Below are 70,724 nucleotides of genomic sequence, written 5' to 3' on the forward strand. Positions count from 1 at the left end.
TACTGTACTTTATGGTAATTTTCACTATACGCAATTTTTCTCTTACGCGGTGACTTTAGAACCTAACCCCCGTGTAAGATGTGACTCCACTGTAGTGTAAAAAAAAAGTTTTGGGCATCGCTTTTTGGCACCCCCAAATCTTGGCACCCTAAGCGGTCGCCTAATTCGCCTAGTGGTTACACTGGCCCTGACAGTATCCCCAGCCCAGGTGACGTGACAGCCAGTGGTGGATTTAGAGTTAGAGGGGCCCCCCAGCCCTGTGCTCAGCTTCATTTTTGGGGCTCCTCCTTGGGACCCAGTCAAGAAAAAGAACATTCTCTCTTATCCCCCCTTGCCCCCATTTTTCATTCTTTTTTCTTCATCTTCCTCCCATAAGTAATAGCAAGTAAATGAAAATAAAGTGAGGTACCTTGATTGTTCTTGTAGTCTAACTTATTTTTCCACAGACCACTTGAAAATCATAGAGAATCTCAACGGACCACTTAATGATCTTTCCAAATATTGTAAAAATATGTTCAGGTGCGGGGTCTGGCCAGGAGCTAGGGTGAGGGAGGGAGCTCAGGGTTGGGGCAGGAGGTTGGGGTGTGGAGCGCTTACCTGGGGCAGCTCAGTTTGGTTCTCAGGATGGGGGTCGGGATGTGGTGGGGTGCAGGAGTCAGGGCAGGGGCCTGGGTGTGTGTGTGTGGGGGTGCAGGTTTCAGGGCAGGGGCTGGGGAGTGTGAGGGAGGTGTAGGGGCGCAGGGGTCAGCGCTGGCGGCTGGGGGTGTGTGAGGGGGTGAGAGCGGGGTGCAGGGGACTTGGGAGGTGTGAGGGAGATGCAGGGGGCTGGGGAGGTGTGCGGGGTGCAAGGATCAGGGAAGGGGGCTGGGTGTGTGTGAGGGGGTGCTGAGGAGGTGTGAGGGGAGTGTAGGGTCAGGACAGGGCCAGGGGCTCAGGGGAGTGGGGGGGTGCAGGGGTTAGGGTGGGCAGGGGGCTGGGGGGGTGGGCTGGGGTCATGGTGGTGCTCACGCAGGGGGCTGGAGGGGGTATGCCCCAGTTCCAGCCCCTTCCCCAAGGCCTCACCCCGCCTCGTCTTCTCCTCCTCCATGGAATGGCGTGCTGCAGCTCGCTCCTCCTTGCCCCCCTCCTGCCTGCAAGGCTGATCCAACTGACCAGCCCGGGGGCAGGGGGAACAGGACATAGCACGCTGGGGAAAGAGGCGGGGGAAGGCCTCATCCCCGCCTCTTCTTCTCCTCCTCCCCCGCAGAGCAGCATGCTGCGGCTCCCCCTCCCCCCTCCTAGCAGCTGATTCAGCTGATCGGCAGCGGCGGCAGTGGTGGGGAGGGAACGTAGCACGCTGGGGAAAGGGGCGGGGCAGGAGCCAGGCTGCAGGCAGAGGCTGCCATTGAGCCGGTTGTTCTTGTAGGCTGTCATTGTCCACCTTTTCTTTCTTCCCCCCAATTTCTGGAAGGCTCTTGTGCTGTGACCTGGGTCAAACAGCACCGACTGTGTAGAGGTATCTGATCTTGGTCAAGTAGTCCCCATTGTAGAGCACTATCGTTCAGAGGCACAGTTCCTGGGGTAATCTTTATGTCTTTGTGCATTCCTTCAGTAAGCCATTAACATTGTCTGGCCTCATCCAGCAGAGCACGTTTGAAATACAGAGACATGGTCAATATTTCTAGCCTCAGATACAAACGTTACATGCATACAGGTTGGATATACACAGTCAATAGGTCTTAAGTTTTGCAATGATACCCCACATCAGCCATCTTGCATAAAGTATATATTAACTATGTTATATTCATATCATAAGCATATTTTCATAAAGAATGTAGAGGATAATGTCACACCCCACATGTAGGTTTGCTGATCTGCAAATAGTAAAGGAGCATGCACCTTTGGGTGCAAACGCTCATGACAATAATGCAGAGCCATGCAAGCTGTGTGAGATGGCAGGCAGTGAGGCGGGCCAGGCAGGTTTGTGGGTTTAGAAAAAAAGGTGTAAACATTATGTATACATATATGTATGGGATACATATAAAATTAGTGGATAGTTAACAATGCATTATAAGAAGTTGGATTCCATGGCCACATCCATAGCTTGGGGGAAACACCTGCAGCAGGGCTGGGCTTTGCACTGGGCCATTCGGAGCGCTGAGGGTAGAAGCGCAAGGTTGAAAGAAGTGAGCAGGATGGGGAATGTTGCAGAGGTGTTTCCCCCTCCCCCACAGCCTCAGCTCGCCGCGCTACCAGAAAATGCCCTGGGCTGCGAGCTCCTGCCAGGCAGCATGGTGCAGAGCTGCCAGCCTGCCCCGGTGGTCTGGGCTGCGTGGCATGGCTGGCTCTGGCTGGACAGCACACTAATGGGAAGGGGAGCAGGGGGGTCGGATGGGGGCAGGGAGCTCTGGGGGGGTGGTCAGTGGGTGGGGGTGTGGATATGGGTCGGGGCAGTCAGTGGGCTGGGAACAGGGGGTTGCATAGGGGGCATTGGTCGGGGGCGGCAGTTAGGGGACTGGGAGCAGGGGTGGTTGGATGGGGTGGGTGTCCTGGGGGGGTGGTCAGGGGACAGGGAGCAGAGGGGTTGGATGGGGCAGGGGTACAGGGGGGCAGGAAGCAGGGGGGATCGGATAGTGGGCGAGGGCCTGGCCCCAACCGGCCCTCCATACCATTTCTGAACCCCGATGTGGCCCTCAGGCCAAAAGCTTTGCCCACCCCTGACCTCGGAGGAAGGAGGCCTAAGAGAAAGACAGCAGAGCATCCCGCGGGCCACCTCTTACTCAGAAGTGTCTGTTTGAAGAATTGAGTGTACTCAGAGTAGAATAAATTTATTAATTTTACATAAATAATATGTAAATATGTATGTAGAGAAATGTTTGATGACATGATTTGTTTGCAATATGTAATTCCTACTTAGGCCCTTCCCTCACATTAGCCTTAGGTCCCTCATAACCTTAATCCAGCTCTGTCTCTAGTAGCTGCCCCCGCTCTGCTGCTGGGAACGTGGCAGCCCCGGCAGGGGGAGCAGGGAGATGCAGCAGGGGAGGAGGCAGAAAAGCAGCGAGATAGACCGGAGAACCCAAGGGGACTGTCTGTGACTCCATGTTCAGGCTGTTCTAGTGCTTGAGTGTTCGCACTTGATACCTAGGAGGTGAAATCTAAATACAGGACACACAACCGGTGGGAGGTCTGTGCCCTGGTTTATAACTGTTTGCCTGAGGTTGGTACTCACGTTTGTGAGCTGCTGTACACAGCTTGAAGAGAGCTGAACATGGGTCTCTCATGTGCCAGCTGAGTGCTCTCACCGAGGGGCTAAATGTTATAAGGCAGGTGATAGCACCAAACCCACCCCCTCCTTCTCTCCCACCCTCCTGTGGAGCGAGGCAGGTGCCTACCTCATTCCACCAAGAAATGCCTTAGGCACCTGAGCCACCTGACATCAGGCGCTGGGTTCCCGTCTGTGGGTTGCTAAGCAGACATAGATGCCCCTCTGCAGCCCTCATTTAGGCACCTGTCTGTGAGAGGGGGCAGGGATTAGGACACCCCTCCCCCCTCGTCGCCTCTTGGCTAGCTTAGATGGTTTCCCGCCTAGTGAGCTGGCTTTTGTGAATTGCTCTGTAAGGTGCCTGTGATGCCCATGCATTGTCTAGGGAGTTTAGGCCCCTCATTCAGCTTTGGCAGAGTTGCAGACGATGATTTTTTAGTTGCCTACTGTTAGAACAAAGGCCAAATACTCGCTATTCCCCAAGGCCACAGCTCCATTTCCCGTATATAAATGTATAGCAAGACAACCAATCAAAGAGGCCCAACAGCAAGGAGGCCCAGCAGATGTATCCCATTACCCTTACCCCTGGAAAAGCAATCAATCAAGGGGGCCCCACCAGATGTATCCTATATACCCCTAGAAGGGAATTTAAAAATTCCTTAGGTCAGCAGAATGTATGCACGTTAAGTCATTTGTTACTGGATATAAAAAGGCTTGCTCTACGCTTGTAGGGTGTGTTCCTCCCTCTGGCATGAGTCGAGGGGGACACCCGCTCAGCTGACTGATCAATAAAGAACTTGAAGCCGTCTTCTAGACTCCCGTGCCTCCTTGGGGTAATTGGGCAGCTCCAGGGGGAAACGAGCCCATTTGGCTAACACCTACAAATTAAGCCCTGTGATGCTCAGCATTGCAACACCAAGTCATGGATTGCCCCCTGTGCAGCCAGTCTCCTCTCCGCAGAGCACAGCTGAGCAATTCCTGATTGACATGGGTGTGCACAGGACAGAGACAGAGACAGAGCACAGCCTGGTGAGTGACACATCACAGTAAAACCCAAACTCTCCTCCTAGGGGCGCAATATTTTCTGTGGAGGCTGGGGGGACACAACCAAGTCACAAAGGAAATCCCAGGACTCTGCTCCCAACACCTGCAGCTGGGACAGTAAAGTGGAACAAACACGAACAATTGGTTGTAATGTTTTATTTACAGTAAGTAACTAGAGGTGCTAAGTAAACAGAGCTGAGAAGGAGCCTTAATAACCACAGCATGGCAAGGAGATTCCCCAGCTACTGAGAACAGTTTTCTTAATGGCACTAAAATAGCAGCAATGGCCAGGAAATAATATAGAGAATTAATGAGATACAGTCTCACTTTCAGTAACATGGTGTTTCCATCAATCTGCACCTCTTACCCATCCCCCATCCTGTGTGTGTGTTTGACCATTACAGTGTTACCAGTTGTCCTGAAGTGACTTTGGCCCCTGTAGCAGGAGCTCTGGCTGAGAGACCCCATGAGATCTAATCCCACAGATCTGTACAAAACGCTCCCAGCTGCTGCTTCTCCCCAACCCCCCAAACCCTGATTGATTCATTCTGTGTCCCTGCCACCCCCACGTCTGCCTGTCCCCTGCCTGGCTGTTAGTTCTGCCCCCTGCCCAGCCCCCATCTATGCCCCTCTGGGCCCTTCTGCTCCTCCTGTAGCCCCAGGGGTTCTTCCCCCTCCTCCTCCCATGCCTGGGGCTGAAGGGAAGGGGAGGGGCTTCCACAGGTGATAGAGATGAGGAGCCAGGGGCTGGGTAGACGGGAGTCCTCCAAGGTCATAGAGACTGGGGTGTGAGAGGCTAGAGAGGCTGATTTCTGGTTCCTCCCTCTGCTGTGTCTCTCAGGGACACAGTCTGAGCGGAGATCTCCACACCCAGAGCCAGGGTCGGATTCTCTCCCCAGGGACGGAGCCCGGTGGGAAAGTGAAGATCGGGGCCTCGTCACCAGCATCGATAAATGTCACCTGCCCCCGGTCACAGTCCAGACAAACCCGGATCCTGCTGGGGGCCCGGTTCAGGGGCAGGGGGGTCTCAGGGGAGGTGAGAGCCCGGAACTGACCCCGGCACCACTCCACAGCCCAGATCCCCCCCTCTGGGCTATGGCTGATCTGTCCCTTCCTCCCCACAGACTCTCTGGCCACCCCCACAGCCCAGTATCGCCCATCCCCCACCTCCACCTCCCAGCAATGTCGCCCCGAGGTGAATCCCTCACAGCCCAGCACACATTCCCAACAGTTAAATCTCTCAGGGTTGTTGGGCAGATCCTGCCATTTGTTTTCCCATCTCACAGTTTTCCGATCCTCAGACAGGACGAGTTCGGGATGAGCCGTGTCTGGATCCAGAGTCACATTTGCTGCGGGGAGAGAGAGTCAGAGCATGAGGGGCAGAGCTCAGCCCTGGGGGAGGGTTTGATGGTGTTAGTGACAGAATCTGCCCCAGCTGGAGAGTGAACCAGAGAATCTCCTTCCTCCAGGATTTACCCGTCAGCTCTGAGATCTCAGCACAGAGCTGGGGAGAGTCACTCACTGGCAGAGATGGGTCAGTGACAGGGTGAAAGTAGCAGGTGGGCCAGGCTTGGGACTCAGAATCTTTCCCCTCCTGCCCCCACCTCTCCCCGGGAAGGGGACTAGAGACTCTGGGAGCCCCAGCAGATGGTAAAATTCAGTGAACATTGACAGAGCTCCCCTCCCCCTCCCACCTTAAATCTCACTGTGGCCCAGCTGCCCCTGTGCTGGACTTTGCTATGGAGCCTCCCCACCACACCCGGCCTGCTCTGAAATGTCACAGCTGGGACAGCAACAGGCCAAATGGTACCACGATTGAACCTGCCCAGAATGTCACTGCTGAGCAGCAGTCGCAGCACAAAGTACATTATCCTGGGGCAGGGACTGAGGGGCTAATCAAAGGAAGCGGGTTCATGGTGGAAGCTACGAGTGTGAGGGGAGCCAGGACAGATTAAGGTTTTGTGGGGCCATGGGCCACAGCAAGTGAGGGCCCCTCCCCACCCCTTCTGCCTGCAGACCTCCCCCCTCCCCACACTCCTGCTGGGGAATTACCCCGCACCCTGATGCCATTCCATGGCTGGAGTTCTGGGCGGATGGGGGAGTGGGGCAAGCCCCCGAGCCCTGACCCCACTCTCTGGCAGGAGCACTGGGCAGGCAGAGCGGGTTGGGGCACAGAGACGCCCATTTTTCCAGAGCCCCTGGGCACAGGCCCCATTGTCCCAGTGGCAGATCCGCCACTAGGGAGGAGGTACAGAATAGGTGGCTGGTGGAAAGAGAGAGGGTCATGCTAGTGATGGGGAGACTAAAGTGACGTGCTGTTTACCAGAGACAAGACTATGCTGGGGTCATGGTGGATGGAGAGAGGAGAAAACAGACAAGCTCACAGTGCTGATCACAGGAGCTTCCCAGATATGTATAATGGAGCCAGGGGAGCCCCTGTCTGTGATCAAGGCTCTGTTCCTCTGCTTGAGACAGGAGCAAGAGTCTCACACAGACACAGTCCCTGCTCACCCCGTCAGTGTGGGGTGACTGCAGAGCTCCTGGCTTTCTTCACAGGGGAAAAGATGAAGGAAGAAACAAAGGGACACTGGAGATTGGACATCAGCACAGGGAGATAGAACAAACTCCCCCTGGAGAAGTGGCTGTGGAGGTGCATGTCCCACTGGTTCTGTGCATTGGGTGGCAGCTGCTATCACACATCTCTTCAGGGTGCAGTGCACATGCGGGCAGTGAAGAGGCTGGAAGAGTAGATGCAATATGCTATAGATTCATTATGGTGTGGTAGGACATAGGCACAAACCCCACTTCATCTTGTGATGTGCCGTGAAATGAAGGGTGCTGGGAAGGTCTGCCCTGAACTATCTCCTCTACTCCCAAATACAAAGAAAAAGAGGCACATTGCCTCATCGGAACAAATATTTGGACATTGATAAAATATAATCTTTAATTACCTTCTTCTATAGGTGCCACGGATCTTCTCCACCCTAAAACCAGCCATATAATTAGAGAGGAGAGCAGATCTGAACATGTATTGCATGATTCAATATTGTACAAACTAATACACTGAGGGAAAAAGAAAGTTATAAGTTCATCATCATCTCCACTGGACTGCATGAGTGTTTCTCTCCCAGGGTGGATCTTCACTGCAGAGTTAGCTCAGGATCTTATCTGGCTGTTGCCCCAACCTGTTTAATGCGCAAGCACAAAAAATCTGACTCAAGTTTGGTGGTGCTTTGCACCCAGGTTAGCTGGCAAGACTTTGGGTATAGGCTATAGCCCAGGTAGCACTTTAATTCAGGTTGGTTACATGCCCACTTTGCAGTGTGGAGGGAAGATAATCATGTCAGGTGCTGATAGTCCACCAGTGCCTTCGCACAATTCCTCCTGGGCCATATTTTTTTGCCCATTACCTACTCTACTACTGTATTGCTTATCAATTTTTCAAATTAGCTTTCAGTGTGAAATTCATCCAGTTTAGTCTTTCCCCACATTTTATAAAGTTACATTAACAAACAAACCCTCAAAGAATGATGATGATGATGATGATAATAATAGTAATAAAAAAGCAAACAAACAAACTACAAATGTTACCTATTGCAACAATTTTAAAAATTAAATGTAAAAGCAAACAACCCCATTACCATTAAACAAACAGCCACATGAGACTCCAAACTGGTACAAAAAGTTTCTTTTCAGAGGAAGAATAATGATACTTACTTATCTCGTTATCTTGTTTCTCTGAAAATGAAAGAGAAATAAATGGTATTTTTTAGGCATTTCCCTTTTCTTATGTTTTATTTCTCTTTATCATCAATATGACAGAAAAGGCTGAGAGAAATCAACATCTTCTTCAGGACATCAGACAAAGGGATCCAGTGGTCCCTTCTGATCTTAAACTCTGTGACTCTATTGCATATCAGTTTTTCAAATTAGCTTTTGGTATGAAATCTCTCCACTTTAGTGGTTCCCCACATTTTATACAATTACACTAACCCTTCCACAAAAGAATAATAAAAAGCAAGCAAACAAAAAAAAAAGGTTTCATATTACAACAAAATCGTAGAAGTTAAATTTTACAGCGAACTCCACAATATTTAAACAAACTGCCACATGAAGATCCAATTACAAAACAAAAAAAAATCCTTTTCAGAGGATGGAGAATGACACTTACCAATTTCTATATCTCGTTTGCCTAAAAATTAAACAGAAATACCCAGATTGTTTGTTAGAAATAAAACAAGAAAAGGGAAACTCCTCTTTATCATCAATATGACAGTTAAGACTGAGAGATTATTTCTATTCAAACTCCTCTTACGGAGATCAGACTAGACCAGTGGTGCCCAAACTTTTCCTGTCACACCCCCACTTACCAGTAATGGAGTCTGTCTCAGGCCCCCCTCCCTGCTCCATTACACAACAGTTGGCTGAGTCCAGGATCTTGGGCTGAAAGCAGAGCTGGAGATAAGGGAGGAACTGGGCTGGGGGTGGCGAGGGATTGAGGGCAGAGTTGGGGTGGAGGCAGGGCAGGCGGGGGAGTGGAGCTGCAATTGGGGTGGGAGCTGGGGGAAAAGTGGAGCAGAGGCTGGGGAAGAGCAGGGGGTGGAGTGGAGCTGCAGCTGGGAGCCAGACCTGGGCTGGGGGTGGAGCAGGGGACCGAGCGAAGCTGGGATGGGATTGGAGCTGGAGTTGGGGCAGAGAGGAGCTGGGTGGCAGTACCTCCCCATGCCCCATGGCAGCTCGCAAGGGCCCTGCCATGTACCCCCTCCCCCTAACATTCCTTCGTGCACTCCTAGCAGGGCACACCCCACAGCTTTTGGAACACTGGACAAGAGGAGCCAGTCATTCTTTCTGATCTTAAACTCTGTGATTCTATTATTATATTGCTTATCAATTTTTCAAATTAGCTTTTAGTGTGAAATTCATCCAGTTTAGTCTTTCTCCACAATTCATGAAGTTTCATTAAAAAACCCTCCACACACCATGAAAAGAATGATAATAACTATAATCAAAAGCATGAAGCAAACAAATGAAAAAGGTTCTCTATTGCAACAATTTTAAAACTTAAATTTAAAAGCAAAACACATCCACCACAATTAAACAAGCTCCCACATGAGGATTCAATCTGGTATTAAAATTTTCTTGTCAGAGGAAGGATAATGACACTTACCAATTTCTGTATCTCTTTTGCCTAAAAATTAAACAGAAATACACATATTGTTTGTTAGGAGTTTCTCTTGTCGTATGTTTAATTTCCCTTTATCATCAATACAATTACAGCTGGGAGAGTATTATTTCTATTCAACCTCCTCTTAAGGATGTCACACTAGATGATCCAGTCATTCCTTCTGGTCTTAAACTCCGTGATTCTATTAGATTCATAGAATCATTAGCCTTAAAGTCTAATCCTCCGCACTTGTGGCAGGACTAAGTATTATCTATTCTAGATTACCGTGACAGGTGTTTGTCTAACCTGCTCTTAAAAAAATCCAATGAAGGAGATTCTACATCCTCCTTTATTCCATTTCATTTATTACCTACTCTGCTGTGATTAATGTGTATAAGTCTTGTCAAGTACTGTTAGGCCTCAACCTTCTGGAAGTTGTAAGAAGCGAGTACGGTAGAATCCTGCAAGCATAAGCATAATCTATCTAGGAAGCTTTATAGACTGAAGAGGAAACTCTGTAAAGGTAGATACAGACTTGTGGTTACTATGCTCTGCAACCAAATATCTCTTTAAGCTGATTCGAGCATTTTTGAGTCTAGAAAATTGCCCCCAATTAGCTGCATAAAAAAAGATGAGATGAGCACAGATGCACAGTTCATGAGTTCAAAACAACCGCAAATGCCACCCTAGAACATTTGGCCAACTTGATTGGTTGACCTGTTTTGAAACACGGCCAGCAAATACCGTATAAATAAGATGCAGAGACGCAAGTGTGTGTGTGTGTGTGTGTGTGTGTGTGTGTGTGTGTGTGTGTGTGTGTGTGTGTGTGTGTGTGTGTGTGTGTGTGTGTGTGTGTGTGTGTGTGTGTGTGTGTGTGTGGACCTAAAAGAAATCGCTCTTTGTCAGGCTCACATACACCCCCTGAAACAAAGGGACTTGCACTTCACTGACTATCTGTGCCTGGCCAGTGCAGGAAATGGTCAACTAAAGGTAATGTATCTTTGGACAAAGGCAGGGTAAGATTTTAAACTAAAAAGGTCTGGTTATGCTCGAGCTAGTTAATCTTAAATCTGTATTAATACTATAGGTTAAGTTTAAGTTGTTTAAAAATAGTAGTAGTCAATAGTTAATCAATATATATAGTTACTATATATGCTTTGTGCCTTGCTGGAAACGGGTATAGCATTGGTAAAGTTAGTAGTTTATAAATCATAGTGGCTTTGCAAGTTGCTGTGCCTGTCTTCAGTATAAGTTATCATCAAGTTATCATAAAGGGCAATAAAAGTTTATAAGTTGTTAGATAAAGTTATAGATAGGTTAAGGTTAGTAAAATATGCTTAATCAATGTATTAGTATCGCATGTAAAAGTGTGTTTGTTGGATGTGGTTACAGTACATGCAAGGTTGCTAGGCAATCAAAATTAGTAGCGTTGCATGTGCTTGTAACTATTTCCAATATTATTTGCCTTTTATATATGTTCTTATAGGAATTAATAGTTAATGCATAATATTACTTGTACGTGTGCTTGCCTCCAGAATAACTTGCCATTTGTATTAATCCTCACTCAGTGCTGGTCTTTAAATTCTGTTTTTCTTATTCTGCCTGTGTTGCCTTTATAGTCGTAAGTCATTAAAAACCTTTCTTGAGGAATAATTAGTTGTTTAGTTCTCTTTTGCGGACACTACTCAACCTCATTACATCTGTGTTGGGTGGTGGGAGGTAGCAATCACCCAGAGTCCCGCTAGGGCCCTAACGTGAGCCCCCCCTAGGGTTCTGACATGTGCCTCCTCCTTCCATTAATCTCCACATCTGCCTGTTAGGAAAAACTTACCAATGTCCAGCCTAAACCTCCCTCAATGCAATTTAAGCCCCTTGCTTCTTGTCCTATCCTCAGCGGTTAATGATAATTTACCTCCCACCTTCTTGTAACAATTTTTCATATACTTGAAAACTGTTATGTCCCACCTCAGTCCTCTCTTCTCCAGACTAAACAAACCCACCTTCCTGCCCCTCTGATTAAAAGAGGGCCAGAACTGAAAGACTTGCCCACTGTGAGGGGGCACTAAGTGTGTTAACCACTCGGCCACCTAACCCACCAATGACTCTATGACACTTCTACAGGGGGATCCAATTGTGTACAAACACTGACCAATTTCTAGATCTCATTTCACTAAAACATAAACAGAAATAGATACCAAAAATTTTTATGAGCTTTCTTTCCCTTATATGTTATTTCTCTTTATCATCAATACAAAGTTAAGGCTGGGTGATTATTTGTATTCAAATTCCTTTTTTCTATTGCTTCCCCACAAACACACCCCCAATAACATTTTGGTGTTAAGTTTATCTAGTTTAGACTTAATCTAGTTTTATAAACTTTGGGGTAACACACCCTGTCCTGGGGCACAGCCCCTTCCCAGTCAGGAAGAGACAATAACTCCTCTGGGCTCAAGTGACCTCATTCCTACAGGGCCTGCTCCACTTGGAAGAAATGATCTTCAAAGAGAGAGGTTGTCAAAGGGGGGGGCAGCAACCAGGAGGAAGGCTGCTGGAACTCAGGGGAGCGGATTCTTGCAACAGAGCCACTTGGAGGAAGACAACTTACTTAGGGTATTCCGTGGGGCTGGGGAGGGGAAACTACGACCTTTGTTGGAAAAATTCCAAACCCTAATGGGCTGCCCTGTCCCTTCCACAAAGAAGCAGGCACCAACAGGCACCAGGTCCCCACCCCTGCTAATCTCCTGGGGTGCCCTGAGCCCCGTGGGGGCCCCCAAAGCCGGAGCCTGGGGCAGCTGCCCCTTTTGCTCCTCTCCTCCATCAGCTGACAGGGGGGAGGAGGGGAAGTCAGCTGTGTGCGGTCCGACAGCCGGCTCTTACCAGAGCACCGCACTGCCCCACATCGGCCCACTTTCACCTCTGTCTCCATTGATATGGGGACTAAGGTCCAGACAGCTAAGCAACACCCATACTTATGTCGCCTAGCCTGCCCAGAGAGCAAACTGTCCTTTTCCCCCATTGGGTAACAATGCCCATATAGCAGAAACTGAGGTACACACAGGTTTCATAAAAATATTGCAGAAAATTCCCACTTCATCACACCTTCCTGAACAAGCCAGACCTCTGTAGATTCTTTTGAAAGACTCCGAGACTGAGGGCTTATCTGTGCTGAAAACTTACACCCCTCAGACATGTAGCTATGTAAATCCAACCCCCTATTTGGAAGGTCTTTTAAGGGGAAATGGGTCTCTGGAAGCATCCAAACAGGCCCTAAAATGGTCCAATCTATTACATACACATCAACCCTCCTCAACCCGACAAACACAGAGAAGTAAAAATAAATCAGAGAAAACAACAAATCTATATACAGTTGTGTGACTGTGGTCAAAAATTGTATTTGTGGAAAAAGGGAAATTGAAACTTACCAACTTCTTCAGTAAGTTTCTCTGAAAAGTACAGAAATAAATATAAATTATTCTCATTGCCTTGCTTCATGAAACAGAGTTAAAAGGATACATCCTATAGGTACAAAACTCATTAGGAGCATGGAGGGAAAAGTCCAATTTATTTGGAAATTGGGCTGGTATTTTTTATGGATGAAGTTCAGCAGGGCATGGACAGCTGTGTCTGAGTTATATGATCATGGGTATGGTTTTTACTGATTTACGACAAGGGCATGTCTATACAGCCTATCACTGTAATGTCGAGGTGCATTACACTTTATTAGCAAAAAAACAAAAAAACAAAAAAAGAGAGAGAGATGAGGTGAAATATGAGAGGCTCGGCTTTGCAGAACCTTCTCTCAAGTGGGACCAGAGACAGAAAGCAATAGCTGCCTGAGAACTGGGAAGAGAGGGAGATGGAGGACCAAGCAGAACAGAGATGTATCTGCTATGATCCGATTCAGTTCTATTGTCTCAGACTCTCCCCTGCACCTCTGCCCCCACCTCTATCAATACATTCACATCCATTCTTCTTTATTTAAGACCAGGTCAGCAGATCACACATTCTTTTCATGTTAAATCCCTAAATTGCCCTTATTTATTTATTAGAAAAAAGCTATTTACAGTATATTTCTCCTTCGGATATTTACCTTTCATTTTAAACAGATAAACAGTGAGGCCAATGAAACCAAACAAACCCACCAGGATCACACTCAGAGCCACCATCCAGGGATTCACCCTCGGGAAAAAGGAATCTGAAAAACAAAACACCCAGGGCTTGCCTTAGTTTGGAAGTGGTGACTAAAAGCAGATTCTTTTTCATACAAATACATAAATAGTGCCCAGCAGGATTTGTGTGAGCTAAGAGTGAAAGAATGGCCATGTCTACACTACACAAAAGACCAGAAACTGTTTTTAAATACAGCTCCAATCAACACAGTTTTACCACTGATTTATCCTTGAAAACACAGCCCTGATTTGATTCATTGCTATTCAGAGGGCCACAGAGATCAGAGGCAAATTCTCTGCTCATAAAACCCCATTGACTCTAACAGGGTTATACCAGAAAAGAATTTGGCCCTTAGCAGTAAACAATATTCAGAAGCTGCCAGATTAATTAGCATATTTTTGAAAAATCCACAGTTACCCCCTAATATTGGGAAAAACCATAAACACAATTTGTCCAAACACTTGTGCAGCAAGTTAACTAATTTCCATTTGCTGTTCTTGTGTTCACCGTGATTCGGTCATCTAAACAGGATGGAATTTTCAAATGTGCCTAATGTCTTTTCTGCACATGGTATGAGCCCAACGTCCTCACTCCGTCTGCAAATCAACACTGGAGGAACAACGATTGAACTGGGGAAAGTGCTGATCCCAGGCTAAAAAGATTTCTAGCCTATGTATGGAAACCTGATGGTACTATTGACACTGCTTGATTCAAATCCTGTGTAGTATATTAGGCTTAGATTGTGTTTTTATTTGTTAGGTGATCTACTTTGATCTCTTTGCTATCACTTCTAATCACTTAAAAAAGACTATTATACATTTTTTTTTTTTACCTAAAACAGTGTGGTATGAGTGAAGTGTTTGGGAAAAATCGCAGCTCAGTTAAAGGTTTCGTGCATATTCCTCTCCACATAGCGGTGTGGGTAAACTGGGTAATTTTTTTTTCTGTGTTTAATTTCCTAGGTAACCTGATTTGTTCTGTTTACTATCACTTAAAAATCTTTCTGTAATTAATAAACTTGTTTTATGTTTTATCTTAACCAGTGTGTTTTTGATTGAAGAATTTGGGAATAATCTTAGCTCGGTTAACAAAGGCTGTTGCATATCTTCCCCACACTGAGGGGGGGGGGGGGGGCGGAGTGCATTAATTTAAATGAGCTTGCACCGTACTGACCCCTGTGCAGTACAAGATGGTAGAATTCTGGGTTTAAACTCCAGTAGGGATGCAGGGTTGGGAATCTGGGAAATTGACTGGTGCCTCTATTGTTGATCCATGAGCGGCTTAGGTAAAGCACTCAGGTGACTGCAGCAGGGTGTTTCCCTGCCTGTGTGGATGCTGGTGGAAGTGCAGGACCAGGAGTGGTCTGCTGCTTGTCACAGCAGCACAGCGTGAGAAGGAGCTCAGGCTGGTATAACAGAGGGCTCAACTGTACCCCAGTTCCAGTTGGCAACCACGGGGGAACCCATCACAATGGGAATTTCAAAAGTGCCTACTGTCTAGTCCAGGGGTCGGCAACCTTTCAGAAGTGCTGTGCTGAGTCTTCATTTATTCACTCTAATTGAAGGTTTCGTGGGCCAGTAATACATTTTAACACTTTTAGAAGGTCTCTTTCTATAAGTCTATAATATATAACTAAACTATTGTTGTATGTCAAAGTAAATAAGTTTTTAAAAATGTTTAAGAAGCTACATTTAAAATTAAATTAAAATGCAGAGACCCCCGGACCGGTGGCCAGGACCCGGGCAGTGTGAGTGCCACTGAAAATCAGCTCGTGTGCTCCCTTTGGCAGGCGTGCCATAGGTTGCCTATCCCTGGTCTAGTCTATAATAGAAAAAACTTTTTGCCAGCACAGCTACATCAGTTGGGGATGTGAATTTTAATCAACATAGTTAGGCTGACAAAGCCCTAGTACAGTCAAAGTTATACCGAAAAACGTGCCCTTACACACGGATATAGTTTGTCAGTTTAGGGAACCGGCATAAGCTATACCAGCAAAAGTGCAGTTTTGCCAGTATAGTTATGTTCATACTAGAAGTGTTTTGCTGGTAGAGATATCCTGGCAAAATCTTCCTAGTTTAGACAAGGCTAAATTATTGATGTGTACAGGTCCTATTAACATTCAAGGTACTTTGGGGGCGGCGGGAGGGAGGAAATCACATTATTAACTAATTGGGTTTCTTGCTATTTTTTTGTTTTGTTTTAAATACACACTTTAGCCTTCATTGCTATTGATTAGTTTTAACACAGCTAATCAGTGGGTTAGAACATAAGAACAGCCATACTGGGTCAGACCAAAGGTCCATCTACCCCACTATCCTGTCTTCAGACAGTGGCCAATACCAGGGTTGTCATCTTTTTTTTTTCCTGTTGCTGTTCAGTATGTGGTTTTTGATGGCTACTGACCTGATATATAAAATAATGTTGATTCCTTTTCTAGGCTGAGGTGGATGTTCCTGACCAAACAGGACAAGTTCTGTTTTGAATTTTCTGTTAGAATGATAGAAGTTTCTGTTTTATACAGTCTGCTGGCTTCTCGGGAATTTGTCTGAGAGGATGAAGGTAAGGGCTGTCCCTTGAGATCTCTCCACAGCACTTCGGGCTCTGGGTACCATCCAGCTGATCGGCACACCACTCGGATCCCTCCATCCTGGTAATCCTCAACAAAGATATGAGGAGCAGAGCCTGAAGCTAGAGACAAATGAATAAATCCATGTTGATTTATGCACATATTGAGCCTTGAGGATAAGAATTTAAACTTCCCCTTTATTCCCAATGCTCATGGACTCAGGAAACTATATGAACAAGAAATTGTAATTCTTTCATGGAGCTGGAGGGAAACCTTTCTCCTCAGTGTTGTTCCATCCCAGGATCCACATAGAGCACAGAACTGCATTTCTGAATTATATGAACCCCTTTAATTGATAATTTAGTTTAGCAGATTAAAAAAAAAAAAAAAAAAAAGAGAGAGAAATAAACTTTGTATTTCAAATGAACCTCCAGGTGAAATGTCTCCTCTTTGATCATAATCAGTCTAGTCTACCTGGCCCTGCAAATACAATAATCAGAGCAGAAGGGGAGAAATTTCTGGACATCCCCTTGAGCATAACCATCTTGAACTGCCTCATGATTGGCGAAAATCAGTGAAGACTAGCCTGCCACAGGATCAATTCTTCCTCCTCAAAGTTTTATGTAGCCTTCAGAAGAATGAAGGTGATACCAGAGTGTCCCAGGGCCAGCAGATCACTAGGTTCTCTTTTTCAGATGTGGAGTATCTAGTGCCAATATTGAATGGGCATTCCTGGCCAGCACAGATGTGACTTCTTTGTATAACTAATTCCAAGTTAAAGTGAAGACTGCGCAGGTTTGTCCCCACTATAAAGGTCTGTCCCATCATTTAGTGTTGAATGGGTATTTTCATTTAGGGCTGATTACCTCAGGAAACTAAAATTTAGTCCTGAGCATTACATTTTAACTTAGAGAAATAACACCCGATTTTCTGTTTTCACAATTTTACTCTCTTCCTCCATACCCTGAAAGTGACAAAATAGTTAGAGGACTATTGATGAAGAAGGCACAATAATTCAAGAGCCCTTTCTCCAATTGTCTTCACATTTGGTACAAGAATTCTGCCTCAGCAACAGACCATGAGTAAAATAGTCAAAGTTATCTGACTTAGGAACTTAAGTCCTATTTTCAAAAGTGACACACTGGAGTTCCTGTGAGGAAATGAATGAGGGCTTGTCTACTTTTTTTTTATTTAAATTAGGTTTGTGAACATTAACTGTTACATAATAATTGTGTCCCCATGGCTGTCTTTTACCTATTTTCCTTTGAATTAGTGTATAAACAGGGCAGACACATTTTGGAATAGGCACTCAGCGTTCTGGGTTGTTCTGCTGCTGGGCTTTATGCATTCTGGGATTTCTGTCCTGGTGCACTGAGAGATACCTACCAGAAGCCACCAGAATTCTGTAATTTGGGGTCACAGTAGCAAATTCTCATGAATTCTCTTCACACATCATGTGATTCTTCTGGTTTTTTGTGAGTCAGTACAATTTTCAAACTGCTGTCAGCCAGCACGGCGGGAACATGCTGTGTGCCATTGTCCAGGCACTCATTAACACACAGAGGCTGTTGCACATGCATTTGTGATCACATAACCCGGTGGCTTTGGGAGTCTGACACCAAGCTACTGCACTGATTTCGGTAGAGAAGAGGAAGCAACTTAGCAGGTAATTGTAGACAAAAATATTTCTTGGAGCAGCTTTGCTTGACTGAGCACTGCGTTGTGAACTCAGGAAGGCAGCACTGACTGGTAGGAAAGGCTCATGATGTGGTCCTGGGATGACCAGCAATGGAGGCAGAACGGCCGGATGACAAGGAGCACTTTCCTAGAGATCTGTGCAGAGCTCACCCTTCAGCTCCAGCAGCATCACACCAACATGAGAGCTCCCCGATGTGTGGAGAAGCACGTGGCCATCACCACCTGGAATGTCTCCATCCTGGATTGATACCAGTCAGTAACTCACCAACCTGGTGTTGGTAGCTCAGCCATCAGGGCTGTTGCTATGGAGGCATGCACTGCTATAAAGAAGGTGCTGATGGCACAGGTCCTAAAGCCTGGCCATGCACAGGGAATTTGTATGGCTTTTAAAGTGGATTATCCAATTTGAATTAACTGGACAGTTATTTTGGAAGAAGATTTGCATCATGTGGACACAGCCCATTTTTATTAAAAAGTGTTGCAGTTAGTGCAAAATAAACCCCAGAGTTGATGAGCCCTTCAAATCACTCAGAGCCATCCCAGAGAGAAATACAGACACAAGATACTGACCTGCCACCTTTAGTTCCAGTAGTGCTTCTTCATAAAACCTACCGTCTAGAACTAAACAGTGGTACTGTCCTTCATCAGAGAGTCTGATACTGAAAATTCTCAAGGCAACACTCCCATTGGTGAGACCATCTTTCAAAAGCTCTGTCCTCCCCTGATATTCTGGCATCTGCTGCCCATATTGGTCTTTTCCATCACTATAGTGATGAACAAATGGGGAGATCTGGGACCGGAACCATGTCACCTCCATCTTCTCAGCACTCATCCTAGGGGACAGGTGACAGGGTAACACAATCTCTTCACCCACAATGGCAGTGACAGGGTGGTCAGGTCCAACCACTTTAAATTGTGCTGTGGAATGTACCAGGAGACAAAGAAAATACACTCAGAGAGAAAATTATGTACATTTAATCAGTGGTACACACAAGACAGGTCCAGTTTTATGTATTTTATATTTCATGGAGCTATTTCATAGATTCAAAGGCCAGAAGGGACCATTGTGATCACCTGGTCTGACCTGCATAACATAGGCCATAGAATTCTCTATGGCAAAGAAAGAGCCTTCCCTCACCAGGAATCGAAACCATACTATGGGAATGACAGCACCAAATGCTGATCACTAGAACATCAGGGAGAAGTGCTCTGTGAATGAACACTCTGTGTTACGGATTTACATATGGATTTTTCAAGAAAAAATATGTGTAATTGTTATTCACACACACATATTTTATATATATAAAAATAAATGCTGACATATTCTTAGTGCTCATCCTGGGGAGCAGGATAACAAAACATGATCATTGACAAGGTCAGTGACAGCATGAGCAGGTCTAATCATCGTACACTGTGTTGTTAAATGTACCAGGACCAGGGATGTCCCTACACCAAATTGTGCCCCAGGAAAGAAACATCTTCCGCATTCCCTCCTTCCCCCCCCCACATTTTTAACCACATTTGTAGCTCATTTCATGACTTTGATGCACATTTTATCTCAGTCACATAAGATGATAAATTTGCATGCTAGGATCTGTAAATCTTCTAGAAACTTTTTAGTTTTAAGAATAACTGAAATGTACTAACATCAAGAAATTTAACTGTGCACCAACACTGGGTGGACAAGTATTAAATAGTGTTACAGTATGTGACCGACTTAGAATGTTGACAGGGCCAGATTTAGGGGCATTTTACTTCAAACATTCTATTTTCCCTTTTATTGCTAACAACAAAAACAGCACCCTGAGCCTGGCACCCCCGAAGCCCAGCACCCCAGGCAGTCACCTGTCCCTATATCCAGCCCTGACTAGGACACAAAAGAAATGTAATTCAAAGAGAAAAAATATTTTACATCTGCCCCCTCAATTCTGCTGCCCCTGGCATAAGCATGCTCTGTATAGAGAGCAGGATTAGGCCTGGTAAACTAGGGAAAGAAAGTGGAGGAAATTTTAAGTGGCTGGGGACTGATCCCAATCCTGCTGACGTCAATGAAAAGAATCCCAGTGATTTAAATGGGATTTGGATCAGCACCTCAGGGCCTTGCCAGCTTTCGGTGCTCAGGTTTGCAGTGTGCGAATCCCATTATCACCTGAGGACTAGTTGGCAGCTCCTGCAGACTGTCACCTCCTGTTTCCTTATCTGTGCTCTTCAAACAGAATTCTGTGACCCTAGCACTGAGATCTGCTCTGGCTCCCTGTATATTTCTGGTGCAATTCAAGGTGTTTGGTTTTTGACACATGAAGCACTAAATGGTGAGGACCAGGCCACCCCCTCTCTCCTCATGTGATACAATGGTGGCGGACAGCAGCTGGGATGCTCAGTCTTACAGTCCCACTGGTTTTAGTGGGAGAAGAATGGTGGTGGGAAGCTTTCAGTGAAGGATCCTCAGCTCTATAACACCCCATTGGTCTGGTGCATCTAGAGTCCATTCTCTGTCGGGAAGGGGATGGATGGAAGAGGATGTAATGGAGATAAGGTGTGTTGGGGAGTTATTAGTCCTGAAGGCTTAGGGAGGCAGGAAGGTGTTTTTAAAACAAACCAAGCAAAACCAACCAACCAACCAAACTGCTATTGGTCCATTCATCTTTGTATTTGCAACTAAAGAGAGCACGAAGGGCTCTTTTTATAAATATAAAACCTAATAATTGTAATGGTTTAGGTTTGTATTACTCCGCAGCAACAGAGGGTCCATCCAATCAGCTGGGCCTTCTTGGCAATCTTTACAAAATACATGTATGAACAAACAGACAGCAAATTACCCCAAGGTCAGATCAAATAGTCCAGCAACAACAGAAACACAGCTAAAAACAAGTAAGGCCCTGTTCCCACTCTGTGCTTACATTTACACACTGGGATTACTTCCATTGACTTCCATGGGACTGCTCACAGTGCATAAAGTTCAGCCCATTTGTAAGGCACTGCAGGCCTGGGGCCTAAACAAACACCTATAGGAAGCAGCAGAGGCCGTGAGGATTCCTACCTGGTTCCAACTTGTGAACATAAACAGTTATGAAATAAATAATAAAACCAGGCAGAGAGGAGCTGAATCCGGAGCTGTGGCAGAACGAGAGAACAGTCATCTTCATTGAAACGTCATCTAGACAACAGGAAGAGTAAAAAGAACACAACAACAGTATAACTTAATGAGTAGGCTGCAGTGATTAGGACAAGCTGGATATTAGAGTCTGAGGAATAGAAGATTGCAAAGGACACATTAAATAAAAATAGGTATAAACGCATTGTTATATGAATGCATTTGCATATTACGCAGTAACAGCAGTCGTCTTGTAGTCTGCACAAAAAAGGTCAGATCAGTGTAAAATGATATTAATGTCCCATCACACACACATGCCGCAAAAGAGAGAGAGAGAGAGAGAGAGAATGAACTCCCCTGAATGTGAATTAAGAGCAGGATTTTGAAAATCACTGAGCACTGGCCTAATTGTGTCCCACTGAAGTCAACGGGAAAACTTGAAATGACCAACAGGGCAGCAAGGTTAGACCAAGACTGAGAGGTTTAAATAATCTGACCCTAAAATAGCAGGTGTCAGGATATTTCCGTTTTGTAATTAAAATGACAGCTTTGGAATTTTTTCTTCACAACAATCCCATAACCCCCCCTCTCTCTCAGACACAGATTTTTCTGTTCCCATCATGGGAAACAATCAGCCAATGTAATAGGTAAAGTTGAATATGCTGTATATAAACCATAGCAGGTGGGAAATATATAGGAACAGAACATGTTATGATATTTTGTTTTTATTGCCATAGCATGTAGGCACCAGTCACTGATCAGGACCCCATTGAGCGAGGCACTGTACAAAACATGTAACAAAATCCAGATCTCTGCTCATGTAGGAGATCTCCTCATTCATGGATCTCTATTCTTCCATACGGACAAAAAAAATACATGTTTTTTTTTTTTAATTTGCCTTTTGGTATCTGAGATTTTAGGTCACACTCAGGTCATATTCTCAAGCTTTTTTCTGCAATCACAAGTGCTAGAAACTTTCTTTAAAAATTAAAACTAAAATTCTCTCATAATCACAGGACAAGAGCAGTTGAGGTTTTAAGGAAAATATCAAATATTTCAAGACTCATGATAAAATTATGAGAGAATTGACACCACTTGATTAGTTCAATATATTTAGTTATACAATAAATGGAAAAAAATGGCATTCAGAACAATGCAGAAATAACCACAAACGCTTTATTGTGATTTAATTTAAAAATAAATATTTCAAAATGAATTTATTTCAAGTACATTTCAAATGACAAGTTCAAACTAAAAGGAATGAAAAGATTTGTTTTTATTATTGTGATTATGTTTCTCCTGCATCATTTCTTAAAAAAAAAAAAAAAAAAAGAGTGAGAACGAGAAAATGGGAAAGTCCCAAAACCCACTCCCCCAAAATTAAAGTGTGTGTGTCCATTTTTTCCAAATGACTTCAACCTATTGTTTTTTATAAAAAGGAAAGATCCATAAACATTTCAAATCAAACAAACAAAAATCATACAATTTTTTTGAAGAAAAATATTTTCCCCCTTTTAAATCATGTCCAGAGATACCCTCATGAATTCTCCCCACTGACGGCTTTTCGCACAGGAAATAACCTGTCTCACAGTTTGTTACAAGGGCCTTTCTTGCCATTATGCCATCAAATCTTCCCTAAACACAGGACCATAAAAATCACCCCCGCTGGCCACCCTTCTACAGCTCTATGGCCACAAAGATAGGAGGCAACATTAATTTATCACAGGATAACACTGCAATGTGTACAAACTGATCACTCAGTGGTTGTTGTGGATCACTTGACATGCATACAGAAGACCAATACCAAGATATTCAGCAATACATTTCAAAGGGTGCTTCACTTTAGGCACATGCTTAATTCCCTCTGATCTCAAACGAATAAAGGCTGTAATTTGTTTCCATTGATTCTGGACAAAATTGGACTTTTTTCCCTTTAAAGTATCAGAACCAAAAGGACTCAGCCCCACAGTCAGGTCGAAAACTACTGACTACAAGCAGGCCAGGAAACTATACTGATTGCAGTTGAGTTTGCAGCCCTATGTTTCTTCCTATATTCTAAATACAGGAAGTTACTTTGTTACAAATCTCCCTTTAACATCACTAAAAACTGGATTGGGCCCAGGGTTCTTGAGTGAAACACAGTAACAGAGGAAACGAATTACTTATTGAATATACTGTAAAAATCCAGCAGTGCTAGGAAACAGATCTGAAATGTAGTTTGAGGGTATGGATTTTGAATGTACATACTGTATGAGGGACTGTTTCCATAAAGAGCAAAACAAATTCTCATGGGATTATCAAATCTTTGTGTTATTAACAATCTGTCCAAGAAAAAGCCCTGAATATTCTAAAGTCAAGCAGCCAAAGTTCACCTACCTGATTGATCCATCTGAGACCTTTCATGGTGGTTAGGGTGCGGCCTGTCCTTCTGAAATCCTCATGCTTTGTCGAGATAGTCCTTAAAATATCAATTATTTCATTTCATCAAGATGCCCGGCTACTACTGGATATAAAATAGCTGCAGTTTGATCAGAGCCTTTTCTAGCAGTTTTGTTTTTTGAAAGAATCCTGTTGTTGTTCCACACGGATAAACGCGCTTTCCTCTTGCAGGATTCACTGAGTTTGAAAGTGAAAGTAACCGGGGAACTTGTAAATGGCGGTAATTGCAAACCCCGTGAGTAAGAATCCCCTCTTAAAGAAACAGCCACATTGCTACTGAGGTAGAACTGGCACTACCCGAAGATTCAAATATTCTAGTTCTTCAAATGACCTGAATACAAGAGTCATTTTGAAAAGACTTGATCTTGCTTTTGTGTGAACTGTAGTAAATGTCACAAATAATAATTACTTTTTACGTTATGTCACCAGAATAAAAATTCCCCCGTGGATAGTTAGAAATAACATTAAGAATACCTTTGCAGTGCTAAACTGGAATTTAGGGTGAACCTAATTTTTTTATGACTGTAACATCAGAAGATTGAAGTTCTGACCATCTATATGGCCAAGATTCAGTCTGAGGCTGAAAAGAGACATTAGAGAATAGTATTAAGGAATCCTGAGTTGTGACTGGATACCAAACCAAGCTCTATCCCGGAATAAGTGACAGGTTGGAAATACTAATTGTAACACTGCCAGGGCCAGCTCTAGGTATTTTGCCGCCCCAAGCAAAAAATTTTTTGGCTGTCCCCCACCCCAGCCCTGGGCTGTCCCCCCTCACCCGTGCCCTCCTCCACCCCCTGCCGCCCCAGCCCTGGACTCCCCCCCCCAAATGTGACCTCCTCGTTCACCACAGCAATCCCCGTTTACAGGGCTGGCAAGAGCGGAGCCCAATTCCTGGGGACGGGGCTTGCGGCAAGCCCTGCCCTCAGGAATAGAGCCACGCTCCAGCCAGAGCTCTGGCTCGGGTTGCGGGGGTTGGGTCCAGCCCGGAGCCAGTCGGCAGCCGGAGCCGTGCCGCGGGGGCCGGGCCGGACCCGAGCCGTGCCACAGGGGCCGGGCCGGAGCCGAGCCAAGCCGCGGGGGCCGGAGCTGAGCCGGGCCGGCGCGCTTGGCTGGAACCGGGTCCGGAGGGAGCTGCTCGGACGGGGCTGGACTGGGCAGCGCCGCGCCTCCCCGGAGCCCTTCTCGCGCCCCCCCATCACCCCAGCTTACCTGGTGCTGCCTGCCTGCCCCTGCTTCTTTTCAGACTTCCCACGAACCTCTGATTCGCGGGAAGTAGGGGAGGGGGAGGAGCAGGGGGTGGAGCGTTCAGGGAAGGGAGGAGGGGGAAGTGAGCTGGGGCTAGGGTGGAGAGCTGCGGCGCGGGGCCCTCTTAGCGCGGGGCCCAATTCAGCCGAATCGGCTGAATCGGCCTAAGGCCGGCCCTGCCCGTTTACACTTGCAGTGGGGATCAAACCGTTTCTCCTATTTTTATTTCACTTTAGTATAAATCTCACCCCCCCGTCCCCCGCAACCCCATCTTTAGTGCTCCAAATGCACATGGAAGGCATAGGGACTAACCCTCCAACCTTGTACCTGGAAAGGGATGGGGATCTAGTAAAGAGGCCTCAGGCAGAGGAGCGGGTGTGGGGGTGCTTGGGGGCTCTACACTGGCAGAGAGGCAGGGTGTGATGTACTCGCAGAGGAGGGTGGAGGAGGAGAGGGGGTATTAGGAGGGTTGCGGAAGAAGAGGTGCAGGGGAAGGGGGAGGTGCGGGAGGAAAGGGCTGGGGGAGGGTACAAGGGGAGAGGTGTGGGTGAAGGGAGAGTACAAGGGGAAGGGGTGCGGCGAAGGAGCGATGGAGGGAGGTACAAGTGGAGGGGCTGTGAGCGGGATGGGGGGTGCAAGGGCTGAGAGGGGCAGGCGCTGACAGCTGCTTCTCCAGCCCCCTGCAGGCAGAGCCGAGAGGACAGACACTGACCCCCCAGGTGCCCGAGCTGCGGGGGTCCCCTGGCGGGGCAGTATCCCCCGCTGCCCCACTAGGAGCCGGGCTCTGCCTCTCCCTTCCCAGGACAGGCAGCGCCGGGCTGAGGCGGAGGAGGTGCGTGGCAGGCTGGGTGCGGGGTAGGGTGACCAGATGTCCCAATTTTATAGGGACAGTCCTGATTTTGGGGTCTTTTTCTTATATAGGATCCTATTACCCTCCACCCCCATCCTGATTTTTCACACTTGCTGTCTGGTCACCCTAGTCCAGGGGCAGGAGGAGGCAGCTCCCTGGCAGCTCGGGCTGCCCAGCCACTCGCCCTGTCAGCGCGCGAGCCGGGATCCGCCCCCTGCCCAGCCCGGTGGTGCCCTGCCCAGCCCCCTCGGGCGGGGAAACACCGCGCCGCCCTGGGGAGACTCAGAGCAGCAGCGGCAGCAGGACCCCTCCCCCCTCCCTGCATCTGGACCCCACTTCCCTCCCTCTCTCCCCGGCTCCTCACCCCCAGGCTGGGCTGCAGGTCAGGCTGCCCGGCCGCTGGAGCCGGAGCATCATCCCCCGGAGCTGAGCCCCTCTCGCCGCCGCAGCCGGGCTCAGCTCCGGGGATGACGCTCCGGCTCTCCAGCGGCCGGGCAGCCTGAACGGCCGTCCAGCCTGTGCGACTCCGGCTGCCATGACCGCCATCTAGCGACTGCAGCCAGAACTGCAGCGTCAGTTCCAGCACAGCCTGAAAGCCTCAGTGACAGGGAACAGCTTGGTTCAGGGCCGGCTCCGGGCTATTTGCGCCCCAAGCAAAAAACAAAAAAAAAGGAGGGGCGGGCATGGAATGCTGCCCCTTGGAAGTGCTGCTCCAAGCACTTTATAAGCAAAATCTCATTCACTTTCCTCCCCTAAATGCTGAGCACTTTAAGGGGGAAAAAAGAAGCGAGGTCTGCAGTCTGCTCGATCCTTCATTCTACACCAGCCTAGGAAACAACCACCAGACCTGATGGGTGTCACTACAGCAGCCTTGGTTGGACTGTTCTTTTGAAAGATTGTTAATGGGTCTTTTAAGATGCTGATTTTCAATGAAATCTTTTTGTTCTAGGGGACAGAGAACACAACAGGGAATAGCTCTGTTTTGTCAACTCCTAGTCATTCAAAAGTTGAAAGGCTTTAGATTCAATTTGTTGAATGTTCGTACAGTGATTTTGAAGCGATAACATAGTATGACTGCAACAAGGAGTCCAGTGGTACCTTAAAGACTAACAGATTGGGATGCCATGCATCTGAAGAAGTGGGTTTTTTACCCACGAAAGCTTATGCCCAAATAAATCTGTTAGTCTTTAAGGTGCCACCGGACTCCTTGTTGTTTTTGTGGATACAGACTAACATGGCTACCCCCTGATACTTGATAGCATGACTGGGCAGTGGGCAACCATCTAAAGATCTGTGTCACTGCTAGCTGTTACCTTTTTCTTACACAATAAAAGCTGGCTGCCTCCCAGACTGCAGTCAGAGTGAGGTAGGGCATGTGGTGTAGAGTCCATAGCTTGTGGGAAACACCTGCAGCAGGGCTGGGCTTTGCACTGGGCCATGTGGAGAGCTGAGGGTAGAAGCGCAAGGTTGAAAGAAGTGAGCAGGATGGGGAATGTTGCAGAGGTGTTTCCCCCTCCCCCACAGCCTCAGCTCGCCGCGCTGCCAGAAAATTCTCTGGGCGGCAGGGCTGCGAGCTCCTGCCAGGCGGCTTGGTGCAGAGCTTCCAACCTGCCCCGGTGCTCTGGGCTGCGTGGCATGGCTGGCTCTGGCTGGACAGCACACTAATGGGAAGGGGAGTAGGGGGGTTGGATGGGGGCAGGGAGCTCTGGGGGGGTCAGTGGGTGGGGGTGTGGATATGGGTCAGGGCGCTCAGTGGGCTGGGAAAAGGGGGTTGCATAGGGGGCAGTGGTCCGGAGGAGTAGTTAGGGGACTGGGAGCAGGGGTAGTTGGATGGGGTGGGTGTCCTGGGGTGGTGGTCAGGGGACAGGGAGCAGAGGGGTTGGATTGGGCAGGGGTACAGGGGGGCAGGAAGCAGGGGGGGATCGGATAGTGGGCGAGGGCCTGGCCCCAACCGGCCCTCCATACCATTTCCAATCCCCGATGTGGCCCTCAGGCCAAAAGCTTTGCCCACCCCTGACCTCGGAAGAAGGAGGCCTAAGAGAAAGACAGCAGAGCATCCCTCCGGCCACCTCTTACTCAGAAGTGTCTGTTTGAAGAATTGAGTGTAGTCAGAGTAGAATAAACTTATTAATTTTACATAAATAAGTAATATGTAAATATGTATGTAGAGAAATGTTTGATGACATAATTTGTTTGCAATATGTAATTCCTACTTAGGCCCTTCCCTCACATTAGCCTTAGGTCCCTCATAACCTTAATCCAGCTCTGTCTCTAGTAGCTGCCCCCGCTCTGCTGCTGGGAATGTGGCAGCCCCGGCAGGGGGATCAGGGAGATGCAGCAGGGGAGGAGGCAGAAAAGCAGCGAGATAGACCAGAGAACCCAAGGGGACTGTCTGTGACTCCATGTTCAGGCTGTTCTAGTGCTTGAGTGTTCTCACTTGATACCTAGTAGGTGAAATCTAAATACAGGACACACAACCAGTGGGAGGTTTGTGCCCTGGTTTATAACTGTTTGCCGGAGGTTGGTACTCACATTTGTGAGCTGCTGTACACAGCTTGATGGGAGAACTGAACAGGGGTCTCCCATGTGCCAGCTGAGTGCTCTCACCATGGGGCTAAATGTTATAAGGCAGGTGATAGCACCAAAACCACCCCCTCCTTCTCTCCCCCTCTCCTGTGGAGCGATGCAGGTGCCTACCTCATTCCAGCAAGAAATGCCTTAGGCGCCTGAGCCACCTGACATCAGGCGCTGGGTTCCCGTCTGTGGGTTGCTAAGCAGACAAAGATGCCCCTCTGCAGCCCTGATTTAGGCACCTGTCTGTGAGAGGGGGCAGGGATTAGGACACCCCTCCCTCCTTGTCACCTCTCCCATTGGCTAGCTTAGATGGTTTCCCGCCTAGTGAGCTGGCTTTTGTGAATCGCACTGTAAGGGGCCTGTGATGCCCATGCATTGTCTAGGGAGTTTAGGCCCCTAACTCAGCTTTGCAGAGTTGCAGACGATGATTTTTTAGTTGCCTACAAATTAAGCCCTGTGATGCTCAGCATTGCAACACCAAGTCATGGATTGCCCCCTGTGCAGCCAGTCTCCTCTCCGCAGAGCACAGCTGAGCAATTCCTGATTGACATGGGTGTGTATAGGACAGAGACAGAGCACAGGCTGGAGAGTGACACATCACAGTAAAACCCAAACTCTCCTCCTAGGGGTGCAATATTTTCTGTGGAGGCTGCGGGGACACAACCAAGTCACAGAGGAAATCCCAGGACTCTGCCCCCAGCACCTGCAGCTGGGACAGTAAAGTGGAACAAACACGAAGAATTGTTTGTAATGTTTTATTTACAGTAAGTAACTAGAGGTGCTAAGTAAACAGAGCCGAGAAGGAGCCTTAATAACCACAGCATGGCAAGGAGATTCCCCAGCTACTGAGAACAGTTTTCTTAATGGCACTAAAATAGCACCAATGTCCAGGAATTAATATAGAGAATTAATGAGATACAGTCTCACTTTCAGTAACATGGTGTTTCCATCAATCTGCACCTCTTACCCATCCCCCATCCTGTGTGTGTGTTTGACCATTACAGTGTTACCAGTTGTCCTGACGTGACTTTGGCCCCTGCGGCAGGAGCTCTGGCTGGGAGACCCCAGTGAGATCTAATCCCACAGATCTGTACAAAACGCTCCCAGCTGCTGTTTCTCCCCAACCCCCCAAACCCTGATTGATTCATTCTGTGTCCCTGCCACCCCCACGTCTGCCTGTCCCCAGCCCGGCTGTTAGTTCTGCCCCCTGCCCAGCCCCCATCTCTGCCCCTCAGGGACCCTCTGCTCCTCCTGCAGCCCCAGGGGTTCTTCCCCCTCCCCCTCCCATCCCTGGGGCTGAAGGGAAGGGAAGGGAAGGGGAGGGGCTTCCACAGGTGATAGAGATGAGGAGCCAGGGGCTGGGTAGATGGGAGTCCTCCACAGTCATAGAGACTGGGGTGTGTCAGGCTAGAGAGACTGATTTCTGGTCCCCCCCTCTGCTGCATGTCTCAGGGACACAGGCTGAGCTGGGATCCCGGCCACACCCGGAGCCAGGGTCGGATTCTCTCCCCAGGGACTGAGCCTGGCGGGAAAGTGAAGATCGGGGCCTCGTCACCAGCATCGATAAATGTCACCTGCCCCCGGTCACAGTCCAGACAAACCCGGATCCTGCTGGGGTCCCGGGGCAGGAGCAGGGGGGTCTCAGGGGAGGTGAGAGCCCAGAATTGATCCCAGCCCTGCTTCACAGCCCAGATCCCCCCCTCAGGGCTGAGGCTGATCTGTCCCTTCCTCCTCACAGACTCTCTGGCCACCCCCACAGCCCAGAATTGCCCACCCCCCACCTCCACCTCCCAGCAATGTCTCCCCGAGGTGAATCCATCACAGCTCAGCACACAGCGCTCAGTGTCAAATCTCTCAGGGTTGTCGGGCAGATCCTGCCGTGTGTCTCCCCGTCTCACACTTTTCCGATCCTCAGACAGGATGAGTTCGGGATGAGCCGTGTCTGGATCCAGAGTCACATTCGCTGGGGAGAGAGAATCAGAGCATGAGGGGCAGAGCTGGGCCCTGGGGGAGGGTTTGATGGTGACAGTGACAGAATCTGCCCCAGCTGGGGAGTGACTCAGAGAATCTCCTTCCTCCAGGATTTACCCGTCAGCTCTGAGATCTCAGCACAGAGCTGGGGAGAGTCACTCACTGGCAGAGATGGGTCAGTGACAGGGTGAAAGTATCAGGTGGGCCAGGCCTGGGACTCAGAATCTTTCCCCTCCTGCCCCCACCTCTCCCCGGGGAGGGGACTAGAGACTCTGGGAGCCCCAGCAGATGGTAAAACTCAGTGAACATTGACAGAGCTCCCCTCCCCCTCCCACCTTAAATCTCTCTGTGTCCCAGCTGCCCCTGTGCTGGACTTTGCTATGGGGACTCCCCACCACACCTGGCCTGCTCCGAAATGTCACAGCTGGGACTGCAACAGGCCAAATGGTACCAGGACTGAACCTGCCCAGAATGTCACTGCTGGGCAGCAGTCGCAGCACAAAGTACATTATCCTGGGGCAGGGACTGAGGGGCTAAACAAAGGAAGCGGGTTCATGGTGGAAGCTACGAGTGTGAGGGGAGCCAGGACAGATTAAGGTTTTGTGGGGCCATGGGCCACAGCAAGTGAGGGCCCCTCCCCACCCCTTCTGCCTGCAGAACCCCCCCTACTCCTGTTGGGAAATTACCCCGCACCCTGATGCCATTCCATGGCTGGAGTTCTGGGCGAATGGGGGAGTGGGGCAAGCCCCCGAGCCCTGACCCCACTCTCTGGCAGGAGCACTGGGCAGGCAGAGCGGGTTGGGGCACAGAGACGCCCATTTTTCCGGAGCCCCTGGGCACAGGCCCCATTGTCCCAGTGGCAGATCCGCCACTAGGGAGGAGGTACAGAATAGGTGGCTGGTGGAAAGAGGGAGAGGGTCATGCTAGTGATGGGGAGACTAAAGTGATGTCCTGTTTACCAGAGACAAGACTATGCTGGGGTCATGGTGGATGGAGAGAGGAGAAAACAGACAAGCTCACACAGGGCCGGCTTTAGCAAGAACGGGGCCCAATTCCTGGGGCCGGGGCTTGCTGCAAGCCCCGCCCCCAGGAATGGAGCCATGCTCCAGCCGGAGCTCCAGCTGAGGTTGCGGAGGTTGGGTCCGGCCTGGAGCCAGTCGGCGACCGGAGCCACGCCGCGGGGGCCGGGCCGGTCCCGAGCCGAGCCGAGCCGCGCCGGGCCGCGGGGGCCGGTCCGGTCCGGTCCTGAGCTGAGCCGCGCCGGGCCACAGGGGCCGTGCCGGTCCCGAGCCGTGCCGCGGGGGCCGTGCCGCGGGGACCGGGCCGGTCCCGAGCTGAGCTGCGCCGCGCCAGGCCGTGGGGGCCGGGCCGGTCCCGAGCTGAGCCGCGCCGCTGGGGCTGGGCCCGAGCCGAGCCAGACCCGAGCCGTGCCGCAGGGGCCGGGCCAGAGCCAAGCCGAGCCGCGGGGGCCGCAGCTGAGCCGGGCCGGCGCGCTTGGCTGGAACTGGGGCCGGAGGGAGCTGCTCGGCCGGAGCTGGACTGGGCCGCGCCGCACCCCCCCGCTACCCCAGGTTACCTGGTGCTGCCTGCCTGCCCCTGCTTCTTTTCAGACTTTCCGCGAACCTCTGATTCGCGGGAAGTAGGGGAGTGGGAGGAGCAGGGGGAGGAGCGTTCAGGGGAGGGGAGGAGGGGGAAATGAGCTGGGGGCGGGGTGGAGAGCTGCGGCGCGGGGCCCTCTTAGCGCGGGGCCCAATTCAGCTGAATCAGCTGGATCGGCCTAAAGCCGGCCCTGAGCTCACAGTGTTGATCACAGGAGCTTCCCAGATCTGTATAATGGAGCCAGGGGAGCCCCTGTCTGTGATCAAGGCTCTGTTCCTCTGCTTGAGACTGGAGCAAGGGTCTCACACACAGTCCCTGATCACCCCGTCAGTGTGGGGTGACTGCAGAGCTCCTGGCTTTCTTCAGAGGGGAAAAAATGAAGAAAGAAACAAAGGGACACTGGAGATCGGACATCAGCGCAGGAAGATAGAACAAACTCCCCCTGGAGAAGTGGCTGCGGAGGTGCATGTCCCACTGGTTCTGTGCATTGGGTGGCAGCTGCTGTCACACATCTCTGCAGGGTGCAGTGCATATGCGGGCCGTGAAGAGGCAGGAAGAGTAGATGCAATATGCTATAGATTCATTATGGTGTGGTAGGACATAGGCACAAACCCCGTCTCACCTTGTGATGTGCCGTGAAATGAAGGGTGCTGGGGAGGTCTGCCCTGAACTATCGCCTCTACTCCCACATAGAAAGAAAAAGAGGCACATTGCCTCATCGGAACAAATATTTGGACATTGATAAAATATAATCTTTAATTACCTTCTTCTATAGGTGCCACAGATCTTCTCCACCCTAAAACCAGCCACATAATTAGAGATGAGAGCAGATCTGAACATGTATTGCATGATTCAATATTGTACAAACTAATACACTGAGGGAAAAAGAAAGTTATAAGTTCATCACAACCTCCACTGGACTGCATGAGTGTTTCTCTCCCAGGGTGGATCTTCACTGCAGTTAGCTCAGGATCTTATCTGGCTGTTGCCCCAACCTGTTTAATGTGCCAGCACAAAAAATCTGACTCAAGTTTGGTGGTGCTTTGCACCCAGGTTAGCTGGCAAGACTTTGGGTATAGGCTGTAGCCCAGGTACCACTTTAATTCAGGTTGGTTACATGCCCACTTTGCAGTGTGAAGGGAGGTTAATCATCTCAGGTGCTGATAGTCCACCAGTGCCTTCGCACAATTCCTCCTGGGCCATATTTTTTTGCCCATTACCTACTCTACTACTGTATTGCTTATCAATTTTTAAAATTAGCTTTTAGTGTGAAATTCATCCAGTTTAGTCTTTCCCCACATTTTATAAAGTTATATTAACAAACAAACCCCCAAAGAATGATGATGATGATGATGATGATGATAATAATAATAAAAAAGCAAACAAACTAACTACAAATGTTTCCTATTGCCACAATTTTAAAATTTAAATTTAAAAGCAAACAACCCCACCACAATTAAACAAACAGCCACATGAGAGTCCAAACTGGTACAAAAAGTTTCTTTTCAGAGGAAGAATAATGATACTTACTTATCTCGTTATCTCGTTTCTCTGAAAATGAAAGAGAAATAAATGGTATTTTTTAGGCATTTCCCTTTTCTTATGTTTTATTTCTCTTGATCATCAATATGACAGAAAAGGCTGAGAGAAATCAACATCTTCTTCAGGACATCAGACAAGAGGTCCAGTGGTCCCTTCTGCTCTTAAACTCTGTGACTCTATTGCTTATCAGTTTTTCAAATTAGCTTTTGGTATGAAATCTCTCCACTTTAGTGGTTCCCCACATTTGATACAATTACACTAACCCTTCCACAAAAGAATAAGAATAAAAAGCAAGTAAACAAAAAAAAGAGGTTTCATATTACAACAAAATTGTAGAAGTTAAATTTTACAGCGAACTCCACAATATTTAAACAAACTGCCACATGAAGATCCAATTACAAAAAAAAAAAAAAAATCCTTTTCAGAGGATGGAGAATGACACTTACCAATTTCTATATCTCGTTTGCCTAAAAATTCAAACAGACACAAAATGTTTGTTAGGTGTTTTGCTTTTCTTAAGTTTTATTTCTCTTTATCATCACTATGCCAGTTAAGACAGATTACTTCTATTCTTCAGGAAATCAGACAAGACCAGTGGTGCCCAAACTTTTCCCATCACTCCCCTCTTGAGTAATGGAATCTGTCTGTGCCCCCCCCCCATTACTGCCCAGTTGGCTCAGCAGTGGCTCTTGGGCTGAAGGCAGAGCTGGGTGCAGAACTGGGGATGGGGGAGGAGCTGGGGCTAGAGGCAGAGCTGGCCTGGGGGAGGAGAGGGAATTTGGTAGGAACTGGCCTGGGGGCGGAGCAAGGGGAGGACTGGAACTGTGGCAGAGCCACAGCTTGATGGGGGGTTAGGGGGCAGAGCACAGCTGCAGATGGGATTGGATCTGGGCTGTGGGCAGAGCGGGGCTGGGTGGGGCTCCCTCCCCTCTCCCCATGGGGGCTGGCAGGGACCCTGCCTTGCACCTGCTCAGGGCCAGATGAAGAAAGGGGCTTTAGGGGCTGCAGCCCAGGGCCCCAGGCAAACGGGGGCCCCGCAAAAAGATCTCCAGACCACCAAGAGTGCAGATATTTTTGTGAGGCCCCCTTAGCCCGGGGCCGTGGGCTGCAGCCACTAAAGCCCCTGCATTCTAGCCCAGCCTGGCATTGGCGGGGAGGTGATCTGCTCGCTGGCATGCCATTCTCCACTCCCACGCTGGACTGGAGCTGCGAGTGTCGGGAAGCTCAGTCCGCGCGCTTCCTTCACTTGCAGGCGCCGCCTCAACAGCTTGCATTGGCCAGGAGTCACAGCCAATGGGAGCTGTGGGGGGCGGTGCCTGCATGCGACCATAGGACAGCGCACGGAGCCACCTGCCCCGCCTCCCTGGGGCCTGCGCCACCAAAAGGGAGCTGTCCCAGATAAGCGCCCCAAACCACAGCCCCCTGTCCCAGTCCTGAGCCCCCTCCTGCACCCTAACTCCCTCCGAGAACCCGCACCCCCAGCCTCCTGCCCTGAGCCCCCTCCAACACTCTAACTCCCTCCCAGACCCCACCCCCACCCCAACCCTGAGCCCCCTCCCATACTCTAACTCCCTCCCTGACCCCACACCCCCAACCTCCTGCCCTGAGCCCTCTCCCAGCCCAATCATAGAATCATAGAATATCAGAGTTGGAAGGGACCTCAAGAGGTCATCTAGTCCAACCCCCTGCTCAAAGCAGGACCAATTCCCAGCTAAATCATCCCAGCCAGGGCTTTGTCAAGCCGGGCCTTAAAAACCTCCAAGGAAGGAGACTCCACCACCTCCCTAGGTAACGCATTCCAGTGTTTCACCACCCTCCTAGTGAAATAGTTTTTCCTGATATCCAACCTGGACCTCCCCCACTGCAACTTGAGACCATTGCTCCTTGTTCTGTCATCTGCCACCACTGAGAACAGCCGAGCTCCATCCTCTTTGGAACCCCCCTTCAGGTAGTTGAAGGCTGCTATCAAATCCCCCCTCATTCTTCTCTTCTGGAGACTAAACAATCCCAGTTCCCTCAGCCTCTCCTCATAGGCTTGGTACCACCTGGAGCCCCCCCTGCATCCGAAACAGGGCCGGCTCTAGGTTTTTTGCCGCCCCAAGCAAAAAAAATTTTGGCTGCCCCCCACCCCAGCCCTGGGCTCTCCCCCCACACCAGTGCCCTCCCACACCCCCTGTCCTGGGCTCTCTCTTCCCCCCACATTTGCCGGGTGCTCCCCCCCCAAATGTGACCTCCTCGTTCACCACAGCAATTCCCATTTACACTTGCAGTGGGGATCACACTGTTTCTCCTATTTTTATTACACTTTAGTATAAATCTCACCCCCCCGTCCCCCACAACCCCATCTTTAGTGCTCCAAATGCACATGGAAGGCATAGGGACTAACCCTGAAACCTTGTACCCTGAAAGGGATGGGGAGCTAGTAAAGAGGGTTCAGGCAGAGGTGCGGGTGTGGGGGCGCTTGGGGACTCTACACTGGGAGAGAGGCGGGGTGTGATGTACTCGCGGAGGAGGGTGGAGGATTAGAGGGGGTATCAGGAGGGTTGCGGGATGAGAGGTGCAGGAGAAGGGGAGGTGCGGGAGGAGAGGGCTGGGGGAGGGTACAAGGGGAGAGGTGTGGGTGAAGGGAGAGTACAAGGGGAAGGGGTGCGGTGAAGGAACAATGGGGGGAAGTACAAGTGGAGGGGCTGCGAGCGGGATGGGGGGAGCAAGGACTGAGAGGGGCAGGCACTGACAGCTGCTTCCCCAGCCCCGTGCAGGCAGAGCCGAGAGGACAGACACTGACCCCCAGGTGCCCGAGCTGTGGGGGTCCCCCGGCAGGGCAGTATCCCCCGCTGCCCCGCTCGGAGCCAGGCTCTGCCTCTCCCCGCCCAGGGCAGGCAGCGCGGGGCTGAGGCGGGGGAGGTGCGCGGTGGGCTGGGTCCGGGGGCAGAAGGGGGCGGCGGCAGCTCCCTGGCAGCTCGGGCTGCCCAGCCACTCGCCCTGTCAGTACGCGAGCCGGGATCCGCACCCCCTGCCCAGCCCGGCGGCGCCTGCCCAGCCCCCTCGGGCGGGGAAACGCCGCGCCGCCCGGGGGAGACTCAGAGCAGCAGCAGGACCCCTCCCCCCTCCCTGCATCCCGGGCCCCACCTCCCTCCCTCCCTCCCCGGCTCCTCACCCCCAGGCTGGGCTGCAGTTCAGGCTGCCCGGCCGCTGGAGAGCCGGAGCATCATCCCCCAGAGCTGAGCCCCTCTCGCCGCCGCAGCCGGGCTCAGCTCCGGGGATGACACTCCGGCTCTCCAGCGGCCGGGCAGCCTGAACTGCCGTCCAGCCTGTGCGACTCCGGCTGCCATGAGCGCCATCTAGTGACTGCAGCCAGAACTGCAGCGTCAGGTCCAGCGCAGCCTGAAAGCCTCAGCTGATAGGGAACAGCTTGGTTCAGGGCCGGCTCCCGGCTTTTTGCGCTCCTAGGCGGGGAAAAGGGGGGGGGAGGGGCTGGAGTGCCGCCCCTTGGAAAGTGCTGCCCCAAGCACATGCTTGGAGCGCTGGTGCCTAGAGCCGGCCCTGCATCCAGTCCGGAGCGGAGAGAAGCTCAGAGCCCTGATCCCGTCCTGGGCTTGCAGCGCTTCTGTTCATAACCACAGGCGACGCTGCTGGAAACAATGAATCAGCGCGGGGCCAGGAGCTGGTTATATTCAAGACTGGAACCTCCTCCTCTTGAGTGGGAACTGACGCACACACCCTGTTCCCCTCCCCCACCCCAGCAATTTCCCAGCTCCTCCCTCCTGGAGCCTGCCCAGTCTGCAGTTCCCTGGGGATTTCTCCCTGCTGCGCCTGGCTTCCCTGCTGCTGTTTCTCGAAGAACCAGCCACTCCCTGGCTCTGGGCCCTGCCTCCTCACTGGCCCGGGACGGGGATGTGCAGCGGGGAGGGAGTTCCTAGCGTAGCAGGTTCCTCACAATCAGGACCAGCTCTAGCTTTTTTTTGCCACCCCAAGCAAAAAAAAAATTTGGCTGCCCCCCGCCCCAGCCCTAGGCTCTCCCCCCCCATCAGTGCCCTCCCCCACCCACAGCCGCCCCAGCCCTGAGATCTCTCTTCCCCCCACACACACCCCCTGCCACCCCAGCCCTGGGATCTCTCTTCCCCCCCCGCACCCGCACCCCCTGCTGCCCCAGCCCTGGGCTCCCCTCCCCAAACGTGACCTCCTCGTTCACCACGGCAATCCCTGTTTACACTTGCAGTAGGGATCAAACCATTTCTCCTATTTTTATTTCACTTTAGTATAAATCTCGCCCCCGCAACCCCATCTTTAGTGCTCCAAATGCACATAGAAGGCAAAGGGACTAACCCTCAAACCTTGTACCCAGAAAGGGATGGGGAGCTAGTAAAGAGGGTTCAGGCAGAGGAGCGGGTGTGGGGGCGCTTGGGGGCTCTACACTGGCAGAGAGGCGGGGTGTGATGTACTCGCGGAAGCGGGTGGAGGAGGAGAGGGGGTATCAGGAGGGTTGTGGGAGAAGAGGTGTGGGGAAGGGGGGAGGAGAGGGCTGGGGAGGGTACAAGGGGAGACGTGTGGGTGAAGGGAGAGTACAAGGGGAAGGGGTGCGGCGAAGGAGCGATGGGGGAAGGTACAAGTGGAGGGGCTGCGAGCGGGATGAGGGGTGCAAGGGCTGAGAGGGGCAGGCGCTGACAGCTGCTTCCCCAGCCCCATGCAGGCAGAGCTGAGAGGACAGACACTGAACCCCAGGTGCCTGAGCCGCAGGGATCCCCCGGCAGGGCAGTATCCCCCGCTGCCCTGCTCGGAGCCAGGCTCTGCCTCTCCCTGCCCAGGGCAGGCAGCGTGGGGCTGAGGCTGGGGGAGGTGCGCAGTGGGCTGGGTCCGGGGGCAGGAGGGGGTGGCAGCACTAGTGTAGCTAGTCGGGTGCAGGGGAAGCAGCTGCTTACCCTCATCACATTTTTCAAAAGCTGAGCCTAAAAGGGCCCTGCAGCTGTGCACCCTTCCCCTAGCTCATGTCCCCCTCCTCCCCTCCCCTGAACGCTCCTCCCCCCTGCTCCTCCCCCTCCCTTGCTTCCCACGAATCACATGTTCGCAGGAAGACTGAAAACAAGCAGGGGCAGGCCGGCAGCAGCAGGTAAGCTGGGGCAGTGGGGGGGGACACGAGAAGGAGGGCTCCGGGGAGGTGCGGCGCGGCCCAGTCCAGCCCTAGCCGAGCGGCTCCCTCTGGCCCCGGGCCAAGCGGCTCCGGCCGGCCCCAGCGGCCCCGGCTCAGCTCGGGCCCTGGGGCGCTGGCCCGGTCCCAGCCCCAGCAGCTCCGGCCAAGCGCACCGGCCTGCTCCCGGCCCTGGCGGCTCCGGTCCGGCTCGGCCCCGACCACGGAGGCTCCGGACTGGCTCGGTGCTGGCCCCAGCCCTGGCGGCTCCGGCCAAGCGTGCCGGCCTGCTCCCGGCCCTGGCGGCTCCGGTCCGGCTCGGCTCCGGCCCGGCCCGGCGTTGGCCTCAGGATGACAGCCCCAGTTCCGGACCTGGCCGAGCGGCACCGGCCGAGCACCCCTAGCCCCAGCGGTTCGGGCCCCAGGGCGGCGGCCCCGGTTCCCGGAACGCAGCCGGAGCGGTGCGGCTTTCCCCCCTCCTCTGCCATGAGGAGCCCTCCGGCCTCCCCGAAGGCTGTGCCTCCTGATCCGCCGTGAGGAGCCGCCAGCCCCAGCTAGGCCTCGCCACCAGCCCGACGCGGCCCCCTCTCCCCAGACCGAGCCCCTCCGAGTGGGGGGTGCAGCATGGCCACAGCGTGGCCGGAGGAGCCAGTGGGGGGGAGGCGCTGAGCAGCCGGAGGAGGAGCCAAGGGGAGCAACTTTTTTAGGTTTGCTCCCCCTGCACTTAGGACCTGGCTACGCCACTGGGCGGCAGCAGCTCCCTGGCAGCTCGGGCTGCCCAGCCACTCGCCCTGTCAGCGCGCGAGCCGGGATCCGCGCCCCCTGCCCAGCCCGGCAGCGCCTGCACAGCCCCCTCGGGCGGGGAAACGCCGCGCCGCCCTGGGGAGACTCAGAGCAGCAGCGGCGGCAGGACCCCTCCCCCCTCCCTGCATCCGGGCCCCACTTCCCTCCCCCCTCCCCGGCTCCTCACCCCCAGGCTGGGCTGCAGTTCAGGCTGCCCGGCCGCTGGAGAGCCGGAGCATCATCCCCCGGAGCTGAGCCCCTCTCGCCGCCGCAGCCGGGCTCAGCTCCGGGGATGACGCTCCGGCTCTCCAGCGGCCGGGCAGCCTGAACTGCCGTCCAGCCTGTGCGACTCCGGCTGCCGTGAGCGCCATCTAGCGACTGCAGCCAGAACTGCAGTGTCAGTTCCAACTCAGCCTGAAAGCCTCAGCTGACAGGGAACATCTTGGTTCAGGGCCGGCTCCCGGCTTTTTGCGCCCCAAGGGAAAAAAGCGGGGGGGCTGGAGTGCCGCCCCTTGGAAAGTGCCACCCCAAGCACATGCTTGGAGCGCTGGTGCCTAGAGCCAGCCCTGATCCGAAAGCCCTCATCCCCATCCATACCCCAGAGCCTACACACCAAGTTGGAGCCCTCACCCTCTTCCACACCCACCCTCTGCCCCAATCCACCACCACCTCCAGCATTCTGAATCACACATTTTTGGCTCTATCCCGGAGCCTAGGGGGCCCCACAAACTCAAATAGTCCTGGGCCCCCAGAAGAGTTAATCCAGCCCTGCGCCCGCTTGAACATTCCTCCACATGCCCCAGGGGCCTGCCCCACAGTCTGCAGACCTCTGGACTAGAGGATCCAGTCATCCCTTCTGGTCTTAAACACTATGACTCTATAACTGTATTGCTTATCAATTTTTCAAATTAACTTTTGGTGTGAAATTCATCCAGTTTAGTCTTTCCCCACATTTTATAAAGCTATATTAAAGTTGATTCCCCACACACGTTACCAAAAGACTGATAATAATAACAAAGTAAGCAAACAAAAAAGGTTTCCTACTGTAGCAATTTTAAGTTAAATTTAAAATCAAACACTCCACCACTGCTACACAAACTCCCACACTAGAATCCAAACTGGTACGAAAAGTTTCTTGTCATAGGAAGGATTACTTACTTATTTCTTTATCTCGTTTCTCTAAAAATTAAAGAGAAATAAACCGATATTATTGTTAGGTGTTTCCCTTTCCTTAGATTTTATTTTTCTTTATCATCAATATGACAGTGAAGGCTGAGAGAAATCAACCTCCTTTTCAGGATATCAAACAAAAGGATCCAGGGCTCTCTTCTGGTCTTAAACTCTGTGACTCTATTGCTTATCAGTTTTTCAAATTAGATTTTGGTGTGAAATCTACCAGATTTAGCGCTTCCCCACATTTTATACAATTACATTAAAGCCCACAAGAAAGAATAATAATAAAAAGCAAGTAAACAAACAAGGGGTTTCGTATTGCAACAAAATTGTAAAAGTTAAATTTAATATTAAACAACTCCAAATCATTTCAACAAACTCCCACATGAAGATCCACTTATAAAAAAAAAATCCTTGTCAGAGGAAGGATAATGACACTTACCAATTTCTATATCTTGTTTGCCTAAAAATTAAACAGAAATACCCAGATTGTTTGTTAGAAATAAAACAAGAAAAGGGAAACTCCTCTTTATCATCGATATGACAGTTAAGACTCAAACTCCTCTTACGGAGATCAGACTAGACTAGGGTTACCATATTTCAGCAAGCAAAAAAGAGGACAGGCGGAGCCCCGCCCCTGTCCTGTCCTGGCCCCGCCCCTGCCCCACCCACTTCCCGCCCCCCTCAGAACTCCCAACCCTCCCCCCCCCCGCTCCTTGTCCCCTGACTGCCCCCTCCTGGGACCCCTGCCCCTAACTGCCCCCCCAAGACTTCACCCCCTACCTAAGCCTCCCTGCCTCTTGTCCCCTGACTGCCCCCTCCTGAGACCCTCCCCCGCATCCTAACTGGCCACCTAGGACCCTACCCCCTACCTGTGCCCTGACTGCTCCAACCCTTATCCACACCCCCACCCCCAGACAGACCCCTGGGACTCCCACGCCCCATCCAACCACTCCCCACCCCCTGACAGCCCCCCCGCAGAACTCCCGACCCAGCTAAACCCCTCTGCTCCCTGTCCCATTGACTGCTCCGATCCCTCTCCCCACACCTGCCCCCTGACAGCCCCCCCCAGAACTCCCAACCCCCCCCCGCTCCTTGTCCCCTGACTGCCCCCTCCTAAGGGAGGAGCTGGAAATAAAGGTGGAGCTGGGCTGGGGGTGGCGAGGGATTGAGGGCAGAGTTGGGGTGGAAGCAGGGCAGGCGGGGGAGTGGAGCTGCAATTGGGGTGGGAGCTGGGCTGGGGGAAAAGTGGAGCAGGGGCTGGGGAAGAGCAGGAGGTGGAGTGGAGCTGCAGCTGGGGCCAGACCTGGGCTGGGGGTGGAGCAGGGGACCGAGCGAAGCTGGGATGGGATTGGAGCTGGAGTTCGGGCAGAGAGGGGCAGGGTGGCACTACCTCCCCATGCCCCATGGCAGCTCCCTAGGGCCCTGCCATGTACCCCCTCCCCGTAACGTTCCTTCGTGCACTCCTAGCAGGGCACACCCACAGCTTTTGGAACACTGGACAAGAGGAGCCAGTCATTCTTTCTGATCTTAAACTCTGTGATTCTATTATTATATTGCTTATCAATTTTTCAAATTAGCTTTTAGTGTGAAATTCATCCACTTTAGTCTTTCTCCACAATTCATGAAGTTTCATTCAAAAACCCTACAAACACCATGAAAAGAATGATAATAACTATAATGAAAAGCATGAAGCAAACAAATGAAAAAGGTTCTCTACTGCAACAATTTTAAGACTTAAATTTAAAAGCAAACACATCCATCACAATTAAACAAGATCCCACATGAGACTCCAAACTGGTACAAAAAGTTTCTTTTCAGAGGAAGAATAATGATACTTACTTATCTCGTTATCTCGTTTCTCTGAAAATGAAAGAGAAATAAATGGTATTTTTTAGGCATTTCCCTTTTCTTATGTTTTATTTCTCTTGATCATCAATATGACAGAAAAGGCTGAGAGAAATCAACATCTTCAGGACATCAGACAGGAGGATCCAGTGGTCCCTTCTGATCTTAAACTCTGTGACTCTATTGCATATCAGTTTTTCAAATTAGTTTTGGTATGAAATCTCTCCACTTTAGTGTTTCCCCACATTTGATACAATTACACTAACCCTTCCACAAAAGAATAAGAATAAAAAGCAAGTAAACAAAAAAAGAGGTTTCATATTACAACAAAATTGTAGAAGTTAAATTTTACAGCGAACTCCACAATATTTAAACAAACTGCCACATGAAGATCCAATTACAAAAAAAAAAATCCTTTTCAGAGGATGGAGAATGACACTTACCAATTTCTATATCTCGTTTGCCTAAAAATTCAAACAGACAGACACAAAATGTTTGTTAGGTGTTTTGCTTTTCTTAAGTTTTATTTCTCTTTATCATCACTATGCCAGTTAAGACAGATTACTTCTATTCTTCAGGAAATCAGACAAGACCAGTGGTGCCCAAACTTTTCCCATCACTCCCCTCTTGAGTAATGGAATCTATCTGTGCCCCCCCACCCCATTACTACACAGTTGGCTCAGCAGTGGCTCTTGGGTGAAGGCGGAGCTGGGTGCAGAACTGGGGATGGGGGAGGAGTTGGGGCTAGAGGCAGAGCTGGCTTGGGGGAGGAGAGGGAATTTGGTAGGAACTGGCCTGGGGGCGGAGCAAGGAGAGGACTGGAACTGTGGCATGAGCCACAGCTTGATGGGGGGTTAGGGGGCGGAGCACAGCTGCAGATAGGATTGGATCTGGGTTGGGGGCAGAGCGGGGCTGGGTGGGGCTTCCTCCCTTCTCCCCATGGGGGCTGGCAGGGACCCTGCCTTGCACCTGCTCAGGGCCGGATTAAGAAAGGGGCTTTAGTGGCTGCAGCCCAGGGCCCAAGGCAAACGGGGGCCCCACAAAAAGATCTCCAGACCACCAAAAGTGCAGATATTTTTGCGGGGCCCCCTTAGCCCGGGGCTGTGGGCTGCAGCCACTAAAGTCCCTGCATTCTAGCCCAGCCTGGCATTGGCAGGGAGGTGGATCTGCGCACTGGCATGCCATTCTCCACTCCCACGCTGGGCTGGAGCTGCGAGTGCCGGGAAGCTCTGTCCGCGTGCTTCCTTCAGTTGCAGGCGCCGCCCCCACAGCTTGCATTGGCCAGGAATCACAGCCAATGGGAGCTGTGGGGGGCGGTGCCTGCATGCGAGCACAGGACAGTGCAGGGAGCCACCTGCCCCCCCTCCCTGGGGCCTGCGCCACCAAAAGGGAGCTGTCCCAGGTAAGCGCCCTAAACCACAGCCCCCTGTCCCAGCCCTGAGCCCCCTCCTGCACCCTAACTCCCTCTGAGAACCTGCACCCCCAACCTCCTGCCCTGAGCCCCCTCCCATGATCTTCCAAGGGAGAGGTTGTCACAGGAGGGGGCAGCGACCAGGAGGAAGGCTGCTGGAACTCAGGGGAGCTGATTCTTGCAACAGAGCCACTTGGAGGAAGACAACTTACTTAGGGTATTCTGTGGGGCTGGGGAGGGGAAGCTACAACCTTTGTTGGAAAAATTCCAAACCCTAATGGGCTGCCCTGTCCCTTCCACAAAGAAGCAGGCACCAACAGGCACCAGGTCCCCACCCCTGCTAATCTCCTGGGGTGCCCTGAGCCCCTCCCCGCCATCAGCTGACAGGGGCGGGGGGGGGGGAAGTCAGCTGTGTGCAGTCCGGTCTGACAGCCGGCTCTTACCAGAGAGCCGCACTGGCCCACATCGGCCCACTTTCACTTCTGTGTCCATTGATATGGGGACTAAGGCCCAGACAGCTAAGCAACACCCATACTTTATGTCGCCTAGCCTGCCCAGAGAGCAAACAGACTTTTCCCCCCATTGGGCAACAATGCCCATATAGCAGAAACTGAGGTACACACAGGTTTCATAAAAATATTGCAGAAAATTCCCACTTCATCACACCTTCCTGAACAAGCCAGACCTCTGTAGATTCTTTTGAAAGACTCTGAGACTGAGGGCTTATCTGTGCTGAAAACTTACATCCCTCAGACATGTAGCTATGTAAATCCAACCCCCTATTTGGAAGGACTTTTAAGGGGAATGGGTCTCTGGAAACATCCAAACAGGCCCTAAAATGGTCCAACCTATTACACACACATCAACCCTCCTCAACCCGACAAACACAGAGAAGTAAAAATAAATCAGAGAAAACAACAAATCTATATACAGCTGTGTGTCTGTGGTCAACAATTGTATTTGTGGAAAAAGGGACATTGAAACTTACCAACTTCTTCAGTAAGTTTCTCTGAAAAGTACAGAAATAAATATAAATTATTCTCATTGCCTTGCTTTATGAAACAGAGTTAAAAGGCTACATCCTATAGGTACAAAACTCATTAGGAGCATGGAGGGAAAAGTCCAATTTATTTGGAAATTGGGCTGGTATTTTTTATGGATGAAGTTCAGCAGGGCATGGACAGCTGTGTCTGAGTTATATGATCATGGGTATGGTTTTTACTGATTTACAACAGGGGCATGTCTATACGGCCTATCACTGTAATGTCGAGGTGCATTACACTTTATTAGCAAAAAAACAAAAAAGAGAGAGAGAGAGAGCGAGAGAGATGAGGTGAAATATGAGAGGCTCGGCTTTGCAGAACCGTCTCTCAAGTGGGACCAGAGACAGAAAGCAATAGCTGCCTGAGAACTGGGAAGAGAGGGAGATGGAGGACCAAGCAGAACAGAGACGTATCTGCTATGATCCGATTCCGTTCTATTGTCTCAGACTCTCCTCTGCACCTCTGCCCCCACCCTCTATCAATACATTCACATCCATTCTTCTTTATTTAAGACCAGGTCAGCAGATCACACATTCTTTTCATGTTGTTAAATCCCTAAATTGCCCTTATTTATTTATTAGAAAAAAACCTTTATTTACAGTGTAAGCAGAGTCAGGATGAGCTCTACCCTGACATCTGGTGGTGAATTATGGCGAGTGTGGAAAAGAACTCCAGGGGCTGATCTGGTTTGCATAGGCACACCCACTCGCCTGGCATGAAACAACAGCAACTCAAAGTGGTTACTTTGGCTGGTGTGGGATCCCCAGTTTCTCTATTATTGGGGCAGGAAGAATAAAGTTTTGTTACCCTGATTCTGTGAATCAAGGCCAGTGGAACTGTTGTATGACAGAAGGACTGAGTGAGTCCTTCCCCATTACCTAAGTAGCACTTGCTTGACAAGGGGCATGGGTTACAAAACCCAGTGAATTGAGAGAGGAGGGGGACAGCTTTCTGGCTCTTTGAGCTGTGGTCCAAGTGTTAGTAGTCTCTTGGTCTATCCAAGGCTGTGATCAAGTGTCTTGATGTTTTTGGTCTTTTGGCCTCGGGATGAAAACCTTGCCTTTGCTTCTGGGACCTTGAAGTGAAAAAATTCTCTAATTTATATCTGATGGTATGGGCCCTCTTTGAGGGTTTGAAACACCAATTGCACTACCTCCTCTCTCCACTGTTGAATGTCAGAGCTAACTTTGATTCCGTTAGGAGTCTAATGGAGTTACAGGCTGCTTAACTGAGTTCACTTTGGGCCAATAGTGCACCAGCACTGGGGCTCCCCTACTACTAAGAGCTGAAATCACTAAGAGCTAAAGCTATTTAAGAGCTGAGATCACTGAGACTGTATTAACTAGTGGGGGAGCCTGAAGCTATATTGCTAAGCTTAGTGGGGGGGAGCGGAGCGGCTCACAGGTTGGGGAGCGGAGCGGAGCGGAGCAGCTGCCAGAGCAGTTCATGGGACGGCAGGAGTGGGACTGTGGGTGGAGTGGAGCAGTCAGTGGTGAAGGCTGCGGTGGAACCCCACGGAGAAGCAGCCGGTTGACCTCAGATCATGTAAGGTGCCCCTTAACACCCTGCTCACCCCACCCCCTTTTGAACTCTGGGGCTGCACTGATCAGGGACAGAAACTTTGGGGGGGTTGTCGGACTCTTGGGACTTTTGTGATTCTTGGGTTGCTGGACCCAAGAGACTTTGGGGTTATTGGACTTTTGGGACTTTGGTGATCCTTGGGTTGCTGGACCCAAGAGACTTTGGGGTTGTTGGACTTTTGCGACTTTGGTTCTTGAAACCAGCAACCCAAGAATCACCAAAGAGAAAGGACACAGCCCAATTTGCTGGGGTGGGGTTTTGCTCATGACGCCTGTTTGTGTTGTTTTTCCGATTTAATGCTGATGTCGTTTACCTCATGTTATTAAACATTTTCTGTTACACTCAGACTCCGTGCTACCCCTGCTTCTGCTTTCCCTGCCAGCTCAGGACTCCAGCACCCTGTCTTGCTGAGCCAGACACTCCCGTCTGGCTCCAGACAGACCCAGGGTCTGAATCACTTGTCCCAAAGCTGCAAGTTTACCTGAAAACAGCTTGCAGTAGCGTGCTTGTCTTTAGCACTCAGATGCCCAACTCCCAATGGGGTCTAAACCCAGATAAATCCGTTTTACCCTGCATAAAGTTTATGCAGGGCAAACTCATAAATTGTTCACCCTCTATAACACTGATAGAGAGATATGCACAGTTGTTTGCTCCCCCAGGTATTAATACATACTCTGAGTGAATTACTAAATAGAAGGTGATTTTATTAAATACAGACAGTAGGATTTAAGTGGTTCAAAGTAGTAACAGACAGAACAAAGTAAGTCACAAGCAAAATAAAATAAAATGCGCAAATCTATGCCTAATCAAACTGAATACAGATAATCTCACCCTCAGAGATGCTTCAGTAAGTTTTTCTCAGACTGGACACCTTCCAGGCCTGGGCACAATTCTTTCCCCTGGTACAGCTCTTGTTGCAGCTCAGGTGGTAGCTAGGGGATTCTTCATGATGGCTTCTCCCTCTCTCTGTTCTCTTCCCCCCTTTATATATCTTTTGCATAAGGCGGGAACTCTTTGTCTCTCTGGGTTTCCACCCCCCCTCACTGGAAAAGCACCAGGTTAAAGATGGATTCCAGTTCAGGTGACATGATCACATGTCACTGCAAGACTTCATTACTCACTTGCCAGCACACACATATACAGGAAGACTCACAGGTAAATACAGCCATCTGCAGACAATGGGAGTCATCAAGATTCCAAACCATCATTAATGGTCCACACTTTACACAATTACAATAGGCCCTCAGAGTTACATTTTATATTTCTAGTTTTAGATACAAGAGTGGTACATTTATACAAATCAGATGATCACACTCAGTAGATTATAAGCTTTGTAATGATACCTTACAAGAGACCTTTTGCATGAGGCATATCCCAGTTACTTACATTCACTTATTACCGTATTTTCTCTAAAACTATCTCAGTTACATTATATTGACTTATTATCAAGTTTTTATAAAACCATATAGACTGCACAACGTCACAGCCTCCTCCTGAACTTACTGCCAGAGACTTGGACACTGACCATGGCGGAGGCAGTATACCTAAAATTCGTTTTTGGGCTCCCCTATGGGGCAGACACTCCTGTGTCCCCCAAAAGGGAAAGAGACCCTGACCCAGCTGTAGGCTCACAGCTTCCAGCTATGAGGGACCTTTCGCTGGCCAGCAAAATCCCCCCCCTTTCACTCAGGTTGGGTTTGCTTCCAGCTAGAGTCCTTGGGGTTTGTTCCCACCGCAGCAGTCACCAGGACCCCAACTTCCAGCTCCAGGATACATGTCTCTGTGCACCTGTTCCACTCCATTACAGCCAGGTCATGCTTCTGGGTCTTAATTGCTTTGTCTCTTAAGTCCAGGCTGGTGGGCAGCCTTTTCTTTTTCCAGGTCAGGCTTTCCCCAGGCAAATTGTACATCAATTTCCATTTATCTTCCCTTGAGACCATCACTTGATAAGCTGGGATACCACAGAGAACACCCTCCTGCCAGAACAGGCACCCCTCCACTCCTGTCTTGCTAAATTAGACACCCCAGTCAGCTTCAGCACAGACAGAGGTTGGGCCACACCCATCTGCAGTTCACTGAAACTGAGATGCACTGAGCTCAGGGGCTTCTTAGTTAACAGAGACATTCCCAGTGCCCATTGTTCAGTCTTTCTGGGCAATTTGCAACTTGTGTACTTTTAGCTTCTTTTGATCTTCATTCTTACTTATTTTGCTTCCTTTTCTGTCCCTACTTCCCTTTCCCGAAATAAGCAAACAGAAAATAACAAACCAGTAACCACTTTGTCTGTTCTCCAGCCACCACACTTAAAACTCACTTAAAATCACTACCGGTATCTCAAAGCAATCAGCTGTGCACAGACCCTGCTCGACTACGCCACTGTGACGGGTTGGATCACAGAAACCCCCTTGGGAGCTGCCACCCGATGTGCAAAGACTACCCCTGCTTCTGTTTTTCCTGCCAGCTCAGGACTCCAGCACCCTGTCTTGCTGAGCCAGACACTGCCGTTTGGCTTCAGACACAGATCCAGAGTCTGAATCTCCTGTCCCAAAGCTGCAAGTTTACGCTTGCGGGAGGGGAAGTATTGCCTCCTAGAGGCGCCCAGGGGGTGGTATGTAATTGTCCCAGGTCACTGGGTGGGGGCTCGAGCCGGTTTTGCATTGCGTTATTGAAACAGAACCCCTAGATACAGAACCCGGCCCTTGTTGCTGCCAACTTAGATGGGCAGAAGGGTTACATTTCAGTATATTTCTCCCTCTGATATTTACCTTTCATTTTAAACAGATAAACAGCGAGGCCAATGAAACCAAACAAAACCACCAGGATCACACTCAGAGCCACCATCCAGGGATTCACCCTCGGGAAAAAGGAATCTGAAAAACAAAACACCCAGGGCTTGCCTTAGTTTGGAAGTGGTGACTAAAAGCAGATTTTTTTTCATACAAATACATAAATAGTGCCCAGCAGGAATTGCGTGAGCTAAGAGTGAAAGAATGGCCATGTCTACACTACACAAAAGATCAGAAACTGTTTTTAAATACGGCTCCAATCAACACAGCTTTACCACTGATTTATCCTTGAAAACTCAGCCCTGATTTGATTCATTGCTATTCAGAGGGCCACAGAGATCAGAGGCAAATTCTCAGCTCATAAAACCCCATTGACTCTAACAGGGTTATACCAGAAAAGAATTTGGCTCTTAGCAGTAAGCAATATTCAGAAACTGCCAGTTTAATTAGCATATTTTTGAAAAATCCACAGTTACCCCCTAATATTGGGAAAAAACATAATCATAATTGTCTGCACACTTGTGCAGCAAATTAACTAATTTCCATTTGCTGTTCTTGTTTTCACAGTGATTTGGTCATCTAAACAGGATGGAATTTTCAAATGTGCCTAATGTCTTTTCCGCACATGGTATGTGCTCTGATTTAGTGAACCGGGGGCAACCCTCTTATGGGGTCATTCTTCAATTGGTTCAAGAGTTGACAACGTAGGAGCATTGCACCAATTTAAATAAATTGATGAACAAAACCTTAAACCATAAATCAGCTTCTTAGTGCTCTATCTCCATTTAGCTGAAGTCGATAAGGAACTGATTGAAGCTAAATCTATTTAGGGCACTCTGAAACTTATACAAGAAGTGTTCACACAAGCGGGTGTCATCCATTAACTAGTTAATCAGTACATCCTTTGTGTGTAGACAAGGGGTAAAATGAGTCCTTTTGTGGATCCGGCCAAAAGTAAATTAAGGAGCGCAAATCCCATTGAATGTCAGTAAAAACAACATCACATGACTTAGGTGACATTTCACAAAAGTAATGAAGTTGGTGAAGTGAACAGATCACTAGAGCCCTGTGTGGATACAAAATTGGTATCCGCATCCAATCTGCAATCCCCCAAAATGAGGATATCTGCGGATATAAAGCAGATATCTGGGGGTTTACAGGGCTCTACAGATCACAGTCAAGCCAGAGTACAAAATTTACCACATTCAAAAAAACCATTAAGGTGAATTTAAGGTTACAGGAACCTGCTGCATCGGTGGATTGAGTGAAAGTTCCCTCTCAAAAAGGTTGGAGTGTGTGTGTGTGTGTGCGCACTAGAATATGAGGAAAGTCGAATTTAAAATTAAATTTACATGAAATTCAAAATGTTCATAGTCTGAATACTCACAATTAAGGGAATCAAATTGCTTAAAATGTAATCCTGTAAAGACACTATCTTCTGTGTTTGTGCATGGATTATGAAATATCCACCACAGATGTTTCAGTTCTTTTCTTCCTATGTTTTGTTTCGTTTCTAGTGGTGGTGAGTTCAGTGTGGGATTTGGATGGTAACTGACCTGCTATATAAACTGCTGATTCCTTTTCTTGATTGAGAACGGTGTTCCTGAGGCAACAAGACAAGTTTTGGTTTGAATGTTCTTTTACAATGAGAGCAGTTTCTGTTTCAAACAGGCCGTTATCCCCTTGGGATGTTGTTTCAGAGAGTGATGGTAAATGTTGCCCATTGAGATCTTTCCACAGCACTTCAGGCTCTGGGTACCAACCAGCTGATTGACAAACCACCCGAATCCCTCCATCTTGGTGACCCTCCACAGAGATAAGAGGAGCAGAGCCCAGACCTAAGGGGAAATACATAAAGGTGTCAATTCCATTTGTTAATAAAGCAGAAGGGACAGTTTGTGAATCCCTTACTCACACTAAACAGCACTAATTCATGCGGGTAGTCAGTAGAAGGGATAAATGAATACTGGAATGTCTGAAATCCCAATACTCATGGACACACACAAATTTGAACAAATATTTAAAATAGTTTCACTGAGTCAGTGGGACATATTGTCATCTCAACACAGGCGTAACTGAGTGCTGACACCTTTGGAGATATTACAATGTAGATAACTGAATAGGATCTGAACTTTAGAAAATCTGATCATTAGGGAATTGGATAGATATATTTATTTTTAAAAAATCTAATTGGTTCATGGTGAAAGTGTTAAAGCAGCAGGGGAAAAATGCTCAGTCTTGTCTAAGAGTGATAAATGCATAATTTCCCCTCCCCACTAGGACACTCTGCACTCCATATCCACCACAGTAATATGATTATGGTAAATTATGTTGCATCTTGTACAAGAAGTATCAAGTAAGGTGTCAATGTAAAAGTTATGATTGGCTGAATGTTTATCGTATTTGTATGCCTGTATCATTTTTGTATCTGGAGTTATTAATATTGACTATGCATCTGTATTTCAAATGTGCTTGTTCTGGGTAACACACACAACTAGCCTTTCAGGTACAACAGTGAAGAAGCTAGACAGTGCTAATGGCCCATCAGCGAAAACAATGGGCCATGGAAAAGTCTTGTCCTCACTGGGGGACACTTCAGACAGCCTATGGATAATGGCTGCCATGACTCATCAAGCATTCAGGGGCATGTGACTAGACCCATGATACTGAATTCCATTTTGACACCTGTATTTTCCCACAAACTAGGCTGGGAACTTGGCTTGGAACAAAGGGGTTCCCGCTGTATGAAAGAAACTGTAAAAGGGGGAAGTGACATCACCAATGGGCCTCACTTGCCCCACAACTCAACACTTGGATATACCTCTGGAAGAGCACAGACTTTGAACTGGGGAAGTGATGGTCCCAGGTTGGAAAGATGGAAACCCTGCCTGTGTATGAAACATCTATAAACTGCTTGTACTATCTAACAGGGTGAGACACTTTTTGATTCAAATCCTTTGTGGTATATTAAGCTTAGATTGGGTTTTTGTTTATTTGCTTAATAATCAACTTTGATCTCTTTGCTATCACTTATAATCACTTAAAATCTATCTTTCTGTAGTTAATAAATATATTTTATATATTTTTTACCTAAAATAGTGTCGTTTGAGTGAAGTCTCAGCTCAGTTAACAAAGGTTTTTGTGTATATTCCTCTCCAAATCGAGGAAGGGGCGAAGAGGGTAATTGTAATAATCTTTACTGGTCAGGGTTTTGACCAGGGCAGGATGGTACAGCTCCAGGGTCCTAGGCTGGGGAGCTGGGGGGTGTTTTGGCTGAAGCCTTGCTATTGTTGGTTCATGAGTGCCTGGCCAGATGCATTCATGCACAAAGATGGGTGTGGTCCCTGCCTGTGGAGGTTGGTGTGAGTGCAAGTGTGGAGGGCTTTGCAGCTTGTCACAACATCATAGTGCAAGAGGGAACCCAGACTGGTGAGACAGAGGGATCAGCTGTACACCAGTTACAAATGGTACCCCGGCGGAAGCCATCACACCCACCACCACCATCATACAGTCTCAATAAATAAGAACACTGCATTTGATTTTAACTACACCCATGAGTAACAACCAACAGTGAACCAATGAGAAAGCTATAAAAGTCTGTCAATCCCACCTTAGCCACACATCCTAGAAATGACTGCAGAGCAACTGGAAGGCCATATTTGTCCAGAAGTCTTTTCCTTCTTAACTAAAGAACGCTTTAGGGTCAGTTGAGACTGGGCAAGAAAGTGCCTTAGTCATCCTAAAAATGTTTTTAATAACATGTTGGGAAAGTTTTCAGCATATTTTCCCTAGTATGAAAGTGGCTGTTTGCTGAAAGTTAAGATACACTGTGTTATTGCAAAATATTTCACAAGCAGGGAGTCACAGCTGTTGTAATAGGAAAGAACAAAGCCTGCAGACCACACACAGCTAAAACTGACACAAACCACTGACCTGCTACCCGCAGTTCCAATATAGTTTCTTCGTAAAAAGTACCATCTCGAACAAAGCAGTGGTATTCTCCTTCATCAGAACGTCTGATATTGAGAATCCTCAAGGGAACATTTCCATCTGTGAGTCCAGCTTTCAAAAGCTCCGTCCTTCCCTGATATTCTGGCATCTGCTCTTCATACTGATCCTTCCCATCACGATACAGGTGCACAAAGGATAAATACTCAGATCGGAACCATCTCACCTCCATGTTTGCAGCGCTCATCCGGGGGGACAGGTGACAGGGTAACACAGTTTCCTGACCCAGGATGGCAGCGACAGGGTCAGGGGGTCCAATCACTGTGAACTTTGCTGGAAAATGCACCAGGACAGCAAAAACAATAATAACAAGGTTGGGGAGACAGAGAACTGGGAATGGATGTGCTCGGTGTATAGTTGAGACAAGCTATTCAATAGCTCATTTTTCTAAGTGCTCTCAAATTGACAGGCTTACTGACATTGGCATGAGATTTGCTGGGCCTCAGCAGGAACAAGGATAGGGTTGGTGGGCCATATTTGGTGTTCTTCCACCAAGGTGCTCCTGAGATAAAGGCCTGTTGCTCTAGGCAATTGTTGTACTATTGTGGTTCAATATTTCATATAATCAAGAGACCAAATAACCAAACTTGCCAAATTTATTGCCTAAGGACAAAACAGTACACTATGAAAAGGAGACATACATATCCTCCTTTTGGAAAGCAATTCTTACCTTGCAGTGTGCTCACCTTACACAGAAAGTGTGCTTCAAAAATACAACACCCAAACCACTGATATTTATACCATGGTTGTTTGCAAGTGAAAAGGCACTTTATACATCACCCCATCCAACCCCCCCCCCCCTTTAACTTGTTCTGTACATTCCTTATCGCTGTTTTGGACAGAACATTCCAAACCAGGTGGGGGTAGACGTACATCCCAGCCAGTGCTAGGACAAGTCATTCATGTCTCTTGGCTTTGATAGGCTTCCTAATTTCTATTGTGAACACTAACTTAACTTTAGTCAAGTTTGGTGGGATATTTGATATGGGTGAACAGAATTGTTAGAAGAGCATAATATATTCAGTTAATTTCCCAACACTATATGTAAAGAGAGAATTACTCTGCATATAATACCTAATAATAAGGTGGTGTATACTATACCTAACATATATGTATTAACTAACAGGCCCAATAAAAAAGTCACATGACATCAAATATTCTAGTTCTTATTATATTTTTGTGCACATGTGGGGCACTAACTATGGCTCTGATCTTTGTTATATCTCAAATCCTCTAAGATAAAGTACATAAATTATAAATTATTATTAGCAACAGAGAGTCCTGTGGCACCTTTAAGACTAACAGAAGTATTGGAGCATAAGCTTTTGTGCGTGAATACCCACTTCATCAGACGCATGTGCATGCTTATGCTCCCATGAAAGCTTATGCTCCAATACATCTGTTAGTCTTAAAGGTGCCACAGGACTCTCTGTTGCTTTTTACAGATCCAGACTAACACGGCTACCCCTCTGATACTTGACATGAATTATTATTGTTATTATTAAACTCTTCAACAAGTGCCCAGCCAATGCTCTGGACATCCTTGACAATCTTTTCAAAAGACTTATGTGAAGAAACAGACCTGTACCCTATCCCGGGAGCAAATAAAATAACCCAGCAGCAGCAGGAGCAACACACTCAGAGCAAACAATGGATAATGAAGGTGCTGATCTTGCTGTGGGGTGAAGTTTATACACTGTGAGTAGTTCCAGTCACTTTGAGTTGTGTATGTTGTTAAGACACTTCAGGGGCTTAAATAAATCCTCAAAGAAACAGTAGACACAGGACGGATTCCTACCTGATTCCATCCTGTGAACATAACAAGTAAGGAAGAAAATGATGAACCCAGGGAGAGAGGAGCTGGTTCTGGAGCTGTAGCAGAATGACAAAACCTTCATCTGCACTGTAACTTGATCTAGACAACAGGAAGAAGGAGGAAAGAAAACTCATCATAGTGAACATAACACTGAGACTAACATAAAATCATTAAAGTCAAACATTAAAGAGGACACATTAAATAAAAAAGGAATAAATGCATTATAAAGTGAACTCTTTCATCTTATGTAGATAGAATAGCCATTTAATTAAATTGAATATGCGTTTCCTTTTTGAGTCTGCTTTTGTCCCATCCCTACAAAATCCACAGTGAAAAAAGTCATATCAGTGTAGAAGTTGGTAATAATTCCATCAGTGGAGAAAAAAGTTTTAAGGAATGAGAAACAGTGTGTATATGAGAGAGAGGGAGAGAGAGAGATTCTTTGTTTTTGTTTGTTTGTTTTTTACCCATTTATTTTCTTTTAACACATCAGAGGCAAAATGATTCAGTCCCATAAACAGAATTATTAAGTAACAGAGATAACAGAGAAAGAGGATGCCCATAAAGTTGTATTTGCGAGAGTTTGCAACTTTTCCAAACAGAAATATACAGTAAGTTAATTCATAGCAAGACTCCCATAGAATGAATTGAGAGCAGGATCAGGTCCAGTTTTCCTGAATAAAATATAAAGAGGAAAGACAAAAAAATCTGAAATCAAATAACCACACTAGTCTGATGTCAAATTCCAATGAAAGGAGAGGAAAAAATAACTCAGATAAAATTTTGAATATATAGTTCAAAAGCAAAGTTTATATTCAGAGTTAGATACTGGATCATTCTGCAGCTATTTATTCACCCAAAGAATAAATGTCTCCGAGGAGATATCAAAGAGCAATGGAGATTGTATTCAAGTGACAGAAGGTCACCTACCTGATGAATCTTGGAAATCATCTTTGGAACAGTTTTGAGCTCTCCCTGGCATTTCCAGGTTTTCTACAATCCTCAGCCATTCTCCTCTGGTTTGTTTACATTTTCGGTGATGATCTCAGGCCAAATTAATTAATGAGAAATTACAGAGACGAGGGGCTGAATCCCAGGCTTTGCTTCCAAATTTCTGCCAAAATGGTGTCTCTTTTTCGTCAGGCGTGCAACATGTCTCTCTCGATGCCTTCACCACCCTAGAAAGCGAAAGTAGGAAGGAACTCGAATGCTGTGGGGATCTCAGTTCCTTCACACCCGCATTGCAGTCTGGGAGTTAAGGATCCTCTCCCAAAGAAGTCCACCTAGGAGCCCAGCGTTGACTCAGATATATCCAAGTGCCCCAATCTGGCTGAAGACAATGAGAATTTCGAAGAGACTTGGCTTCCTGCGCCTCCAGAGCTGCTACATGCGGTACCGGATTTACGATGGCGCTGGGCCCACGCACAGCAGGGCCCCCCCCGGCCGGCCACTTCTGCTGCAGCCCAGCGATCACAGTGCTGGCTCTGCTCTCCAGCCCCTTCCCCTAGGATCCGGACTTCTCACTCGCTCCTCCTCTCGTCTCCGCCCCTCTCCCCTCCCTCACTGGCAAGCAGCCTGCGGGGGAGGGAGAGGAGCCCTCAGCCACTTCCCTGCTGCTCCTGCGGGTGACCGACGGTGCCGCTTCGGGCTCCCCAGGGGTCAGGAAGCCGAAAGCCAGGGACTGTCACCCAGCCGCCCGGAGTGGAGGGGCCGGAGTCCCTGTCCGCCGTTCAGGTGCTATGCAGAGGGGGGTGCTAGAACCAGGGAGAAGGTAGGTGGGCAGGGGCGGTGTGGGGGGGATCCTGTTTACCCCCTCCCCAGCCCTGCTGTGCTTGCAGTTTACCCTGGCCCCTCCCTTGCTCCAGGGACCAACCCTAACTCCTGACGTGCTTTTACCCCCGTCCCCTGCCTTGCTCCAGGCAGCAGGGACTAATCCCCCCCCCATGCCCCACTGTCCTAGTCTTGTCCCTGGCCCCTGCCTCGCTCCAGCTGGGGACCAGTCCTCCCTCCCATCATGGCCCGCTATCAGGGTGGATAAAATCAATGATTTTTTTAAAAAAAATCAGATTGTTATGATTTAAATTAGATTTTTTTGATAAAATGCTTTTTGAGCAAAAAACCTATCTAAAGATAGTTTTAATTAAGATACATTATAGCTCAAAGATGTCTCATAATGGAATAGGGATTATAAATTCTAATTCCGTAGTATGAGACAATATAGTCATGTCATGTTCAAGAAAAGTTTTCTAAATGATTTCTAATAGTTCATGGATTAGGGACCCAATTTTATGAGGTTCCACAGGCTTCTATATAGATTATTTAGGTTAATCTTTCTATCTACCCAATGGGACTCAGTGTTCAGTCTAGAAGATACCATCAGAGATGTTTAGTTTTGCAGTTCTCAAACTGTGGCTTTGTGTCTCCAGAGGTAACATGCTTGTTAACAGCAAAAATGTTTTTAAATAAATGAATAATATATAGAGGCAAGAAATAACAGACCTCAACCCTATTGTCCCTCTGCAAATTTGTGTACATAGAGTCAATCCCTTTGTACCTCTCTCAAAAAATGCAAAGTTTCAAAAAGTTCAATGAATAGAAGATTGCTGGGGGTGGAATAGATCTGGACAAGGAGAAGAAATCTGGAGATAAATGTGAGACACGAGGGACATATGCTTTTTTGTTAAAATATTATATGTTTGCTGTTAAAGAAAAAAATTCAGACTATTTAATGTAGTTTTAGTTAAATAAAACAATTTAAATGTCTGTCTGGTGATGTCGTCCTCCTAATACAGCATGGCAAGAAAATCCTCCAACTATTAGTGATTAACCTGTTGAATTGGAGATAGTTCACTCCTAATGACTTCATAAATATCTGCTTCAATTACCTTTGGTAAATGAAATAACCAAAAAATCATTCATTGTCTGATATAGCTGTAAAACTACTCTGAAAAGTTTCCAAAATAAATCACTGTTTAAAAATGTACAGTGTGGACCTTCTGAAAATGAAACCTACATATTAACTTCCGAAGAGCCACAGATTGGCCACCCCCATATTAAAGTTATAACAACCAACAAGAATGCACTTTTATGGAGAAAACCATGATTAAATCGAGTCTTCCTGACTACAGTTTTAAATCATAATTTAAATCAAATCCACCCTGCCCGCTGTGCTCTTGCCCCCAGCCCCTTCATTCCCCAGGGGGGCCCCACAAAAAGTTAATTCAGCCCTGTCCAATACAGTCATAATAATCATTATATTTTTCATCTCATGCTCCAAATGGAAACTTCCCTTTTAATTACTTCAGTAATAAACAGCCTTTGTACTGCTACACTGGAGTTTATGGTGAAGTGAGTGTCTTTACTGCTGTAAGGTCGAAGGTTAAAGCCCAACCTCTCTCTGTTCTCAGGTACAAATCAAACAGGTACCAAACCACGTTAGTTGTTAGTTCTAAGTTCTGATTGGTCAGCAGACATAGTGCTCTCCTTGTGACAGGATCCCCAGGGTACAAACTGGATCTGGGGCACCACTGTGGCCCCTTACATCTCCAGCCTGGGCTGTCTCTCACAATATCACTCAGCACAACAGTAGGTGGAGCCCCACACCCAGCTAGATTGCCTGAATGCTCCCAGAGCCACTCACAAATCACACAGAGAAAGGCACCAGCCAATATCCCCCAGCTCCCCAGCCTTGTACCCCAGTGTAAGTTTATTGCCCAGTCTGCCCCTCCCTCAGTGTGGAGAGGGCATGTATCAGCCAGAAATGGAAATCCAGCTGTGGTGAGAAAGGAGAGTTTGCCAGGGATGTGGCTGGTTACAAGGGCTGCTGTAAAGCTGGATACAATGTTGCATTATTTAATGCATTACGCTGTGGAATTTGTATGTTCTTGCAGCTGGATGGTGTGAGCTGAAATTATTTTCCTTAAGGGGAAGGCTGGCAGCGCTCCTTGTTTTGCTGGAGAATGCCTGGATGGAGATAGGGATTCATCAGTCACACACCTTCATACTGCTGCTGTTTCATGTGGCTGGGCACTGCAGCCGGGACTCTTTTGTGGCAGAGTGGATATGAGATCAGATTCAATAGGGAATCTGGAGAGTGGCCTTCTGGAACCAGAAAAGAAGCTTAAACTGCAATGGGAAAGGCCTGCTGGACAGAGCTGCTGCTGGGGAAGCCGCTGGTTACTTCATGAGCAACCAGATACAATATTGTTACAGATCCTGACTCAGACTGTGATGAGACACATTGTTACCGTTATGTCAGGCAACCTGGTTACATGGTTGGAAACCTGCTTCTAACCAGCCTTGCTGCTTCATGGCATCCAGATGCTGTCAGCTCTGGTGCATGGGCGCAGGCAGAGGATCTCACTGCTGCTGGGTTTTTGTTGCTGGTGAACGTATTGCCTGAGAATTGCAGTCATCAATCAGACACATGTGACATGCAGTTATTTTTGGCCAACAGAAGTGGCCTCCAGGGGCTGAGGTGGAGGCTGGAGACATGAATCCCTCATCCCGTGTCATTTGCAGCTGACTGTGCCAATGAGCATTCCCAGACTGTTTAGTGGAACATCAGGATGGGAGAGTGGGGATGCTCTCCAACAACAAGGACAAAACACAAACAAACAAAAAACAAGGGCTGGGGGAGAGAGAAACAAGCTAGAGGCCATGAGTACAAATTATCTCACTTCTACTGAGTGTTGTTTGTGTTTGCAGGCACCCCCCCACCCCCAGCCCTTATGACTGACCATGACTTCATATTCCCAACCCTAGAAGGCAACCTAGTATTGGACACCTTTGCAGCCCACTTTACTAATAAGTTAACAGAAGTTGCACAAGGTAACTGAAGTCAAAATGGGGAATAGAATCAGGGTCTCCAAATCGAATCCCCAAGTATCTGTTCATTGGTTCTCCTATTGCTAACGGTTACACCACATCAGAGCCAGCAATAGGAGACCAGAGTCCTGATTGCAAATGTTCTACTGATGACCAGCAAATACTTGTGTAACCCATTAGCACAGCATGTGTCACGTTCCCTCCAGCAGCTGGCCCATACACAGCCCAACAATTATTCACGGAGCTGAAGTGGTGTGGTGGGGATCTGAAGTGACATGATTTAAATCAGTGGTTTTCAAAGTCCGGGTCGCGACTCCGCAGGGTTCACCCCTGGCATGGAAGGTGGCCACTTCTTTATTTGCATCCCGCAAGGTTTCATCTACATTTAATGGGTTATTTAGTTGCAAAGATGTATACAATGAAAATGTAATTACAGGGTATATACAATCTACATGTAAGATAACAACAAACAACCTTTAATAGTTTTCATGAAGTTTCTACATCAGACATCTTCTAATCTTAACACTAACAACCCTAAACTGAAGTGTGTATCTAATTACCAGGGCCTACAGAATGGAAAGGTAATGTATTAATAAACAACAAGATTTAGACAAGTAAAAACAATACACTTAACATATCTGGTTTGATCTCTATCTGCACAAGAGAATTGGCCTGAATACATATTGATACACTTAACCCTTTGATATTCAGACACAAGTGAATTATTGCTCTGATCTGAGCTGGTCTGTCAGTGCCACATGAGCAATGTATTTCACACACTATAACTGCCTTTGAATACAAGTTCCCAACTGGCAAGGAGGAAGATGAGCACCATGTGGACAGCAGAGCGCCCAAGTTACTGGATTAGTGGAAAATTCACTATTTTCCCTGATTTCTGTTGCTTTTTCTGTCTTGCTTCAAAAGCAGGCAGCCATTCACAGACACACGTGAGACTCTTCTGCCAGCAAACATGCAGCAAAGTAAGCATTAGAAGCTATGAGTTCAAATGTCACCTCTCCTTTTTGTTCTTTATATTTCCATGCACATCACAACCCTTGTCACAAATACAACACCAGATCCCCTGCCCGAGATAGCAGAGAAGTATCAGATGCTTTCTCCCCCAGATTACAAAGTATTTCAGAGGCTGCACAAGGTCACTTCCGGTAGAACTGGGAAGAGAACCCAGGTCTCCAATATGGAAAACCCAGGTGCTAGCCACTCATTCCTTCTGCCTTTGGGATGAATGCATAAAATAGATACAATCTGGTTACCACCCCTGCACAACAGAGCCAGGCACAGAACCTTGGAGTTCTGACCTCTAATCTGTCTAGTAAGCATTTGTGTACCTGATGGAACAGTGTGTCAAGTCCCACAACAGTGACTGGCCTCAGAAATAATGGTGAGGAATCGGGGAAGCCATGTTACAAATCCTGCTGCTGCTGGAGTGGGGACTGAGTGGTTCCATGGGGTATTAAAAGAAGAAAACTAAAATATATAATTTAATTCACATGCTAGTTAAAATGTTATAATCTATTGATTGAGGGGCAATGTGCCCTAAAATCCAGTTATTCCATATTGAAAACATCAGTCACACAGTTTGATGGCTGGTGTCACACATGGGCAGGTTTGGGAGCGGAGAAGTACAGTGACCCAACCAGCTCTCTCCAGACCACAGCTGAACAATTCCTGAGGGACATGTTTATATAAAGCATGTTGCCTAGACTCCCGGATGGAGAGCAACATATCACAGTAATGTCCAGGCTATCATCATAGTTACATACACAGATATCCTCACTGGTGCTGGGTTAACACAACCAATTTCGGGGGGGGGGGAGGGGGGAGAATTCCATGTCTGCCTTCAAAATTCACAGCTGGGAAATTAAAGGGAAACAGACAAGAAGAATGTTTGATATGTTTCATTTACGTTAAGTAAATGAAAGGCTTAAAAGGAGCTGAGAGGGAACTTTCATAACCAGACCACATGGTAAAAATGTCCACAAATTGGAAGAAGTGCTGCTCTGAAAGGTGCATGAATTATGGGGTGGAATTAATGCTAGAGTCTCACTTTCAGAAACACTTCATAGATCTCCATCTCCCTCTCGCATTCCCTTTCCTTCTCCCATTTCTTTCATTTCAATCAGTTGTACACATTGTTTTCCATTGTTTATTTCTCTGAGTCTTCCTAACTCTTCTCCGATCCGTGTCACAGATCATTCCAATGCAGGTACCCAGTTCTCTCTGCTGAATTTATCCCCTCCCCTTTCGGTGCCCTCTGAGCTTTTTCCTTCTCAGGATTGTTTTGCTTTCGTTCTTTTCATTTCAGCTTCCCCCCACTTTCCCCGGGGCTCCTGACCTTACTTCTGTTTTACTTTATCTTCACCTTTTCCCATTTCATTTCTTCTCTCCCTTCTGGTGAAACCTGCCCTGTCCCTGACTCTGCCCTCCCCACAGTCACCTCATTTTCATCAAGATGACAACTCCCTCCCCAACTCATTCCCAGTCCCCTGTTCCCTTTCTGCCCCCCATGTCTCAGTGACACTGTCTGACATAGCATCACAGAGGACCCTGGCAAACAGGCTGCACAATCCCTGGGGCAATGAGATTGGCTTCTCTGCCGTGATCACGCAATGCTCTCTATGGTTTGACAGTCCAGACTTGAGACCCAAAGTAACCTCAAGGGTCAGAGACTGCAATATAGAAAGTCTGCAGGAAGAGGTCATAGAGACTACAATGTGAGGCCAGAGAGACTGAACTCACAGGCCACAGTGGGATGTTTTCACCTCCCTCAGGGACACAGGCTGAGCCAGGATTCCCACCACACCCAGAGCCAGGGGCATATTCTCTCCCCATCAAATGAGGCTGGTGGGAAAGTGAAGATTGGGGCCTCATCACCAGCACTGATAAATGTTACCTGCCCCCAGTCACAGTCCAGACAAACCCGGATCCTGCTGGGGCCCGGCTCACAGGCAGGAGGGTCACAGGAGAGGTGAGAGCCTGGAATTGATCCCAGTTCTGCTGCACAGTCCAGATCCCCCGCTCAAGGCTAAGGCTGATCCTTCCCTTCCACCTCACAGGCTCTCTGGCCACCCCTATAGCCCAGCCTCCCCAATCCCCCACCTGCATCTCCCAGCAATGTCTCCCAGAGGTGAATCCCTCACAGTCCAACACAGAGGCATAGGCGTGTGCAGCCCATTTCATTAGGATGTGCACCCAGGGAGCCCCGCCTCCACCCTGCCCCCATCCACTCCCTCCTACTTCCCACCCCCTAATTTCCCCCCTCAGAACCCCCAACCCTCCCCCCCGCTCCTTGTCCCCTGACTGCCCCCCTAGGACCCTACCCCCTACCTGTCCCCTGACTGCCCCGACCCTTATCCACACCCCCACCCCCAGACAGACCCCCAGGACTCCCACGCTTATCCAACCGCTCCCCACCCCCTGACAGGACCCCTAGAACTCCCAACCCATATAACCCCCCCTCCTCCCTCAACCCCTCTCCACACCCCTGACTCCTGACAGCTCCTACAGAACTCCCGACTCATCCAACCCCCCCAGCTCCTTGTCCCCTGACCCCCCCTCCAAAGACCCCCCCACCCTAACTGCCCCACCAGGACCCTCCTTGCTCCCTGTCCCCTGACTGCCCTGACCCCTAACCACCCCCTGCCCCCTGACAGACCCCAGGACTCACATGCCCCATCCAACACCCCCTGCTCCCTGACTGCCCCCTCCAGCGACCCCCCCACCTCTAACCACCCCTCAGGATCCCACCCCCTATCCAACCCACCCTGTGCCCTGTCTCCTGACTGCCCCCACCCCTTATCCAACCCCCCTGGCCTCGGACCCCTTACCATGAGATGAGGCTCCTAGCCTCCCCGCGGAGCCAAACACTGCCCTGCAGGAGCGGGCAGCCCCGGCCCTCAGAGCGCTGCACGCACGGTGGCATGGCTCCAGGGGAGGTGGGGGAGGGGCCGGCGGCTTGCTGCGCTCAGCCAGGCACTCTGGCCCGGGAGCATGGACCCTGCGGTTTGCCGCGCTGGGACAGTAGAGCCATTTGCCCACCCCTGCCTATGCACAGAGGCATAAGTGTCAAATCTCTCAGGGTTGTTGGGCAGATCCTGCCATGTGTCTCCCCATCTCACAGTCCATGATCATGGAGAAACACAGACATGCCCACATTCACCAAGACCGCAGAGGAATCTGACTACAAACAGACCTCTCACCGCAAGTCTTCACAGGTTAGTAACAACAGGCACCTTCCAAATACTCCCGGCTTTTCCCCGCTCCAATCTCTTTAAATCCCAGGAGCTTTTCTTTCTCTTCCCTCAGAGTCTTCAATTGGGCCTGGATTTTTTCCTGTGGAAACAGAGGATTGGGAGGTTTCATTCTGAGGGCTTAGAGGGGAGTATAGGGGGATGTTTTTCCTCCCAAACCCAAGGTGACTGTAGATCCTCATCAGATGATGACACAAGAGCCACATGGAAAATGAAATCTGACAATGGAGATTGGGAACGTATCATATTCCGACTTGTTACCAATTCAGGTTCAGTCTTTTTAGTAATTAAAGAGAGAACTCAATTAACCAAGGGTAATTGATATTTATTAATTCATTAGTAGTACAGTACATAACATGAAACTGGAGTCACATGGTGGTGAATCAATTCATGTAGTTTTCAGAAGACTAAATTAACAAAGACAGAAATCCCAGAGACCACCTAGGCTCAAAATATGGGCTGGGATTCTCTCAGGAGCCAAGTCCCCATTGAATTCCTGCCCTGAAGCCCTGGGGACTGCACTGGTTGGACAGACCTGGTCTAAGCATAGGGCCAAGCCCCATTAGACAGGCTGATTTGTGGTAATAATGGTTGGGCTTTGCCCTAGTGCTGTCCTGAACACTCAGCAGCAATGCCTTCTGAGTAAATACCTACAGTCCCAGTCCCTGGAAAGATCACAGAAGCAGCGGATCCTGAGAGATGTAAAGAGGCTGCATTGTGGGACTCATGGAACCACTGTGGCTGGTCCTTGCCCACATACACCACAGAACAGGTCAGACTGACCCAGGTCAGCACCGCCCAGGGGTTAGTTTTGCTGCAATCCAGTGTAATCCCAGTGGTATTTGGCATGGAGCTGAGCTGTCTGGATCCCTTTTGTGTGTGGATTCAAGGTGCTCAGGGTCCATGCAGCATTTAGCACAGTGACCTCCTCTAGTGCAGGCCGGCATCTGAGTTTAATCCTTCATGGACCAAAAAGGGAATTCAGAATCCCAGTGAGAAACCTCATCTCCCTGCTGGGCCTGGGGTGTTTATCAAGGAATCTTTCCTTCCTAATGGCCACACTTCATCACTGTTCAGTGCTGCTGTCGGGGTGGCAGCCTGGTCTAGCGGTTCGGGCACTGAACTGGGCCTTCAGATATCTTGGTTGTATTCCCAATTTTGCCACTGACCTGCTGCATAACCTTGGACAAGTCACTGCCCTCTGTGTGCCCCAGTTTGCCTCCCCCCACCCCTGTCTGTCTTGTCTATTTCATCTGCAACCTGCTCAAGGTGTAAAAAGCAACAGAGGGTCCTGTGGCACCTTTAAGACTAACAGAAATATTGGGAGCATAAGCTTTCGTGGGTAAGAACCTCAATTCTTCAGAGCTCCCAATACTTCTGTTAGTCTTAAAGGTGCCACAGGACCCTCTGTTGCTTTTTACAGATTCAGACTAACACAGCTACCCCTCTGATACTTGACTGCTCAAGGTGGACATTGTCCCTCATTGTGTTTTATGCGGAACTCAGATCTCATTTGGTGGATGTGGGGGCTGCTGTGATCCAAATAAAACTAATAAGTTCTATGATACAAATCAGTAACATCATCAACAGCTTGTAACTTCCCCATCTCCAGCCTGAAGGCAGCACTCTCACATAGACCAGCCTGCAGCTCTTGTGATTCAAGCCTTACTGATCATTTAACAGCTTCCGTTCTGTAAAAAGCACAGAGGCCAACTTTCCAATGAGAGGGGCTCGCCTGCCCCCACTCCACCCCTTTCCCCAAAGCCCCACCCCAACTCTACTCACCCCATTCTGCCCTGTCCCCCCAAGGCACTACTTCTTACCCCTCCTCTCCCCCCCCCCCATAGCCCCCACAGCTGAACTCGACAGGCGGGAGGCACTGATCAGCAGGGCCTGCCAGCATGACCCACACGGTCAGCACCTATGGTAAAAAAAGTTCCCTTATTTCACCAGTGGAAGCTGGTTTTGACAAGGATTCAGCTTCTGAGATAAAAGTCTCCCATGTCGAAGATCTTTAAAGACCATTTTTTGCCCTTCTTGCCACTGTGCCAGATCATTTATTTTTCAATAGTATCTTCCATACAATGAAAGCTTTGGAGAGTTGAATAATAGATACACTTGTAACAGGCAACTTCCACTGAAATGAACCTTGTACCTAAAATCCAAAGTTATTACCCATTCAATTTGACAGTGTTGAGTCTGAACTTTTGATGAGCTTAAACTTAACCCAGACTTGATGTCTCTGTCTGAACTTTTAATCAAAGCTCTGACCTGTGAACTACTCATGACACCCCCCCTCCCCTTAAGTAGCCATCTCCCCTTATCTCTTTCTGAATGTACATTTTAACCTGTTTTATCCTGTAAAATCTTGTTTGATTATGCATGACCATTATGATCTGTTAATCACTTTGTTTACTTCTGTGTATAAATATTGATGCTCACCCCTAATAAACTTGCCACACTTACTCTGAAGCCTTTCAAGCTAAGGATAGTGTGAGCCCGTTGATCAACGAATTGGTGTCTGGTCTCTGACAGATTGTGAGCCCATACCAACTCCGCACGAACTCGGGTGCTGGAGAGGTGAGTGAGGACTTGCTTTTTTACCTAACAATTTGGGGGCTCGTCCGGGATATCCTTCTGGTGCGGTGCCTCTGTCCAGTGGTCAGACCACTCATATACGAATTGGCAGGCGCCACGGGAGATTTCTCCCAGCCAATTCAATATTGAGGGGTCGTGTACTGGACAGCAGGGTAAACGCCAGTTGGAGGGCTCCTGTCAGACACCATGGGTCAAGGGACTAGCGTGCCTCTTGAGAGTCCGTTGGGGATTGTAAATAAGTTATGGAACGAAGGGAAACTCCCAGTACAGACAGGAATGTCTAGGAGAAAGTTGTACACACTGTGTGTAAGGAATTGGACTGGGTATACCGCGGTATTGGCCGACCCGGAGATGAGGTGGCCTTCGTATGGCTCTTTCGAACAGGCTGCCTTAAGAGGAGTAAGGAGCCAGATCGAAAAAGACCATCCGGGACAGTTATGTTACTGGTTTTGTTGGGACACAGCAGCAGAGCTGTGGAAATCTTTAAAAATTATGGCAGTCAGGTATTCTCCCGAGAGTGAACCCCCTCCATGTTATTTCGATGAAGGGTGTAAACCACGGCGTGTTTTGACTCGTCAGTTGGTCCCCACTGCCCCTGCCCCTATTCCTCCGCAGGGGGACTCTCTCCAGGGCGCAGAGGGGAATCTGCAGGACTCCAGGTCGGAATCTCTGCAGAAGGATAAGGGGGAAATGGAAGGGCACACCTCGGGAGGAATAATTACTAGGCAAATGATCAAGCAGATGCAGCATGTTGCATACCCCTCCTCTGAGAATAGCCCAGAGGCTGCCTCTGCCAAACCTTTTGTGAGTGATAAAGGTGAAAGTAGAGTACTGCCTTTACAGGTGCACGACCAACCTTTTGTGGGCAATAATGGCCAGTTACAACATACTAATATTGTGGAATATAAAGGATGGCTAGAATGGGACTTGAAAGAGTGGGGACAGTTGTCAGGGTCCTTTGGGGAAAATCCCCGAAAGATCACAGAACTTTTAGAAAGATTGTTTTCAAGTCATAATCCTACTTATATGGATGTAGATCAGTTGTTAAGTAGAGTTTTGACCGGAGAGGAACGTAGTAGATTGTGGATGGCAGAAAGGACATGGGGGGATAGCGATGCGGTTAATATTACTTGGATGGATAGGCGGGATCAAGCTGCTGGCTGGAATCCCCTAGACTGGAGTCAGCCAAGGCTGACTCAGCTGCGAACAGATCGAGAGCGATTGTTAGAGAGACTCAAAGAAATGGCTCGCCGCTCGCCTAATCAGGCTAAGTTCATGCAGATTCGGCAGGAATCTGATGAGCCACCCAGAAAGTTCTGGTCGAGGCTATTGGAGGGGGCCCGAATGTTCACTCAGATGGATCCTGAAAGAGAAGCAGACCACCCTACTCTTATTTCGTTTTTTGTGAATCAGTCAGTGCCCCCTGTAAGGGATTATTTCTTAAAGTTTCGCCCTGGTTGGGGAGGTGAGTCAGTCACTTCACTGTTGGACGTAGCTGATTTTGCATGGGAAAAAGAAAGGGAAAGTAGTAAAAAGAAAGAGAAAAAGGAAGACTATAAGTTGATGGCTTTAGCTTTTCACGGCGGTGTTCGAGGCAGAGGCCGTGGCCGTGGCAGGGGATTTCAGGGTGCTCGGGGAAGAGGGTCCTGGCAACCCCAGCCACCAGGAAATTGTTTTCAGTGCGGACAGCCCGGTCACTTTAAACGTGAATGCCCCTGGGGACGCCCAGAGGGTCCGGTTGCATCCGCAGATACTTACACCAGGGACGAATACACCCCTGCACCACCAGCTCAGCCCGTTCCCCAGGCCTGGATCAACTACGGGCAACAGCAGCAGCTGCAGCAAACTCAGCCTCCTCAATGACGGTACCCCGGGGGCGAAGGCAAACAATGTGATGGTCTTATTTCCTCAATGTCTTTAGCTGGCTCCTTCCTCACTTTCTCCCCTCCCAGCAAAGAGCCTCGTCTAACCCTTTCAGTCCAGGGACTGCCTGTCTCCTTCCTCATTGATACTGGAGCTACTTTCTCTCTTTTAAATCATGCCCCCTCTCCCTGGCTATCCTCTGAGGTTAAAACTGCAACTGGGGTGGAGGGCAACCCACAGTCTCTGGGACTCACTTTGCCTCTAAATGTTATTTATGCTGATAAATGTTTTTCTCACCGTTTTCTTTTTTCCCCAGCTTGTCCGATCCCTTTGATGGGCCGGGATTTACTCTGTAAGCTTGAGGCTACTTTAACCTGCACTCCTGAAGGGGTAGGATTATTGATGACAGTGTTAGGAGATTCGGCCCCAACTCAGGGTAATTGGGAAACCCCCCCCTCTCTCTCCCCTGACCTCACTGACTTGCCTTTAACCCTCTGGGGAATTTCTGACACTGATGTTGGCCTGCTCCTTTCAGCAGAGCCAGTAAGGATTCAAGTGAAGCCCTCCTTAACCCCCCCGTCAGTCCCTCAATACCCCCTGTCGTTGGAAGCCCGGGAGGGCATCCGCCCCATTATCGAGGGATTCATTGCACAAAAGCTAGTCCGCCCTCAGCGCACTCCCTGTAACACCCCTATACTGCCTGTCAAAAAGCCTCCTAAAAAGGACGGAGACCCTATTCGTTGGCGCTTTGTACAGGATCTACGGGTTGTTAATCAGTATGTGGTCCCTCTTCATGCAGTAGTTCCTGATCCAGCTACTATCATCAGTCAAATCCCCTGGGATGCTGAGTGGTTCACTGTTATTGACTTAAAATCAGCTTTTTTCAGCATTCCTGTGCACCCAGACTCTCAGTATCTCTTTGGTTTCACCTGGGAGGGACAAAGTTATGTCTGGCAACGACTTCCTCAAGGCTACAGAGACAGCCCCACGATTTTCAGCCAATGCCTCCGCCACGACTTGGAAGGCTTCACCAGTCCGCAGGGATCCACGTTAGTCCTATACGTAGATGACATCCTATTAGGTAATCGCGAAGAAGCTGCCCTCCGCATCGATGGTAAGGCACTTTTATTATACCTACACACCAGAGGCCACAAGGTAGACCCTAACAAGATTCAGTGGGTCTCACAGAAGGTCCGATATCTGGGCTTCCTATTAACCCCAGAGGGAAGACAAATGGACCCAGTCCGCATAAAGACTATCCAAAACTGCCCTCTGCCAAACACCAAGAAACAACTTCGAGGTTTCTTAGGATTAATTGGCTTCTGTCGCCCCTGGTTACCGTCCTGCGGGGAGTTAAGCAAGCCGCTCCACCGACTCACTGCTAACCTTGCTCCTGACCCTTTGCAGTGGTCCCCGGACACAATCCAAGCCTTTCAGTTACTCAAGGACAGTGTGGCCTCCTCCATGTCTCTCCGCCCCCCCAATTACAGCAAACCCTTTCACCTTTTTGTCCACGAGAGGGGCGGAATTGCTAGTGGCGTCCTTACCCAGCTGAGCGGGCCCCACCATTTCCCGCTTGCTTTTTACTCTCAGCAGATCGACCCTGTCGCTCAGGGAACCCCATCCTGCACCCGGACTCTGGCAGCAGCTGCCCTGCTGATCACAAAGGCAAAGAGCCTGACCCTGGGTCATTTTACCACAGTTTGGACCTCTCATGCCTTGTCAGCCCTTCTGCGTAGGGGCACAACCCAAGTCTTTTCGGCCCATCGCCAGCAACAGCTAGAGGCCGAACTCTTGGAAGACACTAACCTAATTTTTGAAAGGTGTGGGCCCCTTAATCCAGCTACCTTGCTTCCTGACCTGCCAGTCCTCCAGGATCAGCACGACTGTGTGGAAGTAGTTTATAGCATCTTACAGATAAGGGACAACCTGTTTGACGTGCCACTGGACAACCCTGATTGCATCCTCTTCTCGGACGGAAGCTCCTTCTATGTTGATGGCAAGCGTTTCACCGGTTATGCAGTCACCTCTGAATGGGACATTCAAGAGGCCGCCTCACTGCCAGGCAACTGGGGAGCCCAAGCCGCCGAACTCTATGCCCTGGCCCGAGCTTGCCAGTTGGCCGCTGGTAAGACCGTTACCATTTTTACTGATAGCAAGTATGCTTTTGGAGTTGTGCATTGTCACATCCACCTCTGGAAGTTTTGAGGTTTCCAGACAGCTGCCGGTAAACCCATTCAGCACCTCCCCCTCATCCACAAGCTTTTGGATGCCCTCCAGGAACCCTCGGTCCTGGCTGTAGTTCACTGCCGGGCCCATACTAAAGATGATAGCCCCGTCACCCGTGGGAATGCCCTGGCTGACGCCTCCGCCAAGACGGCTGCCATCTTA

At 48.9% G+C, this 70,724-nt stretch overlaps 2 protein-coding genes across 4 annotated transcripts; both read right to left on the bottom strand.

The window, feature by feature from the left end:
* Positions 1-4,429: 4,429 nt before the first annotated feature.
* On the bottom strand, positions 4,430-26,588 carry LOC135974955 (butyrophilin subfamily 1 member A1-like). 3 transcript variants are annotated; one of them, XM_065564584.1, is made up of 11 exons: positions 23,357-26,588; positions 20,787-21,043; positions 18,457-18,804; positions 16,026-16,310; positions 13,543-13,647; positions 12,875-12,895; positions 9,456-9,476; positions 8,460-8,480; positions 8,006-8,026; positions 7,240-7,272; positions 4,430-5,637 (listed from the first exon to the last, which is right to left on the bottom strand). In XM_065564584.1, the coding sequence occupies exons 2-11, from the start codon at positions 20,809-20,811 to the stop codon at positions 5,126-5,128; spliced, it is 1,392 nt and encodes a 463-aa protein (XP_065420656.1). In that variant the 5' UTR covers positions 20,812-21,043; positions 23,357-26,588; the 3' UTR covers positions 4,430-5,125. The 3 variants fall into 3 exon arrangements, with proteins under 3 accessions (XP_065420656.1, XP_065420654.1, XP_065420655.1); XM_065564582.1 differs by having other exon boundaries at positions 20,927-21,043; positions 23,357-23,650; XM_065564583.1 differs by lacking the exons at positions 8,460-8,480; positions 9,456-9,476; positions 12,875-12,895 and having other exon boundaries at positions 20,927-21,043; positions 23,357-23,649.
* Positions 26,589-28,832: 2,244 nt separating this feature from the next.
* On the bottom strand, positions 28,833-56,403 carry LOC101942192 (butyrophilin subfamily 1 member A1-like). Its single transcript, XM_065564566.1, has 14 exons — positions 55,708-56,403; positions 54,760-54,876; positions 52,887-53,234; positions 50,510-50,791; positions 48,933-49,037; positions 44,532-44,552; positions 42,576-42,596; positions 42,127-42,147; positions 40,727-40,747; positions 40,270-40,290; positions 33,650-33,670; positions 33,192-33,212; positions 32,425-32,457; positions 28,833-30,054 (listed from the first exon to the last, which is right to left on the bottom strand). Exons 1-14 carry the CDS (start codon positions 55,757-55,759, stop codon positions 29,540-29,542), a joined length of 1,599 nt encoding a protein of 532 aa, XP_065420638.1. The 5' UTR covers positions 55,760-56,403; the 3' UTR covers positions 28,833-29,539.
* Positions 56,404-70,724: the final 14,321 nt, after the last annotated feature.

This window comes from Chrysemys picta, chromosome 12, assembly GCF_011386835.1.
Source record: "Chrysemys picta bellii isolate R12L10 chromosome 12, ASM1138683v2, whole genome shotgun sequence".
NCBI classification, from domain to species: Eukaryota; Metazoa; Chordata; order Testudines; family Emydidae; genus Chrysemys; species Chrysemys picta.

What these genes read in the sequence shown, in the direction of transcription:
- LOC101942192 (XM_065564566.1), bottom strand. Translation starts at nt 55,759, where the DNA reads ATGCCAGGGAGAGCTCAAAACTGTTCCAAAGATGATTTCCAAGATTCA. An exon ending in TGATTTCCAAGATTCATCAG is followed by an intron (nt 54,877 to 55,707) that starts GTAGGTGACCTT and finishes CCTGTTGTCTAG; the next exon opens with ATCAAGTTACAGTGCAGATG. An exon ending in GAAACGAGATAAAGAAATAA is followed by an intron (nt 33,671 to 40,269) that starts GTAAGTAATCCT and finishes TTGAATTTTTAG; the next exon opens with GCAAACGAGATATAGAAATT.
- LOC135974955 (XM_065564582.1), bottom strand. An exon ending in CAAACGAGATATAGAAATTG is followed by an intron (nt 8,027 to 8,459) that starts GTAAGTGTCATT and finishes TTTCATTTTCAG; the next exon opens with AGAAACAAGATAACGAGATA. An exon ending in GAAACAAGATAACGAGATAA is followed by an intron (nt 7,273 to 8,005) that starts GTAAGTATCATT and finishes GGCTGGTTTTAG; the next exon opens with GGTGGAGAAGATCCGTGGCA.